The following is a 72,089-nucleotide window of genomic DNA, read 5'->3' on the forward strand; positions in this document are numbered from 1 at the left end:
CAGTTGGGTGGTGATGCTTAAACTACGTCCAGACGTTTCTACATAAACCAAGTGTGAATGTGTATATGTGCTTAATGGTGTTATCTGAGAAAGAGTGCATATGACCAAGTTTGGTGACATGGCATATCGGGTGAACCCGGAGTGTTCAGCCCTTAACAGATATGTTGATATATGTAACCTGTTCTTCTAAATACCATCTAGCTTATGTTGCATAGCAATAATCATGTTTATTTACCATTTAGCTACTATCCACTAATACAACATATTACTTTTATCCTACTAGTTGCATTATTCATATCATGGGCTGTTTGCAAGTACATTCAAAGTACTCATTGGCTTGCCACTGGTTATATAATTGACCAGACATGGAAGGACCGGAGTTTAGAGAGGAGTACGTCATCAGAGACGGCCCTGTGAACTAGGACGCTTCCTAGTCAGAATGCCTGTTGGTGTAGGCTGATGGCATGGGCACCCGCTTAGCCCTAAGATTTTTGCTACTAGTTGTATCAGTGTGATTTGGCCTTATAGGCCCTACCTTGTGAACTTGACCTCATCGGTCATGTGTTGTAATATTTTGGTACTTGGATGTAAGACTCTTCATATTCAGCTTTTGTGTATTCGGTGAGCCTTGATCTCTGGGATCACTGAGCACGTTCATTCGGCGATCTTGACTCGTAAGTCGGGGTCCCCACGGAGCTGGTATGAGAGCCATCCTGACTGTAGGAAGCCTTAGGTACCACGGACGAGAGCTGAGACGACTAGTGCACTTAGCCCTTACACTTGAGATTTTCTGCACCCACCAAAATTTTCTAACCCTCTCCTACAACCTTGTAGATGGCTGTCGTACCTGAGATGCTTGTGGAGACGCGCTTTCCCCTACTTTTGGGAGATAGCCTCGAGAAGTGTCAAGTATGCCGCACACCCATCTTCCTCTACCACGAGCACTGGGTCAACGCTGACACCAAGGAATATCACGTGGACGTGATAGTGAAGGCTAACGACTCCCCAACTAGTTAGTTCTTTGAACGACCACAGATGGAGAATCTGATGTTGGCAGTGGAGAGGACCGCACGAGAGGCGCTTGTGCGTCTCCGCGACATCCTTCCCGAGATGGCTAACGGGCCAGCTACTCGTCACCTGCCTTTTATTAAGGACGAGATTGACGGGAGTTGGACACTCAACCCATCTATAGAGGACGGGACGCCACTAAGGTTTCAGACCTACTTCAGCCTCTCCGCCGACACCTTGACTCACCTTCTGATCAAGGAGTCGATAACGCTTCACCAAGAGCTACACCAAGTCAAGGACCTACTTCGCCTGAAGAAGATGAAGACCCGCAAGGTCAAGAAGGAAGGAGCACCCGGAGGGCAGTCAACCATAGCCTTCCGAGGGGAAATACCACCGCTCCAGGCCACTCCTATTCAGAGTCGCCGTCTGACCGCGGAAGAGTACACTGAACTCCTCACCGCATCACCGACTAAGAGACGCCGAGATGGACCACTTTCATATCCCACACCTTTGAAGGAGGAAAGTACCGATGAGGATGAAGACGAAGACCCTGCAGAACCTGCCTACGAGACCGAGCAGTCCGCCGCTTAGGAGTATGACTTAGGCAATTAGGAATCTTCCCCAAGCGTAATTGAGTCAATGTATCTGTTCATGTGAACCATGAGTGTTGTGTGAACATGTATGATGCAAGCCGCATTTCTGCCTTAGGTAGCTTGTAAGTGACTACATCACTTGTTTCATTTTAATGCATTGCTTTCCCAAAAACCTTTTTTTAAAAATCTCACACTAGCATGGCACCAAACCCCCTTATTAGAGCATCATCCCTTATTATTCCCGGCCAATTCGGCATATTGACCTGTCTACTCCCTTGACATGATGGTAATTTCAACTCGCACCAGCACCTTCGGCAACCCCAGCTCTGCCTCCTCTGGCCAACAGCAGGGAACCGGTTGGAACGCTCAACCTGGAGATCACCACGAGCAGTAGCAAGGCAATATTCCTCTGTCACCGCCTCCTCCGGAGAGCCTGACTATGGCTCAGATCCTCCAAGCTCTCCGAGAGCAACGTCAAGCCAATAATGCCGCCATCCAACACCTGGCTCAAGTCTTGGTGAACAATACGCCACAAAACAGAAATGGCAACGGTCGCTCTACTCTATCTGAGTTTATGCGGACTACACCTCCTATATTCACGAAGACAATTGAACCATTGGATGCCGATGACTGGATCCGCACTATCGAAGACCTCCTCACACTGGTCAAGTGCACCGATGATCACGAGAAAGTCCTTTATGCTTCACACTGTCTCGGAGGCACAGCCAGAGCTTGGTGGGACGGTTTCGAGATCATGCGAGAAGGGCAAGCTATCACTTGGATAGTGTTCAAGGAAGGATTCCGCGCTGCCCACATTCCTACCGGAATGATGACCATTAAGAAGCGGGAATTCCGAGCTTTAAGGCAAGGCAGTGGAACCGTCAAGGAGTATCTTTAGAAGTTTAACCTCTTGTCGAGATATGCACCAGAGGACGTCAACACTGAGGCCGCAAAAGTGGAACACTTTATGGAAGGACTGCAGTAGTCACTCCAGTATCAACTAGTTATTTGTGAATGCCGGACCTTTTGCGATCTGGTTAACAAGGCCCTCATGTTGGAGGATAAGCGTCGTGCAATGGACGACACCCGTAAGCGCAAGCTGATGGGTAGTGGAGGACCCAGTAACCTGAAACCACGCCCATGGCAGTCAGCTCCAGCAAGACCCATTTATCAACAACAGCAGTACAAGGCATCAACATTCTGCCAGAACTACCAGCCTCAGTAGCAAGTCAACACCAAGCCAGCATTCAAACCACCGAACAACAGTGGAGTCAAGACCAACATCTCGGGATGTGCCAAATCAGGGACAAGGTCAAGGAGCACCAGGCAGGAACCAAGGTCCCCGCAACCAGCAGTATCACAGCAGGGGACGTATTAATCACATCTCTGTAGAAGAGGCACAGGAAGACCCGGACTGCATTCTGGGTACGTTCCTCGTCAACTCCACCCCAGCAACAGTATTGTTTGATTGTGGTGCTTTGCATTCTTTTGTTACTCAGAAGTTCACAGAAAATGTGGTTTGAAGCCTACCCTACTTAACGGGCAAATGCAGTACATACCCCGAGAGCAGTGCTAAGGACCAATCTAGGATGTATAGGAGTTGGGATCAATATTAATGGGATAAGCTTCTCAACAGATCTCATCGTCATTAATTCAAAAGGCTTAGAAGTGATCCTTGGCATGGATTGGTTGGCCAAACACTAGAGCATCTTGGATTGTGCCAACAGGACTATTACCATGACAAGCGACCAGGGGGTCAAAGTCAAGTATGTCCGTGAGCCTACGTCCGCTCAAACCCCGCACGTAAATTGCCCATCGGGAGAAGAGCTAGACCGAGTGCCGATAGTCTGTGAATACCCGGACATCTTTCCTGATGAGCTACCAGGGATGCCTTCCGACCGAGACATCGAGTTCATCATTGAGCTCATGCCCGGGTCAAGGCCTATCTATAAGAAGCCTTATAGGATGGGATAGAGCTAGCAGAGCTGAAGAGGCAGTTGGATGAGCAACTCAGGAAGGGATTCATTAGTTCGAGTGCATCACCTTGGGGATCACCTGTTCTGTTCGTGTCTAAGAAGGATGGTACTATCAGACTCTGCGTCGATTACCGTTCTCTCAATGAAGTTACGATCAAGAACAAGTACCCACCCCCCAAGATTGAAGACTTGTTTGACGAGTTAAATGGAACCAAGGTATTTTCCAAGATCGATCTCCGATCAGGATATTACTAACTGAAGATCTGACCTGAATACATACCCAAGACTGCATTCGTGACCCGATACGGTCTATACGAGTGCACTGTCATGTCATTTAGGTTGACGAATGCCCCAGCATACTTTATGTACCTCATGAACAAGGTCTTCATGGAATACCTGGACAAGTTTGTCGTTATTTTCATCGATGACATATTAATCTTCTCCAAATCCGAACATGAGCATGAGAAACACTTGAGGTTAGTGTTGGAGAAGCTTCAAGAGCACCAACTTTATGCCAAATTCAGCAAATGCCAATTCTGGCTGCACGAAGTTGGATTCTTGGGTCATACCATGACGGCAAATGGATTGGCGGTCGATCCTTCCAAGATTGCTACGGTAACCAACTGGGAGTCGCCAATCAATGTGAAGGAAGTCCGGAGCTTCCTCGGACTCGCGGGATATTACCGCAAGTTCGTAGAAGGATTCTCCCGCATCGCTCGACCAATGACTCAGCTCTTGAAGAAAGGCAAGAAGTTCAAATGGACGCTGGAGTGTGAAGCAAGCTTCCAGGAGTTGAAGAAGAGATTGACTACCGCCCCGGTATTGCCTACTCCAGATATCACCAAGGAGTTTGTGATATACTGTGATGCCTCCAGAACCGGGCTCGGTGGAGTCCAAATGCAAGACGGTAGGGTTGTGGCATATTTGTCACGGCAACTGTGCCCGCATGAGGAAAACTATGTGACCCATGATCTCAAGTTGGCAGCAGTAGTGCATGCCCTGAGGACATGGCGACATTACCTTCTGGGGAAACAATGTGAAATATACACAGACCACAAAAGTCTGAAGTATATCTTTACTCAAAGGGAATTGAATATGAGGCAGTGAAGATGGTTAGAGTTAATCAAATACTACGACCTCAGCATTCAATACCACCCCGGTAAGGCCAATGTGGTGGCCGATGCCTTAAGCCAGAAGGTTAGCACCTTGAATGTTATGCTCAAGGAAAGGCTACCCGCTGTGTATGAAGAGATGGAAACCTTCAGGTTGGAGCTAGTTGAACCAGGATTCCTAGCTAACCTCGAAGTTAAACCAACGCTCGAAGACGACATCAAGGAGGCCCAGAAGGGTCACAAGGGCATCGAAGGCATCAACAAGAAGATCCACGAAGGCAAGGCCCTATAATTATCGATGGATGATCAAGGAGTAGTGTGGTTTGGGAAACGTTTATGTGTACCCAACAAGGCAGAATTTAAGGACTTGATCCTACAGGAAGCTCATGACACACCCTACTCTATTCGCCCCGATGGCACAAAGATGTATCAAGACCTCCGAGAAAAATTCTGGTGGCATGGCATGAAGAGGGAAATAGCATCTTACATCGCCAAGTGCGACGTGTGCCAAAGGGTCAAGGCTGAATACCAATGACCTGCTGGACTACTACAACCTCTCCAATTGTATGAATGGAAGTGGGACAAAGTCGGCATGGACTTCATCACTTGTTTTCCCAGGTAAAGTAAGGGGCACAATTCCATGTGGGTCATTGTCGACCACCTAACCAAGGTGGCCCATTTCATTCTAGTCAACACCACTTACGATGTTATCCAGTTGGCTAGCCTATATATCCATCGTATAGTGAGTCTCCAGTAGTTCCCAAGGAGATTGTATCCGACCGAGGCACGCAGTTCACCTCAAAATTCTGGAAGAAGTTCCAAGAAGCCCTCGGAACCAAGCTCTCTTTTAGCACCGCCTTCCACCCACAGACGGGCGGCCAGACGGAGAGAGTAAATCAGATACTCGAAGATATGCTCCGCACATGTGTCTTGGCACATGGTGTTAAATGGGAAGACTGTCTGCCATTCGGTGAGTTCTCATACAACAACAACTACCAGTCTAGTCTCGAGATGGCCCCATTTGAATTGATGTACGGACGAAAGTGTCGCACCCCGCTCAACTCGTCCAAAACCGGCGAACGGTTGATTTTCGGGTCGGAAGTTCTGCAAGAGGCAGAAGATAAGGTGCAACTTGTTCGATAAAACTTGAAGGCAGCCAAGTCGCAACAAAAGAGCTATGCGGATTCTCACCGCAGAGAATTGGAGTTCAACCTCGAAGACCAGGTGTACCTCCGTGTCACAACTCTCAAGGGAACCAAATATTTCCACGTCAAGGGAAAACTTGCTCCAAGGTTCATTGGACCTATTAAGATCACGACAAGGCGTGGAGAAGTTGCTTACCAGTTGGAGTTACCTCCGGAACTTTCGGGTGTGCACAAAGTCTTCCACATGTCACAACTCCGGAAGTGTCTGCAAGCGCCGAACCATCGAGATCTTTATAAGGACATTGACCATCAGGCCATCGACCTCCAGCCAGATCTCACTTATCGTGAGAGGCCGATCCACATCTTGGATGAAGCAGAGCATTGCACCAGAAGCTGCACCATCAAGTACTTCAAGGTTCAGTGGAGCAACCATACCGAAGCAGAAGCAACATGGGAGCATAAAGACTATCTCCGATACGAATTTCCGTACCTTTTTAGCACCTAGCTTAGGAATCTCGGGGATGAGATTCTTGTAAGGGGGATAGGTCTATCACACCCTGTTTTCACTTCACTTTTACTGTAGTTCAAAAATCTGAGTTTATTAAAACTTTTCAAAAACCAATTATGTGAGTGACAGGTTGTCATTGTATGCTTGTATGCTTGATTGTGTATTATCAAAACCATATTTTTCATAACCTAAATATTCTCAAAATCGTTTTTTCTTATTTCTGATTATTTCAAAACCCTGCTTTGGGTTGCACTACAAGTTTTTGGCAGCAAGGGAGTGCTTTCACCCAAAGATGATGATCTGGTTCTAAAACTATTTTAGCCTACCAAAACCATAAAATAATTATTTTATAAATTATTTTCCTATTTTATTTGCATGTCCATTTGAGAGGCCAGAAATGATATTCCTATATGGAAAAATACTTTTCTACCTTAGAAAAATCTGAGAAAATTTGGAGATACTCAGAGGACATATATTTTCCATAAATAAGATTTTCAACCCCTATTTATATTCAAAATATTTGAGTAAATCCTTGAAAACCTATTCTGTCTATTTTTATCTTTTGGAATATTTCCATATATTCCCAATGAAATCCCAGAAAATTCCAACAACCTTCCCAAGCTATATTTAGTGGCCACACCAAGTTTCACCTCATTCCAAGGTGGTTTGCTACACTAAATAATTGCAAAACCTCTTTTGTCCAGAACCAAGTTGAAACATCTCTACATTACAAAGTTTATCCAAATGGAATGAAACTTTGTGGGAGTGTTCAACACCACAAATGTGGAGCCTCTGCCAAAAATGGGATTCGCAAGAAGTGATTTACCCACATTCCCTTTGGAAGGGACAGATATGCCATTTAGGGGTGATTTGTAGTTTGCATTGCCAAACTCATCCAATGAGGCTAAAATTTGGTGGAGCTTCTTATTTTTGCACCCAAGCTAATCATGTTAACTCTCACCACCAGTGGTGAGGTGTTGCTGCTCCAAACACCTGTCGAACACCTACTACCATTATAGCAAAACAACTCCTACCCCACTCCACACTTAAGCTCTTCCCTCCAAACCTTTTGACCAAGTAGCCAACACCACTCCCCAACTGCAGGAGAGTGGCCCCTCTTTGAATCCAAGCAGAAGGCCCCAAAATCCCCCATTCTAGCTTCTGGTCTAGCACTGGCATCCCTTTTTTCCTCTCCTCCCATGGGCAACAGTGAGCCCCTCGGCTCCCAAATGGCTAAGCATCTCCAAGCCAAGCCCCAGGACTGCCCAGACAAGGCCAAAGCGCCCAGAGTGCGCCAGCATGCCGTGGCATGCCAAAACTGCGCTCTGGGCACGCTGATGGGCACACCCGAAGCCAAGGTGGCCAGCCCGGCCGGTTCAAGCCTCCCCCTGTTGCCATTTCGAGTCCCCGACCACCTCTTTGCATCAGGGCAGATCCAGGTCCCGTCCTCCTTGCTCCGTTGACTGGAGAAACACATGCCCACGAGCGCCAGATCCACCAGAAGACCGTGGCCACGTGCCCATGGTCCTCTTGCTCTCTCTCCCTCTACGTGGGTCATGTAGGTCCTAAACCACGTCCGCACACCGTGGTTTTGACCTCGTAGGCTCACTGCTCTTCCTGCGAGCTACGGTGAAACCAGCGACGCCACCGGCTCGGTACACTGTCAAGAGCCTATAAATAGGGCCTCCATCCCACCTCTCCAGAGCCAGAGTTCCACCCCTAGCCTCTCCATTTGAGCACAGCGAGCTCGTGTGCTCGAGATCGACCGAGGCCCTGCCGCTTCGGAGCTCCGTCAATCTCGGGCTACGGGCCACCTCCGGTGCTCCTTTCACCTCCTACGGGTTCCTAGCAACCTCAGGGAGCTTCCCCATCACCTCACCGAGCATATCCACACCCGTAGCACCCAGTTCATCGACCTCCCGAAACTGCTCCGCCGTTGCACCTCGTCGCCGGTGAAGCAGGGCCTCCCCGTCGGCCTCTCGACCACCAGTAGGTAGGCGACGGTAGGCTGGTTCCATTCCTGCCCTTGGTTGGGCTCAAGGACGTCGGTAGCATCGCCGCCGAGCCTCCCCTCCTCTCTGTCCCGAGGTGCAAGACGACCCCGACAGGTGGGGTCACCTGTCGGTGCTCCTGTCTCCCCCTCTCTCTCCTTTTTGCCGTTGACCGCAGGGGCCCGCGTGTCAGGTTTAAACCTCGCCGCACGCGCGCTTGTGCTGGTTGGCTGATTGGCCAGCTGGGCCGACTCAAGCCACATGGCGAGCCAGGCCTGAGCCCCGACCCTTTTTCTTTTTCTGTTTATTATGGTGTTAAATGATTTTTATAAAAATAATTATCCAATATATTTTTATTATACTTCCACAATAATTCTTCTAAAAATGAGTAGTATCTAACGTAGCCTTTTTTGACAATTTTGAGACAACCTTTCTGTTTTATAATAATTAAAAGGCTATTTTGGAATAGTTTTGCTTCTCTTTAAATACTTCTAAAACAAATCCTTTCACTAAAACCAGAGACAAATTCGTTTTGACCACCTGGTCAAGGGAGCAAAATCATGGAGCCACGTGCAACAATTAATGGGCTAGACTACTTGCATTAGAACACTCATATACTTTGACTCGGGACTCCAAATAATGCACCATTTGATTTTCTTGCAGGTAGACTTCATATGATGTCCATTTCATACTCACAAACATGTTGGATACTCATCTATTGGTGTTGCATGATGTAGCAAATTCTAGGATGAATTTTGGGACGGTGCAAGCAACAATAGAGTGTTGAGATGGCTTGCTATTCTTCCTTGAGGTGTAACTAGTTGCCCTTGCCACAAAACATAGTTTAATGAGAGTTGAAACTGTTTCTCTTCAAACTTGATGTATGGGCTTTAGAAGTTGTTTCCTCTTGTGCTGAAAGTTGTTGGTTGCCCTCAACATTGTACGTGAGTAAAATCAGCACATGAGATTTAGGTAGTATAAATTTCTCATGCATAGTTGAATTATGATCGGTTAGGAGCACATTCACCTCTTGTTCTATTTCTTTCACATGGCTCCTTGTCATGGTACCAAAATAGATCTTCTTTGTAGAAGCTTCATTTGATAGTTGCTATTTATTATGAGGAGAAGACAACAAATGCGGTAAACCAGTGATGTCCTCATCATCCTCCCCCTCTTCGAAGGAGTCGTCCTCGACTCTTATCCCTCTTGACCAAAGCATGAAGACAAATCAGCAACATTGAATGTTGGTCTCCTAACATAGTAGTCGGGAAGCACAATCTTATAAGCATTTTCATTGATCTTGGCAAAGACTATGAACGATCCATCTCCGCGAGCTATTAGCTTAGATTTGCGCTTCTCTGGGAACCTATGTTTGAATAAATGTATCCAAACCAGACCTCCGAGCTCAAGAGTCACATTCTTGTTGTTTTTTGTTTGACTTAGTTGAATAGTACTTGGACTTCTTATCTATATCTTCTATGGTCTTCTCATGAATCTTATTCATATATGGAGCATGCTTAGAAGCCTCCAAGTTACATCTTTCTTGCAATGGAAGTAGCGGCAAGTCAATTGGTGTAAGTGGTTTGAATCCATATACCACCTGAAATGGGCACATGCTTTTGGTAGATTGAAGTGCTCTATTGTAAGCGTAATCTATGTGCATCAAACTATCTTCCCACTCCTTCAAATTCTTCTTGACCATGGTTTGCACCAAAGCAGAGAGTGTGCGGTTCACCACCTCTATTTGTCCATAAATTTGTGGGTGAAATATTGTTGAAAACAGTAGCTTGGTTCCAAACTTTGCCCACAATGTTTTCCAAAAGTAGGTCATGAACTTCACATCACGATATGAAACAATGGTCCTCGGCACTCCATGCAAGCGAACAACTTCACTGAAAAACAAATCTGCAACATGTGATGCATCGCCCTTCTTGTGGCACGGAACAAAATGTGCCATTTTTAGAACATATCAACCACAACACAAATTGAATCCCTCCCCTCTTAGTCCTAAGTAGTCTAAAACAAAATCCATGATAATATCTTCCCAAGGAGCATTTGGAACTAATAATATCTTCCCAACAATTCAGTTTAGACTTAGCTTTGTGGCATGTGACACATCGCTGGACAAATCTCTCAACATTATTCCTCATCTTTGGCCAAATAAATGATCACCCAGAAGCTCATAGATCTTCTCACGACCAAAGTGTCACATTAATCGTCCTGCATGTGATTCCTACAACAACAAGGGAAAAAATCATGGTTGATTAAATGCAAAAGGTTTTGGAAGTAAAAGTAGTGAGTAAGAAACAGGGAGAGAAAAAGAGTGAGAGACAGGTCAACAAATCTGTTAAAAAACTTGAGAGATAAAAATAAAAGAGAGGTCATGTTAGCCACCAAATTATAATCGAGAGATGTGAGGCTCAACTCAAATCAAGTGGTCTTTGTACTTAGTGTACAAAGACACTTTGCTTTCAGCTAATGACTTGACTTGTCTCCCTAGTCCCGTTTGTGCTGTCTTGTAGGATTTCGAGGACATCTTTCTAGAGGAAGTACCCGCTAACCTACCTCCATTGTGTGGTATAAAACATCAAATTGACCTCATTCTAGGAGCATCACGTCCAAATCGCCCTTTCTACTCCACCAATCAAAAGAAACAAAGGAGATATAGAGGCATGTACAAGAACTTTGGGAAAAAACGTTATGTGTGTGAAAGCTTAAGTCCTTCTATTGTACCTATGATTTTGGTGCCTAAAAAGATGCAACTTGGCGATTTGTTATGGACTATAGGCCAACCAATATTATAACTATTAGGTATCGTCATCCTATTCCGAGGATAGATGATATGCTTGGTGAATTGAGTTGCTCTACTGTTTTCTCTAAAATAGATTTGAGAAGTGGATACCATCAGATTAGGATGAAATAGGGAGATGAATGGAAAACTGCTTTCCAAAAAAAATTGGGTTGTATAAGTGGCTAGTCATGCCTTTTGAGTTAACTAATGCACCATGTACATTCATGAGATTGATGAACCATCTACTGAGAGCTTACATTGGCAAATTTGTTGTGGTGTATTTTGATGACATCCTAATCTATAGGAAATCCATTCAAGATCATATTGAACATCGAAAATAAGTCTTGAATGTGCTAAGGACCGAAAAGTTATATGCTAACATTGAGAAGCGCTCCTTTTGCACAAACAAGGTTTTTTTCTTGGCTATGTTTTTTTCATACAAGGATTTGAAGAGGACGAATCTAAGGTGGAAGCAATCAAGAATTGGCCAACTGCTGTGAATGTAAGCGAGGTGAGAAATTTTCATGACTTTGTTGGTTTCTATATGAGATTTGTAAATTATTTTAGTAAAAGTTTGTGTACCTTTGAATGCATTGACAAATAAATGAATTGCTTTTAAATGGGGTGAACCACAAGAAGAAGCATTTCTTGAGCTTAAGAAACAATTAACTGAAGCCCCTTTGGTGATTGTACCGAATTTCAATTAAAATTTTGAGATAGAATGTGATGCTAGATTTTTCATTTTTATTCAGAAAGAGATATTGAGTTGATTATTTTTGCTGCTGATTGATATGCTTTTTCCCCAGACCGTCGTAATTTTGCAGATTTTTTGAGGTACCAGAAGTATACAAAGTATACATATTGCTACAGACTGGTCTGTTTTTGACAGATTCTGTTTTTTGTTGAGTTGGTTGCTTGTTTTGATGAAACTATGGTTAGTATCGGGGGTACTAGCCATGGAAAAGTGAGAATACAGTAGCACAACATCAATATAGATGGAATTCAAGTTTGCTAGAGTACCAAAATAAGTGGTAGTTTGTTTTCTTGTACTAATGTTATCACAAGTTTCTGCTTAAGTTTTGTGTTGTGAAGTTTTCAAGTTTTGTGTGACGTTCTCATGGACAAAGAGATAAGGAGTGGAAAGATCTCAAGCTTGGGAATGCCCAAGGCACCCCAAGACAAATTCAAGGACACCAAAAAAGCCTAAGCTTGGGGATGCCCCGGGAAGGCATCCCTCTTTCGTCTTCAATCCATCGGTAACATTACTTGGAGCTATATTTTTATTCACCACATGATATGTGTTTTGCTTGGAGCGTCTTGTATATTAGGAGTCTTTTCTTTTTGTTGTGTCACAATCATCCTTGTTGCACACCTTTTTGAGAGAGAGAGACATGCACTCATCGTGATTTTGCTAGAATGCTCATAGTGCTTCACTTATATCTTTTGAGCTAGATACTTTTGCTCTAGTGCTTCACTTATATCTTTTGAGCTAGATACTTTTGCTCTTGTGCTTCACTTATATCTTTAGAGCACGGCAGTGCATGATTTGGTAGTTGGCTTATGCTATGAAAGTAGTCCCCAATGTGCTAGGTACCCAAAGAGGATGCAAGAACCTCCATCTTCATGTGCATTGAATAGAAAGAGAAGTTTTGATTCCTCTCAATTAGTTTTGAGACATGGATTCGGTAATATTGAGAGTTATGTTAGTAGGGTGTTGTGAATCTAGAGATACTTGTGTTGGAGTTAGTGATTCCCGTAGCATGCACGTATGGTGAACCGCTATGTTAGGAAGTCAGAGCATAATTCATCTATTGATTGTCATCTTTTGTGTTGAGGTCGGGATCGCGCGATGGTTTACACCTACCAACCCTTCCCCTCGGAGTATGCGTTTAGCACTTTGTTTCGGTTACTAATAAAAACTTTCGCAACAAGTATGTGAGTTCTTCATGACTAATGTGAGCCCATGGTATAGATGCACTTTCACCTTCCACCATTGCTAGCTTCTCTAGTACCACGCAAATCTCGCCGGTGCACAAACCCACCAAATTCCTTCCTCAAAACAGCCACCATACCTACCTACTATGGTATTTTCATATCCATTCCGAGATATATTGCCATGCAACTCCCACCGTTCCGTCTCATGACTTGTGTCGTCACTCTCACATTGCCATTGCATGATCATACTAGATCGTTGCACATCCCGGTACACTGCCGGAGGCATTTCCTATGGAGTCATCATCATTGTGATCTTTGAGCTGTGAGTAAATAAAAGTGTGATGATCATCATTATTAGAGCATTGTCCCATGTGAGGAAATAAAAAAAATAGGCCAAAGAGCCCAAAAACAAAAATAAAAAAGAGAAAAGAAAAGAAAAGAAAAAAAGAGGCCTAAGAGCCCATATAAAAAAAGAAATGAGAGAAAAAGAGAGAAAGGACAATGCTACTATCTTTTTCCACACTTGTGCTTCATGTTAGCACCATGTTCTTCATGATTGAGAGCTTCTTGCTTTGTCACTACCATATGCTAGTGGGAATCTTCGTTTCATAACTTGGCTTGTATATTCCAATGATGGGCTTCCTCAAAATTGCCCCAGGTCTTCGTGAGCAAGCAAGTTGGTTGCACACCCACTAGTTTTCCTCTTGAGCTTTCACATACTTATAGCTCTAGTGCATCTCTTGTATGGCAATCCCTACTCATTCACATTGATATCAATTAACGGGCATCTCCATAGCCTATTGATACGCCGAGTCAATGTGACCATCTCCTCCTTTTTGTCTCACAACCACCACCACACTCTATTCCACCTATAGTGTTATATCCATGGCTCGCGCTCATGTATTGCGTGATAGTTATAAAAAGTTTAAGAAAGTAAGAGTGCGAAAACAATTACTTGGCCAATTCCGGGGTTGTGCATGATTTACATTAGTTGTGTGAGGATGATGGAGCATAGCCACACTATATGATTTTGTAGGGATAACTTTCTTTGGCCTTGTTATTTTGAAAGTTCATGATTACCTTGCTAGTTTGCTTGAAGTATTATTGTTTTCATGTCAATAGCAAACTATTGTTTTGAATCTTACGGATCTGAACGTTCATGCCACATGAACGAAGTTGCAAAGGACAACTATGCTAGGTAGCATTCCACATCAAAAATTCATTCTTTTTCACTTCCCTACTCGAGGACGAGCACGAGTTAAGCTTGGGGATGCTTGATACGTCTCCAACGTATATATAATTTTTGATGGTTTCATGCTATTATCTTGTCAAACTTTGGATGTTTTGCATGCCTTTTATTTATTTTCTGGGACTAACTTATTAACTCAGTGCCAAGTGCCAGTTCCTGTTTTTTCCATGTTTTTGACCCCTTTCAGAGGAGATTTTGAAACAGAGTCCAAATGGAAGAAAATCCCCGAAAAGATTTTTTCTGGAACGAAAGAAGATCGGAAAACTTGGGAGCCAAGCCAGAAGAGCCCCAGGGGCCCCACAAGCCCCCACCCCGCGGCCAGGGGGGCTATGCCATCCAGGCTTGTGGGTCCCCTGTAGGTCTCCTGACCTAGATCTTGCGCCTATATATTCCCAAATATTCCCAAAAAAATCAAGAGACGGTCGCAATTACTTTTCCGCCGCCGCAAGCTTCTGTCTCCGCAAGATCCCATCTGGGGCACGTCCCAGTGCCCTGCCGGAGGGGGGATTCGGACACGGAGGGCTTCTTCATCAACACCATGACCTCTCCGATGATGCGTGAGTAGTTCACCATAGACCTACGGGTCCATAGCTAGTAACTAGATGGCTTCTTCTCTCTCTTGGATCTTCAATACAAAGTTCTCCATGATCTTCATGGAGATCTATCCGATGTAATCTTCTTTTGCGGTGTGTTTGTCAAGATCCGATGAATTGTGGATTTATGATCAGATTATCTATGAAACTTATTTGAGTTTCTTCTGATCTCTCTTATGCATGATTTCATATCCTTGTAATTCTCTTCGAGTTCTGGGTTTTGTTTGGCCAACTAGATCTATGATTCTTGCAATGGGAGAAGTGCTTGGTTTTGGGTTTATACCGTGCGGTGACCTCACCCAGTGACAGAAGGGGTAGCGAGGCACGTATCGTGTTGTTGCCATCAAGGGTAAAAAGATGGGGTTTTCATCATTGGTTTGAGATTATCCCTCTATATCATGTCATCTTGCTTAAAGCGTTACTCTGTTCGTCATGAACTCAATACACTAGATGCATGCTGGATAGCGGTCGTTGTGTGGAGTAATAGTAGTAGATGCAGAAAGTATCGGTCTACTTGTCTCAGACTGATGCATATATGCTAGATCATTGCCTTAGATATCGTCATGACTTTGCGCGGTTCTATCAATTGCTCGACAGTAATTTGTTCATCCACAGTGATATTTTCTATTATGAGAGAAGCCTCTAGTGAACACTATGGCCCCCAGGGTCTACTCCACACCATATTTTCAGCCTTACACTTTTTACTTCGTTGCACTTTCCGCCTTCAGATCTCACTTTGCAAACAATCTTGAAGGGATTGACAACCCCTTTGAAGCATTGGGTGCAAGCTTGTTTGTGTTTGGGCATGTACTTTGGACTTGACGAGGCCCTCCTTCTGGTTTGATACCTTGGTTCTCAAACTGAGGGAAATACTTACTGCTCCTGTGCTGCATCACCCTTTCCTCTTCAAGGGAAAAACTGACGCAAACCAGAGAAGTAACAATAAGAATTCCTACGCGCCAGGGAAGGACTTTTGTTGCCGCAGCACAGGTCCAGGTAAAGCGATACTTTGACGTGAGCGCGATGACGGTTCTATTTGGAGGTTCTTCTTCTTCCTCTTCTTCATCGATCTAGGATGGGTTCCAGGCCAGCAGCCTGGGATAGCAAGGATGGACGTCATTCTTTTATCATTTGTTTTTCATCCATAGTCGGACCCTGCTCTTCTTCATGATGACTTTATATTGTTGTATTGATGTGAACTTGATGTAGCTTGTGGCGAGTGTAAGCCAACTCCTTATACTCATCTTTTCAGTACATATACTTGTAACGGTGTCCATTCTTGCGAAACGACGAGATGCGTTTCTATCCATGTCGAGGCCCTCGCGCCAGAATAAGGATATGATCGCATCTTGGACGTTACAAGTTGGTATCAGAGCAGTACCGACCTAGGAGCCCCCTTGATTGAAAGAACATGCCTGAGTCGAGTCTAGTGGAAAATTACTTAGAGTTTAGTTATATATCGGAGAGTAGGATTCTTTTTTCTCCTCTTTTATGCTCTGGTGAGGAATCTTGACGTAATTATTTTAATTCTACACCTCTTCTCAGTAAAAAAAATTAGGTTCATGCGATATTTTTGGAATCTATATGATGTCGATGTGACAGTGTTCTGACTTGGTGCCTCCTGTCTGACTTGATTTCTTTCATGGAGTTGAGCTCCACGGTATCCTTGAGCACATCGTTATGATTCATATTTATTAGTATCTCAGGACGAAGGATGTTCGAAATAGCTTCAATACTAGTAGTGGCAAGAGGAGTCTGGCTTCCCCAGTACTGGTACAGATAGGTCCGGATGTATCGCCATACTTAGTATCATTGTGATTACGAGGGTCTGAGATAGATGAGGTTCCGAAATTCTGGTTATGTGTTGACGGATGTGATACACTAGACGGGTTAGAGGCTAGGAGTTGAGTGATGAATTTCTCCTTGTATTCGTGGACCCGATGGCATGACCAGAAATTTTGGGAGTTATTAGGTGGGAATTCAAGCAGTCACTTATAGGACAATCTTCCAACAGATGCATGATGTGAGGTTGAGGTTTAACATTGAGTGGATTTGTTTGTTCACGGTCGTTTTTACAGAGGACACTCTCGATATATGTCATCAGTATGCTTCGACAAGCCCTGTAGTTCGCTATGCCTAGGGAGCATACTCGAGCATCATTTCAATATGACAATCCAATGTACGATCGAGCCCGTGCGATCCTATCCACGAAAATATCGAGCGGAATCTCTACCATATGTTTGTTCTGGCTAATTTGCAAGCCTCATCCTTTGTTTTGTTGAAGTATGGTAATTCAAGTTGCTTCGATGTCAAGTGGTAAATTCATAACTTTCCAAGAGGTGTTCACATATCTCTATGGGAATGCTAATTAATTATTTTGCTCAATCAAGTTGTCTTATCAATTCTTGTCAACCGGAGTCGTCATGTGAATTATTTTTCAATCGGTGTGCTTCTCTTCAAGTAATTCAATCCTCTCCAATATTTGCAAGATTAGTCTCTCATTTTTTTTGGAGTTCGTCTCATCTGTCCCAAGTTGTCTTTGTTTTTTCCTGTCCTCTCGCCCTTTTCTTGAGTGATTCAATTATCATCCAAGTGCCTTTCTTTTCATTATTGCTTCCACTATCTTTTCTTTTCTTTTGTTCCCGGTGATTCATTGTGAAGATTCTCAGGAGTTTCTTGTTTTCATTTCGTTCAATTATTTCGAGGTTCCCAACCTCATCATGTTTTCTTTATGCTGGTGCAATATCTCTCTTTCCAATCAATTGTTTCAACGGTGTTTTCTTTTAGTGGGCCCATAACCCACATGTTTCTACGAGGATCTTATCTGGCTCTTCTAATCTTTTCCCAAAGATCTCTAATTCTTTTCAAGTGTGACATAAGAATGAATCCCATCACTCTTATCCCTTCTTCAAGATCTATTCGAATTAATTTCCTTCGTTGGCTCAACTTTTCGTTCTTCATTATTCCAGAGTGTCTCAGTAGTTTTTGTGGTGTTCCTCTCTTCTTTCTCAATACAAAGACTGAAGAAGTGTTTCTCTTAATCTTGGTCCATTCTCTTGAAGATTCATCATTTTATCTTTGTGTTATCATCTTCAATTGTTCTCGATCAGGAGAAATTATTTGGAGTGTTATGTGGCAATCATGGATATTTTGTTAACATCCGGTTCTAGATAACTTAAAGTAATTTAACTAAAACCTGCCAACTGTGCGTAACCATGACTGTTTCTTTCAGAGTTCCTTCTCCGATCTAGAACATGGTGGGGTTATGTATGACATAAGTAGGTGTTCAGGATCATTCATTTAATCACCATTAATTCACGTCCCTTATGCGTAGATCACCCCCTCTTTATTCTTGTACTCGTAAGTTAGCCACCTCAAATAAATGCTTAGTCGCTTGCTGCAACCTCACCACTTAACCATACCTCGCCCATTAAGCTTTGCTAGTCTTGATACCTTTGGAAATGAGATTGCTGAGTCCTTGTGGCTCACAGATTACTACAACACCTGTTGCAGATACAAGTAAAGCTATACTTTGACATGAGCGCGATGACTGTTCTATTTGGAGTTTCTTCTTCTTGCTCTTTTTCATCGATCTAGGATGGGTTCCAGGCCGGCAGTCTGGGATTGCAAGGATGGACGTCGTTCTTTTATCGTTTGTTATTCGTCCGCAGTCCGACCCTGCTCTTCTTCATGATGACTGTATATTGTTGTATTGATGTGAACTTGATGTAGATTGTGGCGAGTGTAAGCCAACTCCTTATACTCATATTTTCAGTACATGTACTTGTAACGATGTCCATTCTTGCGAAACGACGAGATGTGTTTCTATCCGTGTCGAGGCCCTCGCGCCAAAATAAGGATATGATCGCATCTTGGACGTTACATGAAGGTAAGAGGTAATCTTCTTGGGAAGAAGACCCCTTTGTATAGTGGGGGGAAAGAATCCAACCGTTACCCCCACTCACAGCCCGAGCAGAGCGGTAATACTGCACGGTAGGTTCACCAACCACGGTAGTAAAAAATTACTACCGTGCTTACCACCGTTGAGGTTGTGGTTGCGCAAAAAGTAAGATGGAGCGGTAGTAAAAAACTACTACCGCCCAGAGAGCGGTACTACCGCTGGCACCAGCGGTACTACCGCTGGTCCTTTGCACAAACAAGGAGAAACAAGCTGGAGCTCCATTGAAGCGAGGGAAAGGTGGTGCAATAGAGTTGTCTACGTGTTGATTCCACCCAAACCTTTCTGAAGCGGACCCCCACTTAATAATACGGCTTTCGTACAACTCAAATCCACCAAAGAGAAACGTAGAAAGCAACCGTCTTTGAACGACTCCGAGGGGCACCGAATCGTCTTGTGCCCAGTCATGAGTTATCTGAAATGCTCAATGCACACGATTAGTCCGACATGCATTGTCATCAATCACCAAAACCACTTAGAGAGAAATATGCCCTAACAAAGTCTTTATAATAAATAAACCTGCAACAATACAATTCTTTAGAAAATTTGTGGGGAATACAACTCTTTATTAGGTCGGTGCTAAATGCAACTATGTTATTTTAAAAAGTTGGAAATGTGAAAAAGAAAATCTAACAATTTAGTTTTATTATGAACTCATTCGACAAATCATCAATGAATATTTTAGTTCATAATAATATGTATATAAGAACAACATTGGCATGAAATAATAATACAAGAAAATTATTATTTTTTCATTCTGACTAACCCCATGTGACATCCAAAGTATATAAATTTGTCATATATAAGGGTCGCGCTATTCGTCACCGTGGGTGAGGAATAGTTATTCTTCACCCCACTCTATTTTACCATCAATGCACCATAGTTTTACGTCCCTAATTTTTTTCTTACTTCTTACCTGAAAAGAGAACGTAAGAAAATATTAAATCACCGTAAAAAATATATTATGCTATGCAAAGTTACGAACTTAAAAACATAGGGTAAAATATATATAAAATATACTTTTTCTGGTTTTCTGACATATATTTTTGTTTTCTTATGCCAAATTTTACATAATGAATCAATATGCATGTAGCTATTTGTATACAAAATAAAATTTATTTATGAAACCATAGTAAGATTACCTCTCGCGAAGAATAACTCATACTACACCCTGGGTGATGAATATTATTACGACATGTGGGGTGCAAACTCAATGCATGCGAGTAATATTATAACATGCCGGTGAGGTAATATTACGCCGTGCATTTGAGGTAAAATTACAATCCCGTCTCAAGAGAGTTTGCCTCACTTAAGCCCAGGATGAAGAATTACTTATTCTTCACCCCGGATGACGAATAGACTTTCTTTCTCTATATATATGTATGTATAAAAGCTACAAGTTAAATATGAAATTCAAAAGAAAATAAATATATAGCATTGTCTTTTCTTACCATCTTCGTATTGAAACTTTAATGGATTATAGAGAGAACATTGTTCAACATTGTTGAGTCACTATGCATTGAATGGTTACATTAGATTGCCAAGCAACACATGAATTCATTACCTAACGATATTGAAGCGACACGTTGTAGATTGAAAAGAGTACTACATACAATATATATATCATTGTCTCCCAACATATCTAACAACTATTTAGACCAGGCAAATAAAATTGGCGCCCCTTGATTCGTAAATAGTTATTTCTCTTTTTATCGTGAAATCATTCTTTTCAAACTTTGACTTCTAATAGTATACCATTTACTGTTGAATAGTACCCCTGTCCATCCTAAAATAAGTGTCTTAACCTTAGTATAACTTTGTACTAGAGCTAGTACAAAGTTAAGACAATTATTTTGAAACGAAGGAAGTATAATTGAAATACCATAACTGAAATATCTTGAACAATCGTTTCATAATATAAAATATGATTTTCACTAACAAGTTCAAGCTAAGAGCAAATCTAGTAGAGCCCTCAAATCCTCAAACCCTTAAAAATAACCGCTTTTTTACAGTTTTCGTCGGAAAAAAAGGATAGACTAGAACCCCTAAACCCTCAAATTCGTAAAATAATTTAGAGGTCCAACCCTCAAACTTGTTTTGAACCTGTAGAAGTGAGGGTTGGGAGGAGAAACTCCTCCCAACCCGCACTCCACTTCCTCTCTAGTGCGGGAGGGATTTTCATCCCGCTCCCGTCTCCAGCCACCGCCTCCTCGCGCCCGCCTCGCCGCCATGCAGGCCCCCGCCGCCGCCGCGCCCACCCCGGCCGCCCCTGCGCCCGCCCCTGCCGCCCCCGCCACCGTCGGGGCCAAGCGGCGGCGGGCAGGCCTGCCACCGCCTCCTCCCGTGTCTGCCCCGACCCCCGTCCCCGCCCCGGCTTCCGCCCCCGACGCCGCGCCCGCCCTCAAGAAGAGCCGGCCGAAGGCGGCCTCCCGTGGGCCGCGAGGGGCTACCTCCAAGGTCGCCGGCGAGTCCTCTGCCGTGACCAAGCGGCAGCAGAAGCTCGCGACGCGGAAGAAGCCTGCTGCCACGCCCGCCGAACCTCCTCCCGTCGCGCACGAGGTGTTCGAGGAAATGGCAACCCCATCCTCGTTCATGAACCTCCTCCAAGACGCGGAGGTGGACCTCGGGGCTCCGCCTCTAGAACCCTTTAGGGTTGGTGATGACTTGGAGGAAGATGAGGAGGATGAAGGGGATGACGAGGAGGAGGTGGCCGAGATAGGGGAGGAGGCATTCATCGCCGCTTCCCGCCCACACGCGCGGTCGACAAACTACATCGAGGCGGAAGATATCCTCTTGGTTCGTGCTTGGGCAGCTGTGGGGATGGATGCAACCACCGGCACCGACCAAACCGGTAAACGGTATTGGCAAAGGATCGAGGAGAACTATTGTAGGATCAAGCCGAAGAATAGTGGGTTCATCTCTCGCACTTACCGGTCGCTTCAAGGCCGGTGGGAGTTGATGAAGCCCGCTTGTGCTCGTTGGAGTGTGGCCATGGACCAAGTGAGGGATGCACCACCTAATGGAACCGTGAAGAGTGACTATGTGAGTACATATCTCTTCATTATTTTGATTATGTGTGTATACTATGCTATTGTTGTGTTCTTATGTGATTATGTGTGGTTGATAGGAGACAATTGCCGGCATGAGGTACAAGGAGATGGCCGCTTCCAAGGGCAAGCCATTCCCATTTAAGCATGCTTGGGCAATTCTTCAAACCTTTGACAAGTGGAAGTTGAGGGATCAAGAGACCGCACCCAAGAAGTCGGCAATGCTTAGGATGGATGATAGTGAAGATGAAGAGGGGGAGAGGAACTTGGGCAAGCCCGAGGGAACCAAGAAGGGCAAGGTAAGGGTGAAGATGGAAAGAGAGGCGTCAAGCCTAAGGGAGAAGATGGAGCAGATGATGAAAGCAAGAGAGGAATTGACAACGAAGACATTGGAGACGAAGCTTCTTATCACCGAGAAGAAGAAAGAGGTCAAGCTTGCACAAGTTGAAGCAAAGCGTGAAGAAGCAAAGCGCAAGGCCGACTTGGAGGAGAGGATGATCAAGGTGAAAGAGGCAAAGGCATGGAAAGAACTCATGGTGGAAGAGAAGGAGCACATGATGATGTTCAAGAAGGACATGGATCAAGAACAATTGCAATGGTGGAAGGACTACAAGGAGGACATCGCGGAGAGGAAGAGGATATTCCGTGGTGCGTCCTCTACTCTTCGAGGTGACACTCCGATGAGTTGTGGTGGCGATGGCGGTGTGGAAGACTCCACCACCGGCGACAATGGAGGTGCTTGATGGACGTGGAAGTGGTCTAGGAAATGGCGCCAAGTGCAACTTTTTAGTGATGATGCCAATGAGAGGGGAAGATGATGATTGTGTGATGTAAAAAATATTAAACCATGCAGCAATGATCTTTATTTCCATGTTTGTTTAAAGTTTTATTGTGTGATTCTAGTGAAAATTGTGATATGCCAAATGACAGTTTTAAGGGTTGGGGTTGAGGCAAAGACTAGAACCCTCAAACCCAACCCTTATAACAGCCGTTATAAGGGTTGGGTTTGAGGGTTCTAGTCTTTGTCTCTGTTTTTCAACCCTTAAAACTGTCAAAAATGATCAATTCTCAACCCTTATAACTGATTTTGAATCTAAGGGTTTAAGGGTTCTGCTAGAGATGCTCTAAAACTAATGGTGGCCCGTGTGGGCGTGCTGGTGTGCTGGCTTGGTTGGCCTGGCCCGGTGGCCCGTGTGGGCGTGCTGGTGTGCTGGCTTGGTTGGCCTGGCCCGTTTGGCCAGGTCTGCGCTCCACTCGTGTTTGTTGAAGTTGGCCTGCCGTCTCCCATCATCCACGCCGAAAGTCCAAAGCTCCAAAAACCAGACCAAACCAGAACCGGTTGATCCGTCAGTAGCCGCGGCCGCCGGCGATGGAGAAGGGCAAGGGTCTCGCCCGACGCTGGGCAGTGGAGCTCCACGACGTATCTTCCTCCTCCTCCTCGCCTGCCTTCCCCGATCCTCCTGGCTTCACCAGATCCGCCCCGGAAGCGGTACCGCCCGCCCTCTCTCCCGGAACTGTTCGTTCGCTCGCTCGGATCGTTGAATTTAGGTGCTGTTTTTCTTGGCTCTCAGGACGACGCCGCCAGCGCGCGGCAGCGCAAGGAGACCGAAGCTGCCTGGAAGGGGCAGGTTCGCTCGATTCCCCGATGCTCGTCTTAGTAGTCTCCTAGCGAGATAGATCCAGGGTTTAGATACTCCCGGAACTGTATCAGTTCAGTGCGAATTGTCTAGGTCTAGCATAGAAGCAATTGAGGAGGAACCGGATCTCAGTGCTTCCTTCTGGGCTGATTCCCCCGAGTTCACTTGCTTGATAATATCTAGGTTTTGGGCAGTCTTAATTGAAGTTAATGCGGTCTTACTCTGAACAGAAAGCCTGGGAGGTGGCGCAGGCGCCCTTCAAGAACCTGATGATGATGGGTTTTATGATGTGGATGGCCGGGAGCACAGTCCACCTGTTTAGCATTGGTATCGTCTTCTCTGCTCTCTGGCAGCCCTTCAACGCACTCCGATCTGTCGGGAAAGGTACCGTCTTGAGTTAACTGAATTTTTAGTATGGGTTGCTAGTTCAGCTGAAGAGATTGCTAACTCTACTACTTTAAGACCATTTGTTCAGACATTTCTGATTTATGTTCTTTACCTTAATATTGGTGTGTAGTTTAATGTTAGGAAAACAATTGAGTAATGGTTGTGATTAGTGAACAGTTATACCTGCTCTGGTTGGGTTATGGATTTCGAGGCGCTCGACTACTCTATGAGTCGCCACAGCAAAGTCGACTCAACTTAGTGTCGACTCGAAAAGCGAGCTGCGACTAGTCGCAACTACAGGCTTGACTCTTTCCGAGTCGCTACCCCTGAGCGACTCACATGAGTCGCGACTCGAAAACCATGGGCTGGATACATATTTGATTTTCATGTTCTGATATAGTATATTCGATTGGCCCTGATGCTTGATTGAGCAAAATAATTTCTAATGGTTGATCACTGGGTGTTTACTCATCTGAAAATATTCTTTGTGTGCAAGTAAATTTAGTTTAGCCAGGCTTGAGTTATGAAAGAAGAATAGGTATTTTGCTATGTTAATAACTTATATCCCTCATGCCACAGATGGTAGCTTAGGTTGCAATTCGTATTTTTATATTTTGAATCCTACTCCCTCCGTTCCTAAATATAAGTCATTTTAGAGATTTCACTAGGGGACTACATACGAAGCAAAATGAATGAATCTACATTGTAAAGTATGTCTATATACATCCGTATATAGTCTCCTAGTGAAACCTCTAAAAAGACTTATATTTAGGAACAGAGGGAGTATATACCTAACGCTTCGTTTGGATGTTGGCATTCAGGCCTAGTATTGGGTATTGGCATTTGTCCTAGCCGAATATCGCGAATGCCACCGTTTGGTTGGTCTTGGCATTCCGTTGCGGCATTCGGGCTCAATATTGAGCGATCCGTCCCTAACGCAAAAAACTGATGGCCCAATTCGGAGCGTGCATGTTCGACATTGCTACGCATTGAGACAGTGTGCGCGCCTGTCCGCGAACGAAACCAATGTCATCCCTCTCGTCTCCCCCGTGTGTGCCCTGAGGAACGACGGCGGTGCCCTTCCCGCCCCGCCTGCCTCCACCCCGAGCTCCGGCGGCGCCCATCCCGCCCCGCCTGCTTCCACCCCGAGCTCCAGCAGCGCCCATCCCGCCCCACCCGCCGCCACCCCGAGCTCCGGCGGCGCCCATCACGCCCCGCCTCCCTCCACCCCGAGTTCCGGCGGCGTCTAGCCCGCCCCACCCGCCTGCACCCCAAGATCCTATGGCCTGTGCCACTCTCACGCCTTTTCTCAACCCTAATCTGCAGCGGCCGATGCCACCTTCCCATCCCGCCAGAGCTCTCAAGGATCCGGCACCACCCTTCTGCCCCGCCGGAGCTCTCCAACGGCCGACGCCACGTTCCTGCCGCAGCCGGCGTGCCTCCACCCCGAGCTTCGTTGCCGGCGCATATGTGTTGCTAACGGCCTCCTTCCCCTCTTTGTAGAACTCCAAACTTCTCCCTTGTCCAGCGTTCGGCCTCCTCTTTGCTTGATCTACAACTCAATGCCTCACCATTCACCACCCAAACAACATTTGGCATTCAACCTCAATATCAAGTTTGTGTTTCGAATACCTAAAGATCCAAACAAAAATATCGGCATTCAATCTCAATACCAATATAGTGTGATATTGATATTCAACCCAATGCAATGCCAAGGCTCCCAATGTAAACATCCAAACGGAGCGTAAGAGAGTCATCCCCACTAACTTATTTATCTCAACATGCAAGTATGCCACCTCATCGTACAATTATGAATGGGATAAGGCCCATCTCAACATGCAATCGTGCATGGAAAAGACTCACTACAACATTCAACCATGCATGGGAAAATGTTTTCCGCTCAATTATTCTACTTATATTTAATAAATATTGTTACAACTACACATAATCAAATATAGTAAGTCATATGTATTTTAAATTTTGGTTCTCATGCTATCAACCCAAATTTTCATCAACCAATTCCCGCAGCGAAGCGCAGGATATCCTCTAGTTATTACAATGCACTGGGCATAGACGTTGAATAGCAGAGATAGTGTGCTGCACTATGCTGAAGTTGCTTCTCACACCTCTGCTCATCTTGCACCCTCCTAGTCTCGTAGAGGTGTATAACACACCCTATTCTAGCAGAGAACATACACATATTTCTCTTGTGGAAGAAGAGGTGATGAGCACTTAAACAAAACCATAATGCTCTTGGCCGACTTAGCCCTTTCTTGTTCTTGCTATTTATTCTCTCTAAACGAATGGGTCACATGGATGGATTTGTACAGGACACACACATCATCATTAATTCGGCTGCTTTCATGAACCCTGCATGTTTCATCTAAGTGCATGCGTTCTCCCGGTAGACTCATGGATGCACACTGTGCCATTGCATGCAAGCAACTAATCTACTCAACGAGCGACTGTTACACTTCTAAGGAAGCTAAATGTCCAGGGTGCTATGCGCACATGCATGCACATCTCGAGTCAAGTTAACTCCAACAGTCGAGTGTCAATGCTGTTGACTTCTGTAGTAAAAGTGGGTGAACTGATGTTACTATGAACTCAGTAAAGCATTAACATATAGGCTAGACATGCACGTAGATACCGGGATTGGGATTGATGTTGTCAACAATGGTCTGGGTCACTCGTTGGTCGGTCTAGGTTTGCCGTTAGGATGGCACCATGTCAGCGATCCAGGTCAATAGGGACAAGAAGAGGGGATAGGGAGAGATAATATTAGCCTTGTTGCAAATGATGGGGTAGGCTAGAGTTGAAACCCATAAGATCTCGAAGCCAAGTCATGGCTCTGGAACGTGGATAGCTAACTTCCACGCACCCCTGTCCATGGCTAAGTCTTTGTCGGTATTCCAAACCTTTGCATATATTCCAAACCTTCCTGATATAATAAGTGGAAACAACTTCTCAAAAAATAAAAAAAACTGGATATGTGCATGACTCGACCCAGTCTGATTCTCTTGGGTACTAGAAATATATGCTTCTATTGTCTATTACTCCCTTCGTCCCATAATATAAGAGCGTTTTTGACACCATGTTCTAGATATGTGCTAACGAGCCTTTTGAGCATCATGTATGAAAATATGATTACCTCAATGTCCACGTGATTCAGGATTGTATTAACGAGCTATTTCTTTTCTTTTTTAATTCTGTATCTTTGCAGTTTTCGAACCATTTAAGGACCCAAGGGTGGATACACTTGCACCTAAGTTACTCTTCACTGCTCTCAACTTGGCCGCTATGGGTTTGGGTGTTTGGAAGGTTAGTATAATAACAGGTTAAGCCAGAATCTGCATGTATTTCTGTAAGCACTTCAGACATGTGATTATTTTGTTCTACAGCTCAACACATTGGGTCTTCTTCCGACAAATGCATCAGACTGGGTATCTTCACTGTCTCCTGCTCGGGTATGTCGCTAATACCACCTAAATTATTTGTTGCTTCTCAGTGCCATATTCTCATTGTTTTGACTTGTGACTAAGTATGCATATTAGGCATTACTTTCTCATTGGCTTTTAGCTGGTGCTCACTAGTGTTTAAAAACTATTTGCTGATAGTAGCTTGTACTGGTCTCTTATGTATGTATAATAGGCAGATGGAATATCGTTTATCTGATCAGGGTGTGTTAGATATTCCTATCATGCCTGACTCGGGTGGAGATAAATGATTGGGAGAAATGCGGGGACTGAGACTTGGTTATATGTGTGTGTGTGTGTGTGTGTGTGTGTGTGTGTATAGGGTCGCGCTATTCGTCACCCTGGGTGAGGAATAGTTATTCTTCACCCCTCCTATTTTAATATCAATGCACCGTATTTTTACGTCCCGTAAATTTTATCTTACTTCACACACAAAAAGGAAACGTAAGAAAATACATAATCACCGTAAAATTATTTTATGTTACGTATATTTATGAGCGTAAAATTATAGTGTAAAATGTACATAAAAAACAAATTTTCAGGTCTTGTGACCCATAATTTTGTTTTTTTATGTCAAATTTTACGTTGTGAATCAATATGAATGTAACTATTTGTATATCATATGTAATTTATGTATGAAACAATCGTAAAATTACCTCGGGTGAAGAATAACTTATTCTGCACCCTGGATGATGGGGGGATTGGATGATTTGCCCCACTTTACAAGGGGTTGGATGATTTGCCCCAGTGTTATCTCAATGACCAGTGGCCCCGGCCCCACCCGGCAGTCTTAGGGGGGAGGGCAAATTATCAAATTGAGAAGTAAAGTGGGGCAAAAGATCCAATTTCTCCTGGGTGATGAATAGAGTTTATAGGGTTGCGCTATTCGTCACCCTGGGTGAGGAATAGTTATTCTTTACCCCCTCTATTTTAACATCAATGCATCGTAATTTTACGTTACGTATTTTTTTTCTTATTCCATACGTAAAAAGAGACCGTAAGAAAATATATAATCACTGTAAAAAATATTTTTGTTACATAAAATTACAAATGTTAAAACATATTGTAAAATGTACATAAAATGCATATTTTTTGTCTTACAGCCTAAATTTTTAATTTTTTTATGCCAAATTTTACATAATGGGTCAATATGAATGTAACTATTTCTATTTTAAATGTAATTTATTTATGAAAAGCTAAGATTACCTCGGATGAAGAATAACCTATTCTGCACCCTGGGTGATGAATAGAGTTTATATATATATATATATATATATATATATATATATATATATATATATATATATATGGACAAATGTTTTGTACGACCGGTGTAGTAACTTCTACTTTTGTTTGGTCTATTGTAGGTAGTATCTATCATATCGGAGAGTATGTAAGCGTAGTATGTAGTATATAAGAATATTTAGATAGTATATATACTACTTTTTAGGTAGTATGTATCATATTTTTAGCATACTCATTTTTACGCACAAATATGTATGTATTTCATAATATTATTAAAATTATGGATTAACTATATTTTTTCATGTAACATACTTTGTACTATCTTATATATAGTATGTGAACATACTCAAAATGATAAATTAGTATATATACTACCACATGATAGTATATGAGACATGCTAGTAACTACACCTGGTAGTAGGATGTATTTTTCCTATATAGGACAAATTTTATTTACCACCGGTGGTAGTTACCACTACTTGTGTTTTAAAAGTTGTATGTAGTGTCTATTAAATCGGAGAGTATTTACGCGTAGTATGTAGTATATAATAATGATTATGTAGTATATATACTATTTTTTTGGTAGTATGTATCATATTTTGTGTATGCTCTTTTTTACGTACAAATATATACGTATTTCACAAATATAATAAAAACTATGGGTTAACTTGTAATTTTTTCTTGTAACTCATTTGAAAAATCTTATATATAATATATAAACATAATTAAAATGATAAATTAGTATATATACTATCACATGATAGTATATATGGAACATGTAGGGTAACTATCCCTGGGTGGTAGGATGTATTTTTCCTATATATATTGACTATTCGTCACCTTAGGTGAGGAATAATTATTCTTCACCCCCTCTATTTTGACGTTAATGCACCGTAATTTTTTGTTTCGTAAATTTTGTCTTATTTCATACGTAAAAGAGAACGTAAGGAAATATATAATCGCCGTAAAAATATATTTTATATTACGTAAAATTACAAATGTAAAAACAAAATATACATAAATGCAAATTTTCTGTTCTTATGACCTATATATTTGTTTTCTTATGCCAAATTTTACATATTGAACTAATATGAATGTAACTATTTGTATTCCAAATGTATTTTATTTATGAAACGATCGTGAGATTACCTCAGGTGAAGAATAACTTATTCTGCATCCTGGGTGATGAATAGTATTATTATATTTTATATATATACAACCTCCGTCTCAAAATACTTATCTTAGATTTGTCTAGATACGGATGTGTCTAACACTAAAACATGTCTAGATACATATGTATCTAGACAAACTTAAGACAAGTATCTTGGGACGGAGGGAGTATATACATGGTATAGTTGGTTCATAGGAATATCTAACATGGTATCAGACCTGAGGTCTTGGTTTCATATCTCACTCCTGCATTTCTCCCAATCATGTATCTCCGCCTAAGTGTCAGGTGTTGATCATTCCATATCCATGTCAGATGTGAAGAGAGAGGGGGGGTTAAAACATCTATCCCAACTAACCTCAGTAGAACATGCTTTGTCAAACAGTGAGATTTTCTGTTTACCACATTATTAGGTGGTCTAATGAGGCGGGTTGAACTGGATTACATGGTTTGGGTTTTCCAGTGTGGTTGATTTTGGTTGTCTGCAATTGGTTGAAGAAGATAACAGTTTGGCTTTGGGCATGGTGTACTGAAAAACAATCTGAATTGAGTTGGGATGTGTTTAGAATTTTTGGGTTGAGAACGGTTTCAAGTTCAACCCAGGAGTAGAGTCTGTTTGTCCTATGGCTTTGAGCAGCCACACGTTCGCCTCCTTGCCTGTGGTCGAAAACAATGTTAGTTGCCATGGCATCCGTCCTCCTCCAGCCTGGACCTTCTCCATATATTACATCAAGCTTACCCGAATCATCTATGCTTTCAAAGGAACATTAAAGATCTCTTTCAGAACGGCCTTATCTGCGAAATAATGATCACTCCCAGTAAAACATGCTATTGGGCACTGGTAGATCTTTGCGCTTCTGTTGATAACTATGTTGAATAAACATTTTCTTAAATTACATGTGCAAGATAGACACTACTACTGCCTTTGGCCCAGCAAAATTCATCTCATTTTGTGAACGGTTGCAGTAGTCTATGACTCTTATTATTTTCTGTTTTACATGATAAAAATCAAAGTTGAAGAACTGCCATGTGTTATTTGTGCATTTTGCCACCGCCTTGCGCTTTTCTGACCAAAGCGCAGGCTTAAGCGCAATTGTGAGCTAGGTGTTTTGCTATCGCCTAGAGCCTAGTCCTGCCTTTTTTAACTATGGTAAAAATCCATGATGCAATGTGGTCCAACTTGAGGTTTAATCATGGCTTACCTGGATAATGATATCTGCATTGTAGTTGTCCCAACATGTGAACTAATTAGCCGAAATGCAGGTTCTGTTAGAACCCATAATGCGTATTGAAAAATCTCCCATTTACTGCTGTAACTTGTTCAGACCGCTTTCAGATTGTACTAAATTTAATCAATTCCCACAAATTCTTATACCTTTTTGCCTCTGGGTGCAACACAATGCCTAGTCAATAACATGCAAATCCAATAACATGTTGATTTTCAATATTGTAATAAAATAATACTCCCTCTGTACCTAAATAATTGTAGCTGGGGAGAACTAGTAGTTCTCCCCAGCTACAATTATTTAGGTACAGAGGGAGTAGTTTGTATGGATTTGTGAACGCGTATCTGCATATGTGTTATCCCCAGCTACAATTATTTAGGTACAGAGGGAGTAGTTTTGTATGGATTTGTGAACGCGTATCTGCATATGTAGGTTGCTTGAACTTATTGAACCATTTTTCTCAATGGCAGGAGGTTGAATATGCTGGTGGAGGGATCCCCTTGATGTAATGCCCCTTGTGATCTTCAATTGGTCAAACTCTTTGGCTTTACTACTTGGAGGATGGTATCTGTACTAAAGTGAAATTTATACCCTGGTGAAGGGAGAAATTTTATTCGGGTTTGTTGGAGAAATTTTATTCGGGTTTGTTATATTTTTCGTTTCACGTGTACCAAATTCGGATTGATATCTATAGCAAATCACAGGCTTAGCTAAACATAGCTTGCTTATTTTTTTTTTATCTCCTCTGCTTACCATGTCTGATTCAATAGAGAGGTTGTAGCTAACTCTCCCATTGAATGTAGTAGACGAACTGCTTTTGTTATGTTCTATTAATAGCTGTGAGATTTTTTGTTCAGTTTCGCTGGTTGAAATTGACATTTGAACTTATGGTTTATTCTGTACGCAAGAATGTGGTGTTTTTGAGTGGCTACTCTCCACTGTATTCTATACGCGAGATGGTCAGAAAAGGAAAAAAAGACCAGTCAACATTCCTAAATTCTGTGTTGTGCAGCTACATGATTTGGGCGTGGTGAGCCCACACCTTGTGCTGCTGCACAATCTTCTGAAGATCTTTTATTTGAAGGGAAAGCGTATTGGCACTTTGTTCCAAAACAGACAAGAGTTACATCTTTTGAGTACATGCATTAACAGAAAACCAGGAGGCTCATTCTCCTAAGACAGAAACATTTGTGTGCCAAATTATTTGCTTCCCTGAGACAATGTTGAAAGGTTATCCGTGATGCGCCATGTGTGCAAGCTGAAAACAGTTTGCTATCCCCAGCTAGTGAACCAGAGAGGGACCACGCAGTGGAGCAACTCTAGCAGATACCACAAAACTGCACGTCCCATAAAATAACCGCAGGTAGGCAAGAAGTATTATTGGCCTGTCCGTTTTTCCTTTGCATGGAGATTTTGACCCGGACATGTATGCTAGGCGTCATCCGGATACTAACAGCCGCCTAATCAGTCGTTGTCTGCAAATTTCACTCGGCCATTGATTGTCTGCAAATTTCACTCGGCCATTGGATTGTCGACACGTGTCAGGAGAAAAACCGTACACCATTGCAATCCCGCGCGTTGCTGCAATCGCGAGAGGTGGTTGCAAAATCCCCACCTTTGGTGTAGCTCCTCTACACCCGCCCGAAACCAGGGCGAGGGCGAGATCCCCCTTCCCCGGCGACACTGCCTTCCCGTCCACCGGTCTGTTCAGTTGCAGGAGCGCCTTCGTAGTTTCGTAGTAGTAGCAGCAGCAGCAGTGCTCGAGCGCAACCCCAATAGTTGTTTTCCCCGTATAGCGCTTAAATTGTGTGTGCATATGCGTGTGATCCCGTGAGACGTCGCCGGCGATTCGGTGAAACAGGGAAAGATGCCCCTTTTCTTTTATACCTGTGTTAGCATCCCCTCATACAGCAGTACCTTCCGAGTAGCCTGATCGGCTCCAACGTTGCGCGACGACCTGTCGTGGGTTTGATCCCCAGCGCCCCTTTTAATATCTGTGGGTTTTTCTTCCTTGCTGTAGAAGCTAATGGTGATAAGTTACCTTCCCGTGTTTCCTATGATGGGTAAGTAGCCGCAGCATATCCCAGTGGTAACCGAGCCGCCTGCAGCGCAGTTGATCATGTGTTTGAACCCTGGCGCCCCCTTTTATATTTTGAGATTTTCCCCCTCTTTTGCGCAGAATATATAGAATATGTGGGACTCTTCGCTTATGTAGTCAACCACTCTGTCTTAGCTGAGTGGTAGTGCTTCCTTGCTGTAGAAGCTAATGGTGATAAGTTACCTTTTAATATCTGTGGGTTTTTCTTCCTTGCTGTAGAAGCTAATGGTGATAAGTTACCTTCCGTGTTTCCTATGATGGGTAAGTAGCCGCAGCATATCCCAGTGGTAACCGAGCCGCCTGCAGCGCAGTTGATCATGTGTTTGAACCCTGGCGCCCCCTTTTATATTTTGAGATTTCCCCCCTCTGTTGCGCAGAATATATAGAATATGTGGGACTCTTCGCTTATGTAGTCAACCACTCTGTCTTAGCCGAGTGGTAGTGCTTCCTTGCTGTAGAAGCTAATGGTGATAAGTTACCTTCCGTGTTTCCTATGATGGGTAAGTAGCCGCAGCATATCCCAGTGGTAACCGAGCCGCCTGCAGCGCAGTTGATCATGGGTTTGAACCTGGCGCCCCCTTTTATATTTTGAGATTCCCCCCTCTGTTGCACTTGGCAGAATATATAGAATAGGTGGGACTCTTCGCTTATGTAGTCAACCACTCTGTCTTAGCCGAGTGGTAGTGTGTGTGTCTGTGTGTGGGAGAGGTGGTGGGTTCAAATCCCCCACCAGACCCCCCTTTTTATTCTGTCTATTCTCGTGTGTGTAGGTGCGGACCCCCCCTTTTTATTCTGTCTATTCTCGTGTGTGTAGGTGCCACTCATGTTATGCACTAGGGGCCACGGGGCCCTCGTGCGTATGGCCAGTGCCCTGTTAATTGTGTTTGCTGTTTATATTTATTGTTTGTGGTGTATTTTTTCATATCTGGAATATTTCAGAAGAGGAATATGCCAAATCTGGCATATGCAAAATCTTCCCTGATTTTGACATAAGTGGCTTATGATTCTGGGTAGATTTATCTGGAATATTTCATAAGAGGAATATGCCAAATCTGGCATATGCAAAATCTTCCCTGATTTTGACATAAGTGGCTTATAATTCTGGGTAGATTTTCTTTGTAGTTTTGTGGTGTTTTTATGCATGCAAGTATATCAGTCTGATATATGGATTTGGAGTAGAAGACCCCTTTTTATTCTGTCTATTCTCGTGTGTGTAGGTGCCACTCACATGTGGGCCACATGGCCCACCTGTTATGCACTAGGGGCCACGGGTCCCTCGTGCGTATGGCCAGTGCCCCCTGTTAATTGTGTTTGCTGTTTATATTTATTGTTTGTGGTGTATTTTTCCATATCTGGAATATTTCAGAAGAGAAATATGCCAAATCTGGCATATGCAAAATCTTCCCTGATTTTGACATAAGTGGCTTATGATTCTGGGTAGATTTTCTTTGTAGTTTTGTGGTGTTTTTATGCATGCAAGTATATCATTCGGATATATGGATTTGGAGTAGAAAAACCCAAGGAGTCCAATGGTGGCACTCGATTTCAGTTTTGAGCAGTTCTGCAAAAGTGCCCTTGTGGGATGAGGTGGTACTTTGTCATTTGAGTAGGGTTATTTGTGTGCGTGCTTTGAAGTGTGTGCCATGCATGTATCATGTTGTGTGTTGCATTATCATTTGCTCCTGTTTATTTGCTGTTTATTTCTTTGGGTAGCATCGGGTGCGGGAAACGAGTTCGAGGAGTCCGGTGAGTTCATTCAGGAAGATCAGGAGTAGTCCCACTCTGAAGATTTCACACGCAAGATGATCACGACCTTGACACCGATTCTAGCTTTGTTATCCATAGTTGATTCGTTTCCATCTTTATTCTCCACTGCCTACCACCTAATATATAGGCCATCAAACATTGCCATGAAACCTCTAACACTTCCCCTCCAGCAAATATTATTTGGCTAAGTTAGGCTTGCTCAACCATTTCATTAGCGTTGCTAGTTGCAGGTGTAAGCTGGTCCATGTAATAACATGGGCAATTGATATCATCTTATTTAAATGCTATTTATTTAATGCACCTATATACTTGGTAAGAGGCGGAAGGCCTGGCCTTTTGCCGGGTGATCTGTTCAGCTTTTGCCGCCTTAGTTTCGGCAACAGTGTTTTATTCCACAACTGAGAGCTCCTAACACGTTCGGGGTTGTTATGGGGACCCCCTTGGTAAATCGTTTAGTGTTAAGGCTTGTCTGGCAAGATCCAACTTTGGTGTTAAATTTGCTAAAAACTTAATAAAAAGCATATGGAATAGCTACCCCAAGGAACTTAATCAACCCCCGAGCCAGTGGTCCTCATGAGTGTTGCTCCAAAACGAGCAGACTATGGGGCCACCACGGGGCAGCTTGAGGTTTGGTTTAACTCGTAGTGTGACTCATCTGTTATGTCCTGAGAACGACATACGCGGCTCCTATCGGGTTTGTCGACACGCCGGGCGGTCTTGCTGGACTTGTCTTACTTTAACGATATATCTTTTGCATTGGGATTTCGGTGAGACTTTGGGTCTTCTCAGAGTTGAGGTTTTCCACTAAGGAATTCAACGAGGTCGCGACTATCGTGATCGAGGATTTCTATGCGGTTTGTGGTAATTTGTGATGGATTAGTTGGAGCACCCCTGCAGGGTTAAACCATTCAAAAATCCGTGCCCGCGGTTATGTGAAAATCATGGATATTTTGTTAACGCCGGTTCTACATAACTTAAAGTAGCTTACTTAAAGCCTGCCAACTATGTGTGTAACCGCGACTGTCTCCTTCAGAGTTCCTTCTCTGATCGAGAACATGGCGGGGTTATGACTGACGTAAGTAGGTGTTCAGAATCACTTAGTGATTATTCTAAGTTAACGACCATCATGCGTAGACCACCATATATTTGACTCTTGTTCAACGTAAGTTAGCCACCATAAATGCTTAGGTTGCTGCAAACTCAAACACATACCCCATCCTCACCTAATAGCTTAGCTAGATTCGATACCAAAGTCATGAGGTTGCCGAGTCCTTGTGGCTCACAGATTACTACAACCACCCACATGTATAGGTACCCCAGATGCAGATGCTTCTGAGGATACCAAGCTGAAGTGGGAGTTTGACGAGGACAATGGCAGGCTGTATGTGACGTATCCCGAGGACTAGAGGTAGCTGGTCGTGATCGTGGGCATAGCAAGGCGGGATAGTATTAGCTTTTGTCATTTATCTTGTCCGTAGGCAGGCCCTGTTTTCCATTTGAATAATGTATGATTGTGTGGATCTGTAATTTAGCTTGTGGCGAGTGTAAGCCAAATCTTATTACTCTTCCATCTATTATGTATTGCAATGTTTATCCTGCTTGGGAAGCGCTTACATGCGTTTCTTTCCCCTTTTGAGGCCTCGCCCCAAATAAGGAAAGTGTTGCATCTTGGTCGTTACAAGTTGGTAATCAGAGCCTTACGACCATAGGAGCCTTTGGTTGATCGAACTTGGCCGAGTCGAGTCTAGCGAAAAACTATTTTGAGTCTTAGTTATATCGGAGAGTAGGTTTATTTTTTCTCCTCTTCTATGGTGTGGTGAGGTTCACGACTTAGGAAATTTTAATTCTACTACTCTTCTCGCTTAATTTTTTTAGTACAACGCGTATATTTTGGAACCTATATGATGTCGATGTGACGTAGTTCTGTCTTGGTGCCTCCTGTGTGACTTGATTTCTTCCTGGGAGTTGAGCTTGAGGGGATTCTTGAGCACACCGTTATCGTTCAGATTTCTTAGTATCTCAGGACGGAGGATGTTCGAAATTGCTTGAATACTAGTAGTGGCGAGAGGAGTGTGGTTTCCCCAGTACTGGTGCAGATAGGTCCGGATGTATCACCACACTTAGTATCGTTGTGATTATGAAGGTCTGAGATAAATGAGTTTCCGAAATTCTGGTTATGTGTTGACGGATGTGATACACTGGATGGGTTAGATGCTAGGAGTTGAGTGAAAATTTCTCCTTGTATCCGTGGACCAGATTGCATGACCAGAAATTTCGGAAGTTCTTAGGTGGGAATTACATTAGGAACTTAGGAATTCTTTCATCAGATGTATGTTGGGAATATACATTTGTTTCGAGCAATTCTAGCTCATACTTGACAATGGCAAGTGTCTTTTCAATCAGATGTTGTCGACAGCTAATTTGTGGTAGCATTCTTACTAATTTTAGTTCGAGTGGAGTTGCTAAGAATTCTTGTTCAGATATTTCTGTCCATTGAATCAGCTTAATCTTTGAAATTTTTCATCTCTGGTCTAATGTTGTTGTCCATCTCCAAGATGGCTCCACCAATTCGCCAGAATCCGGGTCGTGAGACTCATCAGTCAAACCCTCCACCACCCCCTCTGCCACCGCCTCCTCCTCATGAGGCATGTCAAGCTGTGATGGTGGCAACCAAAGCAAACACTCAGATGTTGCTCCAGTTGTTGCAAGAGAGGAACCAAGGGCACTAGGGTAATTTCAACAATGGTGGTCAGCAGTTTGCATCTGTGAATCAATTCCTGGCGAACCAGTCGAAGTCCTTCACCTCCTATGACCGGCCATTTGATGTGGATGACTGGATTCGTGACATGAATAAGCACTTTGAGTGTAGTAATGTTAGACGAGAGGACTTCATCAAGTTTGCAACATTCCAGCTCAAGGGGCAGTGCGCAGAATGGTGGCAACAATTAAAGGATTCCAGAGGCGACAAAGTGATCAGTTGGGATGATTTGTGCAGGGATTTCATGGCTCACTATATTCCAGCAAGTTTTGTGGAAGAGATGCGCGAGAAATTCACGCGCTTGAAGCAAGGGAGTTTGTCAGTGTACAACTACAATGTGGAGTTCGAGGAGCAGGCTCGTTATGCTAAACAAGATATTCCAGATCAGAAGAGCAAGATTTATCAGTTCCGTGGTGGTCTGAAGGAAGACTTGCAACTGGCCCCTGCCTTGCACGATCCCACTGAGTTCGACCAGTTCTACAATTTGGCTCTTAGGGCTGAGTCGGCCTTGCTCAAAGTTGAGAACTCAAGGAAGCGTTTCAGAGACTCCAGCTCCTCGTCCTCAACTCAGATTGTTCCGAAGCAACAGAAATACTGAGTTTCTCCTCCTCCTCGGCAGCCTCAGCAGTTCAAGCAGTCTGGTGGTCGTGGTTCTTCCAACCCACCCAACCCAGCTTTCCAGCAGAAATTTCAGCAGCAGCAGTTAGGAAATCCTCAAGTGCAATTCCGTCCGCTGTCAGAGGTGACTTGTCACAAGTGTGGTCAGAAGGGTCATTACTCTAACAAGTATACCAACCAGCGGCGTCTTCCGCCTCCTCCTCCAGTCAGGCCTCCAAGCAATGCAATGGTGAAGTTTAATCCCAGGTCAGCAAGGGTGAACATGGTGAATGCAGCGGAAGCAGAGAACTCGTTAGATGTGATCATGGGTAATCTCTCAGTTAATTCTATTCCTGCAAAGGTTTTGTTTGACACTGGTGCATCGCATTCTTTCATATCATACCCTTTTGTGGTAAAGCATGATTTGCATCATGAAGAGTTGCCAAAGGCTTTAGATGTTGTTTCACCAGGGAAGCTCATGAGTTCTCGTTGGTTTGGTCCAAATGCTTCTGTCAAGATGGCCAACTATTCCTTTCTAGCTTCTTCAATTGTCCTTGGCTAGTCGAATATTGATCTCATGCTTGGGATGGATTTTCTGGTGATGAACAAGGCATATGTTGATTGTGAAGCCAAAGAAGTCAAGTTGACTCATCCTTCGGAGTATGTGAACATTTTCGCTGCTTGCGATGACACAATCTGTCTCTTTTCCCTCAATGAGAAGGGTGAGATCTCTCGCATTTCTCAAGTTCTGGTGGTCTGTGAGTATGAAGATGTCTTTCCAGAAGAATTGCCAGGAATGCCCCCGCACCGGCCAGTTGAGTTTGTAATTGATCTCGAACCTGGAACTGAACGGTCTGCAAGCATCCGTATAAACTTGGCCCCGAAGAGCTGAAAGAGTTGAAGAAGCAGCTTGATGAGCAACAACGTCTGGGTCTGATCAGACCAAGTTCATTTCCTTGGGGTTGTGGTGTTCTATTTGTTAAGAAGACGGATGGCACGGACCGACTCTGTATCGATTACCGTCCATTGAATAAGAAGACAATCAGAAACAAGTATCCACTTCCTAACATCAATGAATTGTTTGAGCAATTGAAAGGGGCCAAGATTTTCTCTAAGCTTGATCTTCAGATGGGCTATCATCAGATCCGCATTCGCGAAGAAGATATTCCAAAGACTGCTCATGACAAGCTTTGGCTCTTACGAGTACATAGTGATGTCTTTTGGTCTCGCCAATGCTTCACCGACCTTCTCTCGGATGATGAATTATATCTTCTCTCCCTTCAAAAATGAATTTGTCTTGGTGTATCTTGATGACATTCGGGTTTTTTCTGAAACCGAGGAAGAGCATGAAGAACATCTTAGGCTTGTGCTTGATAAGGTAAGAGAGCATAAGTTCTATGCTAAGTTTTCCAAATGTGAATTCTGGTTGAAGGAAGTTGTGTACCTTGGGCACATCATCTCCGCCTAGGGCATCAAAGTTGATCCTACAAAGGTGCAGGCCATTGTTGAGTGGGAACCTTCTCAGAATGTGAAGCAGGTTCAAAGCTTTCTCGGGATTGCAAGCTATTGCACAAGGTTCGTTGAGAACTTCTCCAAGATTGCTAAGCCTCTGAGAAACCTTCTTGAGAAGAGTGTGAAGTATGTCCGCGGAGTGTCAATTGGATTTCGATACACTCAAAGAGAAGCTCACCTCAACTCCAGTCTTGACTCCTCCTGATGATTCCAAGCCTTATCAAGTGTTCTGTGATGCCTCTCTCCAAGGACTTGGTGCAGTTCTGATGCAAGAGAATAAAGTGGTAGCTTATAGCTCGAGGCAGTTGAAGCCAAGTGAGAAGAACTATCCACTCATGATCTTGAGTTGGCGGAAGTGGTCCATGCTTTGATGAATTGGAGACACCTCTTGTTGGGAAGACAGGTTGAAGTCTACACCGGTCACAAGATTCTGAAATACATATTCACCCAACCTAGTCTCAATCTTCGGCAAACTCGTTGGATGGAAATGATCCAAGATTATAATCCAAGCATTGACTTTACTCCAGGCAAAGCAAATGTCACTACAGATGCTTTGAGCAGAAAAGTTTACTGCAACAGTATCATTCTGAAGCCTCTCCAGCCCGATCTTTGTGAATCCTTCAGGAAGCTCAACCTTCAGATAGTACCTCAGGGATTTCTTGCTAATCTCCAGATTTCTCCTACCTTGGAAGACCAAGTCTGCCAAGCCGAACTTCTTGATGCGATGGTGAAGAAAGTGAAGATTGGCTTGGAAAAGAGCATTTCAAAATATAAGTGCTTCCGAGTTGAAGACAGAGATACCTTGTTCTTCGAGGACCGCCTTGTCGTTCTGAAAGGAGAGCTCAGGAAATTTATCATGGATGAAGCCCATAATTCCCTCCTCTCGATACATCCAGGAGGATCCAAAATGTATCAAGATCTAAAGCAGATTTTCTGATGGAATCACATGAAACGTGAAATTGCTCAGTTCGTGAACGAGTGTGATGTGTGTCGTAGAGTGAAGGCAGATCATCAACGTCCAGCAGGCCTCCTTCATCCTTTGCCCATACCTGTGTGGAAATTCCATCATGTGGAAATGAATTTCGTCACTGGGTTTCCTAAGTCCAAGAGAGGCAATGATGCCATCTTCGTCGTCATCGACAAGTTGACCAAAGTTGCTCATTTCCTCCCGGCCAAAGAATCTATCTCGGCAGCTCAGCTTACAGAGTTGTATACGTCAAGGATAGTCTCTTTGCATGGTCTTCCTATGCTAATTTCTTGAGATCGTGGAAGCATCTTTACTTCAAAGTTCTGGGATTCCTTTCAGACTGCGATGGGTACTAAGATCCGTTTCAGTACAGCTTTCCATCCTCATACAAGTTGTCAAGTTGAGAGAGTCAATCAAATCCTGAAGATATGCTCAGGGCCTGTGTGATTTCTTTTGGCATGAAGTGGGAAGATTGCGTACCATTTGCCGAGTTCTCATACAACAACAACTTTCATGCAAGCTCAGGCAAGGCTCCATTCGAGATACTATATGGGACAAAGTGACGTACCCCGCTTAATTGGTCTCAGACTGGTGAGCGTCAGATTCTTGGGAATGACATGATTGCTGAAGCAGAAGAAATGTGCCGTGTCATTCAAGATAATCGCAAAGCAGCTTAGTCCCGTCAGAAGAGATACTACGATAGCAAGCATCGTGACATGACTTTTCAGCTTGATGATTTTGTGTATCTCAAAGTGTCTCCCATGAAGGGCACTCAGTGCTTCGACATCAAAGGAAATCTTGCTCCTCGCTTTTTGGTCCTTTCAAAGTTGTTAGCAAGAGAGGTGATCTTGCATATCAGTTAGAGCTTCCATCCAACTTTTCCAATGTGCATGATGTGTTTCATGCCTCTCAGCTCCGGAGATGCTTCAAGACTCCGAAGCGCACACTTGACATCCAAGATATTGATCTCCAACAAGTTCTTCTTCTCAAAACCTTGTTTCACCAAATAGTGCAAAACCCCTTCTTTTCCATTTATTTTAAGCCATGGTAAAAGTTTCTGTTTTTAGCAATTAAAAATGTTGGATCTCCCATGGATATTATGTTTGATTTTGTGCATGTGATACTTGGCTTGTGTGGGGTTTATTTCTGGTGGTTTTAATTAAAACCAGAGCCTTTTGGTAATTATGGTAATTTATTCAATTTTATCTGAAAAATCCCCAAACCAATTTTACAAAACAGGGGTAAATTTTGTGAGTTCAAAGATATTTTCCTCTTATCAAACTCTTTTAAAAACAGGGGGCTTTAGTATTTTTTTGCTTCTGTTTTAATTTAAAAAGGAGAAACCATTCTAGGTGTGGAGAGAACAACAACAGTGGAAGCCCACTTAGCCTCTCCCCCTCTCCTTCCCAGCGAGCACCCTAGCCCAGAGCCGCAGCCTCCCACACACCTTTCCAGCTTGGCGATCTGCAGCCCCACGTGTCATCCTCCATAGCCCGTCCTCTTCCTCGCCCGCTTTCCACCTCCTCCTCACAGGGGCAGCGAGGGTGCCCCCCTCCATGGCCACGGTGGCTGAGAGGGACACGTCGCCCTTGCTATAAAGCCTCGACGTCCGCACCCCCTCGCTAGGTGTCGGGAAACCGACACCTAGGGGAAACTCGAGGAGTCCCTTGATCGTTCGACGGGGAGAGAGAGGTACGGCGTCGAGAGCGGAGCTTGCGATTAACATCGGCAAGGTCTTTTACCTAGGTTCGGGTCGCTTGGTGCGTAAAACCCTACTCGTGCTTAGTTTGTATTGTGTGCTTATTGTAGGGTGATTTGCTACAGTAACTTAGTAGGTGATTAGGGAGTCTCTGATCCACAAAAGTCCAACCCCTGAGAATGAGCCTTGGGCCTCCTTTTGTAGGCAAAGGGGTCACCAACAGTGTGCTCATGGGGTGCATAGTGAACAGTGTTCACCGCTCTTCTTCTTTAGTGGTGTCAGGGGCAGTAAATGCCTTGTGTGACCCCTGACCTGCCGCAAGGTGGTCGCGACACGTACCCAGGTGAATCGACACCTGGGTCTTGCGTTGGCGCATGAAGGATGTGCTGGAGTGGCCGGATTGTGGTAGAAATGGGGGAGGACACCTGGCGAGCGAAAGGGGCTTGCTCGCCTGGAGTCTCTGTTAGATGACTTGGTCACCTTCCCGGCAAGGAGGGCTTGCTGGGGTCTTGAACATTTTCCCGACAAGGAGGGCTTGCCGGGGGCCTCGCCAGTTTGTGCGAGCCTTCCCAGCAAGGGAGGCTTGCCGGGGTCTTGCTAATCTTTAGGAGTCTTCCCGGTGAAGTGGGCTTGTGCTAGCAGTCCCCGGCAACGACACTAGCGAAATGTTGTTGACGTGTTCCTGACTTGATGCCTCCACGACAACGAAGCCAGAACTGCTCCCAGTTGCTCAACAATTAGCAATTGTCTTGCAATGGCCCACCAGCGCGTGGGTTCGCGGCAGTTTTCAATGGTAGAGTATTCAACCCAAATTTGTTGGTTCGCCCGACAGGAAGTGGAAGAATATTCTCAAGTATTAGCAGCTGAATGTGTCAGATTCAACCACACCTGAAAGATTAGTATCTGCAAGCAAAGTATCAACAGCAAAGTAGTATGATAACAACGGTGCCACAAACAATTTGTTGACGGCAGACTATTCCTAACGATTGTATCAATGGCGCCAGAAGTTGACCGTGGACGGAAAATATTCTTTCCCGTCAACGGTGCGAGAAAAAGTATTGTAGCAGGTTGCAGCAGTGTAACGAGTAACAACAGTGGCAAGGAACAAAAGTAGTGACAGCAGTAGCAAGTAGAACAGTAGTAACAGCAGCAGAGCAAAGCAAGTAACAACAGCAGCAACAGTAGTAACAACAGCAGAGCAAAACAAGTAACAACAACAGTAGGACAAACTCGTAGGCAATGGGTCGGTGATTTGTTTGGATGATATTCATCATGCAACAGTTATAACACAGAGAGATATGTGGCTAGCTCCCGTTCGTCAATGTGATGTAGGCATGCATTCCGTGTGTCGTCATACGTGCTTAGGGAAAAGAACTTGCATGACATCTATTGTCCATCCCTCCCGTGGCAGCGGGGTCCAAAAGGAAACTACGGGATATTAAGGTTCTCCTTTTAATAAAGAACCGGACCAATGCATTAGCACTTGCTGAACACATGAACTCCTCAAACTATGGTCATCACCGGGAGTGGTTCGGGTTATTATCACTCCGGGGTTGCCGGATCATAACACATAGTAGGTAACTACAACTTGCAAGATCGGATCTAAAACACACATATATTGGTGACAACATAATAATTTCAGATCTGAAATCATGGCACTCGGGCCCTAGTGACAAGCATTAAGCATGGCAAAGTAGTAGCAACATAAATCTCAGAACATAGTGAATACTAGGGATCAATCCCCATCAAAACTAACTCGATTACATGATAGATCTCATCCTACTCATCACCGCCCAGTGAGCCTACGAATAGATTACTCACGAACGATGAAGAGCTTCATGGAATTGGAGAGGGAAGAAGGTTGATGATGACGATGGCGACGATTTCCCCTCTCCGGAGCCCAAAACGGACTCCAGATCTTCCCTCCAGATGAAGAACAGGATGTGGCGGCGCCTCCCTATCGCAAACGCGATGAAATATTCTCTCTTGATTTTCTTGGGACGAAAGTGAATTTATAGAGCTGAGTTTGGGGGCGGCAGAGCCACGTGGGCCCCACAAGCTTGGTAGCCGCCACCAGGGGGCGGCGTCTACAGGGCTTGTGGCCCACTAGCCCATCCCCTCTAGTGGATCTTTGCGCAGGTATTTTTCGTATTTTCCCGAAATATTCTTCGTAAATTTTCAGGACGTTCTGAGAACTTTCATTTCTGCACAAAAACAACACCAAGGCAATTCTGCTGAAAAAAGCGTCAGTCCAGGTTAGTTCCATTCAAATCATGCAAATTAGAGTCCAAAACAAGGGCAAAAGAGTTTGGAAAAGTAGATACGGTGGAGACGTATCAACTCCCCCAAGCTTAAGACCTTGCTTGTCCTCAAGCAACTCAGTTGACAAACTGAAAGAGAAAGAAAAACTTTGACAAACTCTGTTTGATCTTGTTGTTGCAACTATGTCTAACTCATATCCAGAATTTCAGCAAGTCACAAGTTAACCACATAAGCAAGTGACACAAAGGTCTCACGGCAAACTAATATCAATGGCATAATCAGCTAGCGAGCAAATAATAATGAGTTTCAGATACCAACAATTCAATCAAAACAAGCATGAAGCAATATGAATAGGTGGTATCTCGCTAGCTCTTTCTGAGACCGCAAAACATAAATGCAGAGCACTTTCAAAGATCAAGGGCTGACTAAACATTGTAATTCATAGCAACGAAGATCCAGTCATAGTCATACTCAATATCAATCAAAAGCAAAGCATAAAAATGACAGAGGTGCTCTCTGATTGGTGCTTATACAAGAGGAGGATGACTCAACAGGAAAATAAATAGACAGGCCCTTCGCAGAGGGAAGCATTGATTTGCAGAGGTGCCAGAGCTCAAGCTTTGAAAACAGAGATAATAATTTTGGGTGGCATGCTTTCGTTGTCAACGCAATGACCAAGAGTTCTCAATATCTTCCACGCTACTCATGCTATAGGCGGTTCCCAAACAGAAAAGTAAAGTTTTAACTCCCCCACCACCAATCAATCACACTCCACGACGAGCCGAATCCTCGGGTACCGTCCATACTAACATCAATCCGGAGGGAGTCTTGTTTTACAGTTATGTTTTCGATTTAAGCGTGGAACTGGGCATTCCAATTACCGTCCCCTTTCTCGTGAATGACAGTGAATAAACACATGCCGAGGATAACACGCCTAACATGGAAGATATCAATAGCCCCCTGTCACCACATGAGCGGTTCGGGCATGCAAAACAGATTATTTCTTGAAGGTTTAGAGAATGGCACATGCAAATTTACTTGGAACGGCAGGTAGATACCGCAAATAGGTAGGTATGGTGGACTCTCATGGAAAAACTTTTGGGTTTATGGACGTGGATGCACAAGCAGTATTCTTCTTAGTACAAGTGAACGCTAGCAAAAGACTGGGAAGCGACCAACTAGAGAGCGACAACAATCATCAAGATGCAATGAGTTTGACTAACATTAAGTGCAAGCATGAACATGTTATAAATCACCACGAACACGAACATCATAGAGGCTATGTTGATTTTGTTTCAACTACATGCATGAACATGCGCCAAGTCAAGCCACTTGAATCATTCAAAGGAGAATACCATCCTATCATACTACATCATAGTCATCTCAAAATCTATGTTGGCATTCAAGACAAACCATTATAAGCTCCTAGCTAATAAGCATGGCATCAGAAACTATTATCACTAAGTTGTCGTTGCAAACATGGTTCTCTCACAACAAAGCTGAATCTGGGACGACAAGCTAGTCATATTTACAAAAACAAAATAGATAGAGTTCATACCAGCTTTTCCAGTCTCAGTCACTTCATCATATATCATCATTATTGCCTTTCACTTGCACGATCGAACGATGTGAACAATAATAAGAGTGCTCGTGCATTGGACTAAGCTGAATCTGCAGGCAAACACAAAGGAGAAGACAAAGTAATATGGCTCTTTGAAAGCTAAACAAGTATGCATGCAAGAGCCACTAAACATTGTAACCAATATCTTCTACCTTGACCCAAAGAAAAAGAGAACTATTTACACGGGAAAGCTCCCAACAAGCAAAAGAAGAAAGGAAAATCTTTTTGGGTTTTCTCAAAAGGACACAAAACAAGAAAACAAGAAAACAAAAATAAACCAGCATGGATAATACAGTGGCAAAGTGTAAACATCGACTAACAAAGTGAAAGCATAAGCATGAATGTAAGGTCGATGCAAACACGTACTCCCCCAAGCCTAGGCTTTTGGCCTAGCTTGGTCTACTCCCAAGGCGGGAAATAACCAGCTCCGGGATACTCCGGAGCGGACTGTAGATGCCACTGTTGTGTGAGCTCCTCTGGCTCCCACTGATAAAATGGCGTCTGGTACTCGACTGGCGGCTCGGGCACGGGCACCTGAGGTTGGGCCAAGCCCCAATATGCGTAGATGTCCGAGGGCATAATAGTGTACTTGCCTGCATGAAGATCAAACAAAGAAGGAGCAGGCAAAGTAATAGTCTCTCGAGTACCCTGACTAAATACCAGGTTATAAATCATCCGTCTACTAGCATCTCTATCCATAAAATCATGGCAACCATGCTGTCATAATCCAGATATTTCTCAGGAAGAAGCATCTCTCCTTTCTCCCCAAGTCTAACGGGTATTTCAAAGTGTCTGGCAAGACGGGTAGCATAGATACCTCCATAGACGACACCCTTTGAACGGTTTATGTTAAACCGCTGAGATACTATAGCACCTAGGCTATAAGTCTTATCGTTATAAAGGCCTTCACGCAAAACCGCAAGGTCTCGAGAACTAAGTGATCCAGCCTCCCCACGACCAATCAAAATTTTCCCACAAATAATGAGAAGTACCAAAGCACAGGAAAATGCATGCTAGCAATTCAGGCGCGAGACACTCCTCTCTCCTCTCCAACAGCAATAGTACCTATGAAATCCTCCAAGTCCCATGGACGAGGGTCACGAATATCCCAAACATAAGGTAATTTGCATACATTGCAAAAATCCTGTAGTGTCATGCACTGGGGGATGTTGTATACCATGAACTCAACCATGGGAGGATTTTTCCTCGGATAAAAGTTGAAGCTTTGAACGGAAATATTGGTGAGGAGGAGGTATTGTGATCACTTATCTTCAACGAACGCGGTAAGACCTGCGTTCTCCACCAAGTAATAAAAGTCTTCATAAAGCCCGGCGGTGCGCAAAAATTCATCACTTGGCCACTCGCACGCTCGAACCTCTGTGACTCGAGGAACCACGTACTTGGGGTGATTCTTCTCATCCTCCTTGGGGTTACAGCTTGAAGAGCCTCTCGAGAACCTCCTCATCTTTTCCTTTTTCTAGCTCTGGAAAGTTCTGAAATTTTTAGAGACTTCGAAAGAAAAGTGAGTAAGGATTAACCCAACTCGTAGCAACTACTCCTACTAGTGCTTAGAGACCGCATCACGTGCTAAAACTACTTGGGACCAGCTAAAATCAATATTTCAATCTCAAGAACAGGGTCACCAAGGTAGCAAGAATACGCGATGGATAAATCACTAGAGCAAAAACTAATTGGACCAATGGAGGAGTCACTTACCAAGGAGTAATTTCCCCAAAACGGTTCGGAGAATGGTGCTTTGAGCAAGGAGATCGAAAATCTCAGCCAAATGAGCAAGAACACGGGTTAGAGCTGCGAAACGATTTTTTCTGGAGGTAGAAGAAGAGGATGGGAGCTGGAATGAGTGGAGGGGGTCCCTGTGGGCCCCACAAGCTTGGTAGCCGCCACCACAGGGGGGCGGCTACAGGGCTTGTGGCCCACTGGTGTGGCCCCAGGCCAGCTCTCAGTCCCAGTATTTTTCAAATATTCCAGAAAAAAATCATACTAGATTTTCAGGACCATCGGAGAACTTTTATTTTCGGGGTATTTTTCTCCGGGACGCTAAAACAGAAAACAGGAAAAACTAAACTAAATCTATCATTTTTCTTCTAAGCAACAGAAAGTGAAACCTTAAAACAGAGGTATGTGACTCTTTGATTCATCCATTTCATGGTCATCGAAAGAAATCCGTCAATGGGGTTGATCAAATCCTCATGACAAAACCTTTTCGAATCGCAAGAGGAAACGGAGAATTGTCGAATAGCCACTAAGTCACCTCAATGGGGATATGTATCTCCCCAACAAGCAAATCATACTTCATCTTGACACGAGGAATAGGGCATTCAAAGCTCCCAATAAGAATCGATGAAGTTTTTTGATAGCATTGATGCAATGTACTTGATATCGTTTCTTCGGAAAGTGCACTGTATGCTCATTACCGTTGACGTGGAAAGTGACAATGCCTTTGTTGCAATCTATAACAGCCCCTGCAGTGTTTAAAAAGGGTCTTCCGAGGATGACAGCCATGGCATCGTCCCCGGGAATATCCAAGATAACAAAGTCTGTTAAGATAGTGGTGTTAGCAACCACAACACGCACATCCTCGCAAATGCCGATAGGGAAAGCAGTTGATTTGTCGGCCATTTGCAGAGAAATTTCAGTGGGTGTCAATTTATCCAGTTCAAGTCTACGATAAAGAGAGAGCGACATAACACTAACACCGGCTCCAAGGTCACATAAGGCAGTTCTTACTTAGTTTCCTTTAATGGAGCAAGGTATAGAGGGCACTCCGGGATCACCAAGTTTCTTAGGAGTTCCACCTTTGAAAGTATAATTGGCAAGCATGGTGGAGATCTCAAGATCTGGTATCTTCCGTTTATTAGTCATGATATCTTTCATGTACTTGGCATATGGAGACATTTTGAGCATATCAATTAACCGCATCTGCAGAAAGACGGGTCTTATCATCTCAACGAAGCGCTCAGAATCCTCATCATCCTTTTTCTTGGATGGCTTAGGAGGAAAGGGCATGGGTCTCTGAACCCATGACTCCCTTTCTTTACCATGCTTCCTAGCAGCGAAGTCATTCTTATCGTATCTCTTAGGTTGTGGGTTTTCAGGATTAACCGTAGGTTCAATCTCCACATCCTTATGATTGCTAGGTTGAGCATCATTATGAACATCGCTGTCCATGTTGTCACCAGGTTCATGTTCATCACCAGATTGTGTTTCTGCATCAGACGCAGAAATATCATTTGGTTCTTCAGGTGTGACAGTATTTGGTGAACTGACATGTACGTTTCTATCATCCTTCTTCTTCTTAGGATGACTGGGTGTATCAACATTAATTCCTTGAGAATCTTGATCAATTCTCTTAGGATGGCCTTCAGGATACAAAGGTTCCTGAGTAATTTTTCCTCCTCTAGTAATGACTCTGACAGAGTTGTCATTTAATTCATTGAGCAAGTCATTCTGAGCTTTAAGTACTTGTTCTACCTGAGTAGTAATCATAGAGGCATGTTTACTGAGAAGCTTCAGATCATTGACATTTCTCTCCACACAAGCACTTAAATGACTAAGCATACGAGTACTTTGTTCCAAATGTCTGCTAACATAATCATTGAAACTCTGTTGTTTGGCAACAAAGTTGTCAACTTCATCAAAGCATAGGCTAGCAGGTTTGTCAAAAGGAATATCACTCTCATCAAACCTACGCAGAGAATTCACTTCTACTACTTGTATCGGGTTATCGAGACCATGGATCTCTTCGATAGGTGGTAGATTTTTGACATCTTCAGATCTAATTCCTTTCCCTTGCATAGATTTCTTGGCTTCTTGCATATCTTTGGGACTGAGGAATAGAATACCTGTTTTCTTCGGAGTTGGCTTAGGAGGTCTTTCGGGAATAGTCGAAGCATTATCGTTGATCAAGATGTTATTCAGTAGCATCTCAGCTTGTTCTATAGTTCGTTCCCTAAAAACACAACCGACACAACTATCTAGGTGGTCTCTAGAAGCATTGGTAAGTCTGTTATAGAAGATATCAAGTATCTCGTTCTTCTTAAGAGGGTGATCAGGCAAAGCATTCTCTAGGTGGATGAGCCTCCCCCAAGCTTGTGGGAGACTCTCTTCTTTGAGTTGAGCAAAGTTGTACATTTCCTGCAAGGCAGCTTGCTTCTTATGGGCAGGGAAATATTTCTCACAGAAGTAATAGACCATATCCTAGGGACTACTCACACATCCAGGAGCAAGAGAAGTGAACCAGGCTTTAGCGGCATCCTTTAGAGAGAAAGGAAACATCGTAAGGATATAGTAGTGGCGGATCTTCTCCTCACTAGTGAAAAGGGTGGCTATATCGTGTAGTTTGGTAAGATGGGCTACGACCGTCTCAGACTCATAACAATGGAAAGGATCAGATTCAACTAGAGAGATTATCTCAGGGTCGACAGAGAGTTCATAATCCTTATTGGTGACAAAGATAGGTGAAGTGGCAAACTTCGGGTCGTATTTCATCCTAGCTTTCAGAGTTTTTTCCTTCCACTTGAGAAGTAATTTCTCAGCGTCATAGGCATCCTTACATGCAAGAAAATCCTCAGCTATCTCTCCCTCCATAACATAACCCTCAGGTATATCAGTCAATTCATATCTAGGAGAGCTAGATCTAGGAGGAGCAAAAGTAGGTTCTATCTCAATACTATCGGCAGTTTCAGAAGCATCACGAGCATTGGTAGTAACTCTAGCAATATAAGCATCAAGGAATACCCCTAGTGGCATATCAGGCAAAGTAGTATCTCTAGCAGTATCAAGCATAGCATCATCAGGCAAAATAGCATCTCTAGCATCATCAGGCAAGGCAGTATCAAGCATAGCATCATCAGGCATAGCATCTCTAGCAGTATCACGCATAGCACCTCTAGCAGTATCAGGCATAACATCTCTAGCAGTATCATGCATAGTAGCATCATAAGCATCATCAAGCACATGCGACATATCAAGATTTCTAGCACGAGGTGGTGTCGCAAACTTACTCATAACTGAAGGTGAATCAAGTGCAGAGCTAGATGGCAGTTCCTTACCTTCCCTCGTAGTTGAGGGCAAGACTTTGGTTTTTGGATCTTTCAGATTCTTCATAGTGGTCAGCAGATATAAATCCCAAGTGACTCATAGAATATAGCAATCCCTTCCCCGGCAATGGCGCCAGAAAAAATGCTGCTAGCAGTCCGCGGCAACGACACTAGAGAAATGCTGCTGACGTGTTCCTAACTTGATGCCTCCATGACACCGGAGCCAAAACTGCTCCGAGTTGCTCAACAATTAGCAATTGTCTTGCAATGGCCCACCAACGCGTGGGTTCGCAACAGTTTTCGAGGGTAGAGTATTCAACCCAAATTTGTTGGTTTGCCCAACAGGAAGTGGAAGAATATTCTCAAGTATTAGCAGCTGAATGTGTCAGATTCACCACACCTGAAAGATTAGTATCTGCAAGAAAAGTATCAGCATCAGAGTAGTATGATAACAACGGTGCCAGAAACGATCTGTTGACGGCAAACTATTCCTAACGATTGTATCGATGGCGCCAGAAGTTGACCGTGGACGGAAAATATTCTTTCTCGTCAACGGCGCGAGAAGAAGTATTGTAGCACGTAGTAGCAGCGTAATGAGTAACAACAGTGGCAAGGAACATCAGTAGTGACAGCAGTAGCAAGTAGCAACAGTAGTAACAGCAGCAGAGCAAAGCAAGTAAGAGCAGCAACAATAGTAGTAACAGCAGCAGAGAAAAACAAGTAACAACAGCAGTAGGACAAACTCGTAGGCAATGGGTCGGTGATTTGTTTGGATGATATTCATCATGCAACAGTTATAGCACGGAGAGATATGTGGCTAGATCTCGTTCTTCAATGTGATGTAGGCATGCATTCCGTGTGTCATCATACGTGCTTAGGGAAAAGAACTTGCATGACATCTATTGTCCATCCCTCCCGTGGTAGCGGGGTCCAAAAGGAAACTACGGGATATTAAGGTTCTCCTTTTAATAAAGAACCAGACCAACACATTAGCACTTGGTGAACACATGAACTCCTCAAACTATGGTCATCACCGGGAGTGGTTCCGGTTATTGTCACTCCGGGGTTGCCGGATCATAACACATAGTAGGTAACTACAACTTGCAAGATCGGATCGAAAACACACATATATTGGTGACAACATAATAATTTCAGATCTGAAATCATGGCACTCGGGCCCTAGTGACAAGCATTAAGCATGGCAAAGTAGTAGCAACATCAATCTCAGAACATAGTGGATACTAGGGATCAATCCCCTCAAAACTAACTCGATTACATGATAGATCTCATCCTACCCATCACCGCCCAGCGAGCCTACGAATAGATTACTCACGAACGATGAAGAGCTTCATGGAATTGGAGAGGGAAGAAGGTTGATGATGACGATGGCAACGATTTCCCCTCTCCGGAGCCCAAAACGGACTCCAGATCTGCCCTCCAGATGAAGAACAGGATGTGGCGGCGCCTCCGTATCGCTAATGCGATGAAATCTTCTCTCTTGATTTTTTCTAGGACGAAAGTGAATTTATAGAGCTGAGTTTGGGGGCGGCAGAGCCACATGGGCCCCACAAGCTTGGTAGCCGCCACCAGGGGCGGCGGCGGCTACAGGGCTTGTGGCCCACTGGCCCATCCCCTCTGGTGGATCTTTGCGCAGGTATTTTTCATATTTTCCAGAAATATTCTCCGTAAATTTTCAGGACGTTCTGAGAACTTTCATTTCTGCACAAAAACAACACCAAGGCAATTCTGCTGAAAACAACGTCAGTCCAGGTTAGTTCCATTCAAATCTTGCAAATTAGAGTCCAAAACAAGGGCAAAAGAGTTTGGAAAAGTAGATACGATGGAGACGTATCAGCTTGCCTGGGCCTTGGGAATCTTCCCGTCAAGGAGGGCTTGCTAGAGCCTTGCATCTGGAGCCCTTATACTCCACACCCACGAAGAGAGGGAATGGCGTGGCGTTGGTGGGTCTTGAATTGCCTTCGTCCTGTCCTTCCCTGTGCACTGCTGTTAGGGGCATCGCCGTTACCCGTGCACAAGTCTCTAGTGCACCGACAGGAGCCCCCGGGCCTGGGCCATGCACGCGCGCGGGGCGTTGCTGGGTGAGGCCCAAAGTAGTGCATGTGCTTCCTTGGCAGGGGACTGTGTAGCTTCGGAGCCGTTGTAGACGACCCTTCCCCACGTCATGCATTGAACACACGCAGTGGGTAGGCGCACAGTGTCCAAGGTGGCCACGCGCACTGAGCCGTTGGTTGGGTACGCAAGGGTCGGCCGTTGCGTCCACCTTTCTTCTCATAAGAAAGGAAAACGCACGCGCACAAGCCCTTCGTTCCTTCCCAGTTCTTTTCAATCTCGAAAACGCCGCTGCCTCCCTCCTCCAGCTGAAGTTCCCTCCCCACCTCCACCTTTTCTCCCAGGACCGTGCTCCAGACGGCCGCAGCTTCCGCCGTTGCCATGGCGCCTAAGGGAGCAAAAGGCAAGAAGGGGAAACCTGTCGTCGCGGAGAAGGAGTTGGTGAAGATGCGGAAGGAGCTCGCATTTTTTCCCCCGGGGCCCGACACGTTCTTCCTGAAGGAGCGCTATCAACAGATGTGGGCGGCCAAGACGAAGGCGCATCTGGCCACCCAAGTGACCCCATGAGAAGCTGGCGGTGCTCCAGACAAGTATCCCTTCTTCATCGATTACTTTTATTGTAGGCTCTGTCCACACTTCTCCGAGTTCTTCATTAACATCATGCAGACCTACGGCTTCCACCTTCTGGATTCACGCCGAATGCGGTGACATGCATGTCTATATTCGCGCATCTCTACGAGAATTTTGTCGGGATCACCCCCAACACCGCCCTCTTCCGCCACTATTTCATTCCCCGCATCCAGGGAGGGGATGCTCTTCCGGGCTCCATCACTTGGATTCCGAGGACCGGATGCAAGGAGATGTATCTGGATGGGGCCCTTCAGGAGAAGTGGGAAGAATGGCGCGGGAGGTGGTGCTGTGTCCGCGAGGAGAAGTATCTGCCTTTGTGCGAGCCCAGGACCGCCAAGATCGACTCCCACGACAAGCATTGGAGCGACCTCGACCCTGATGATAAGGAACTGACTGTCGCCGTCAACAGGATCCTGCGTCTCAGGGCCGCAGGGCTGACGATAGAGATGGTGGGTGCTGACTTTATCCATAGGCGCATCGCCCCCCTCCAGAATAGGGGAGGAAGGCCAGCCTCAGCCTTTGTGAACGCCGCGGACATCATGCGACTGCGGACTGGTTACAACAACAATCTGACGGTGATGGGGCATGCCTTCATTTGCCAGAAGCTGTTCAAGTCGGATACGAGTCCTCTGCTGCTGCATGGCATCGTACCCTTGTGCATTCTGCCTTAAGTTCACTCATGGCAATGATGCCAGAGTGTAATGCTCATGGCGTGGTTGCGACTTGGATCGAGCCCAAGGAGGAGGATGTTTTGTCCTTCTTTGACTGCTTGTCACAGAAGCCCATCAGAGAGGAGACCGGCCTCGTCCGTGAGACCACCAATGAGGACGTGGCGTACATCGCCAGCCGGGCCGAGGAGCGGGCCCTTGCCGAGGCGGCGGGGAGCGTCAGCTTCTATGATGAGGGAGCGCCCGATGAGGAGGCGCTGCAGGAGGAGGAGCTCGCCGGAGAGCCCAGCAGCTCGGCGACCGGGGGCCCTTCGAAGGGACGGGCGCCCGACACAGAGGAGGAGGAGGAGGAAGAGGAGGAGCCTCTAGCTCGCCGGAGGCCCACGCGAGTGCTTCGACACGCCGGCTCCAACATCCCCGTCCGGCAAACTCCGTCTGCCGCGCTCGCCAAGCGTCCCAGATCAGTGTCTCCCTCGGCGGATGCCGAGGAGGAGGTGGAATTTGATTTCTCGGCCTTCAGCTCAGCCCTTGGAACGCCTTGCCTTGTTCTCTTACTCATTAGGTGCCGGTTCTTCTTCTTAGGGACACGGAGACGTTGGCCCAGAGGATGGCGAAGAAGGCCAAGGTGTCGGCGGGCGGTGGTCCTTTGACGAGCGCCTCAGAGACGCCACCGGCAGCTTCCACTTCTCCGGTGTCCAGCCCCCGTCAGAGCCCACATCAGGAGTCGCCGAGGCCTGCGACGCCCGAGGATGATCCCCCGGCAACCGATGTTGTCGGAGAGGGGACAACTGCCGCTCATCAGCTTGACGAGGGTGAGTGTCCTGGCAAAGGACGTGTGAAAGTTTCTCCTCCTGTTTTCTCGGATGTTTGCCTCGTTCTAATCGTCTTTTTCTTTATCTTGTACCCCAAGATTCTCCTCGGCGGAGGAGATGAATGTCGACTTCGTCATCGAGGAGCCCGCGCGGGATGCAATCGCTGAGGCCGATGAGGTTGCCGCGAGCGAGTCTGCTGCGGTGGCGCGGGATCGGGCCACCCAGGAACCAATAGAGGAGTTCACCGAGGGCCCCGGGGCGCGTACCGGTGATCCTCCTGCCGTTGAAGATGTGGGGGCAGCGCTGGATGAGGATCCCCCTCTTGCCGGCGAGGATGTTGGTGGCGACCAGCCTCCCACACCATTGCCGCCGCCAGCCAGTGAGGATGCTGGCGGCGACCAACCTCGTACATCTGCCCCCCGCCAGCCAGCGATTACTTTCGCCGGCGAGGGTCGATACATCAATCCACCAGAGGTGTGCCGTACTAGGATAGCCATGGAGGGGGAGAGCTTTGATGCTGAAGTCTCCACCAGTGTCGAGCTTGAGAGTGTGGACGGGTCAGGGGCCCGCGGCTGGAAGCTCAGCGAAGTTGCCGATGAGCCTCGAGTCCATGAGGCACATGCATCATAGCCTTTTATTGGGCCAAGCGCACAAGTCCCTCAAGGCCCATGCAATTGGGAAAGGTGGAAAGTCCACCTTTGTATGGAGGGGAAGGAAGGGGACTAGAATTCCACCTCCTCCCCCCTTGGGTGTGCCCTAGGGCTTCGAGGGATTGTTCTCCATGACCCTCCACCTATATATAGACAGGAGGGGCGCCCCAAGACGACACACGGAACCCTTGGCGCCCCCTCTCTCGCTAGACACTACAAGGAATATGCTAACACACGACGCTATTTTTTCGTCGCTACATCGTCACGGTTTTTAATTTACGACGATCTCACGACGAAAAACCAAGTGTCGAAAGCGGAGCGTCACAAATGAACAACAACGACGTTTTGATCAAAATCGTCGTAACCTTTACGACGATCCTAAATCGTCGTTGGCAATCAAACCCAGTCCTACGTGGCAGTCCTACATGGCAAAATTACGACGAAATCAAAACGTCATGGTTGAAATCAGCCCAACCCATTTCAATTGATCACATGGGTTGATTTTATTTTTTTGGGCTTTTTCTTATTGGGCTTCTTTTGGGCCTTAGCCTATTTACAGCCACTTTAGTATGTTTTTTCGAATTTTTTTATCATTATAATTTGGGCCCTGGCCTTTTAGTGCCCAAATACATTTGGTCCAGTTTCAGTTTTGGCCTTTTTTTCATTTTTGAATTCAGCAACTTTTTGTTCCAGAACTTGGTTTCATTTCTATTTGTTGGGCCTTTGCAACCCAATTGTTTGTCCAATATTAAAGCCAACACTATTTCATATTCAAATCAAGAAAACTCCAAGTCAAATTAAAATCATCCATCATATAACATCACATAATACATCTCCCAGGTTTACATAACACAATAACTCATCTTATAAATACATTTCCTTACATAGGAATATAGCAAGAATGGACAGAATTACAAAATAAAACAATGGCACATCTGCTAACAATGGAGTTCATTCCACTCTCTTATGAGACATAGGTTCAGAAATTGTTATGTTGTGTTGATTTGAATGTCCCAAGTAGGCATCATCAACATCTTCTCATCACTTTCCTAGCAACAGAAAAAGAGACAAAACAAAAAACATTATACCAAATAGGAGCTTCAATAGGAGAGCAACCCAAATTGAATCAAACATAGACCGACATTTGCATATGGATATTTTTGTTTGACTCATTTACTGCTCCTACCATTAATTCTAAGAACTACATTTCTGAATCTACTAGTACTTAACAGAGTTAACGTGAATACATTTAGTTACTTGAGTATACTAACATACATGGTCACTCTAAGATAAGTTGCACACAAAAATAATAATATTCACCAAAACTTTGAAGGAAAACAAGTATGATGCACCAGTTGATTGTAGAATCCGTCAATGTTCAGCAGACCGACTTGATACACAGTTGTGAGAAAGACATATACCAGGAATAAATACGAGTAGTGACAGAAAAACGCAATGCATGAGTTGACATTGTTGATTACTGAATGATCAACTCCCACCCACATAAATAGCATAGCATCATGCATGTATAGCGCATCATCTTGATCCACTCCCTGATGGCAGTTAGTAAAGCGCGACGAATCGACGAAACTCTAATACAAACTGCCGTCTACTTGTATTCGTGTTTGAGAAGAAAAATCTAAAAATTACTGTGCCAGATAGTAACAATATGTAGTAATATTATTTATAATTAATCGGAGGACAGGCAGTGTCAGATGTTGTTCCCTTTGTAGATCTATACAGATACCAATCATGCATATATGGATCTGGGCACATGTCCAGGTGACCAAATAATAATAACTATTAATATTATTTGGAACAATGAGTGACCACATTGGGGTTGGTTGTGCTACTAGTTAAAGCTTAAGATGATGCTGTGTATTTTCCTTTTTCATCAGATTGTCCTTTCTATGGATACACAAAAATAAATTAAACAAAGTCGCTCTTGAGAGTTCACCAGGACAGGAAGCTAGAGCTAATTTAACAGTAAACCAGACCTTATAATTCACTTGTTACTAAAACTAGTAATATGGAAAGGAAAGGAAAGACGCGTAAAATGTGAAGATACCAGTGTTGACAGGGCTGACGGTGGCCTGCTTGTAGAGTCCGTAGAGGCAGAGCTTGCTCTCGTTGGTCGTGGTGTCGGGCAGCGTCTTGGCCTTCTCGACGTACTCCTCAAATTCCTCCTGAAGAACATTAAGAGGGCAAGCACAATAGCATAAGTAATAACTGACAGTGACAACCGCTGCTAATTCGGTTCGTCGGCCAGTTCGCCGGTGGTTCCGAGGCAGAAGACACAGTAAGAGATCCTAAAACAGTGTGAAAACTAAACTGTTTCGCAAAATAATACGTGTGGAGATCAAATTTCAGCTGTTAACTGCTGGTGTGTATCTGAGCCCTGAAGTTGAACACATTCAGACATCAAAAAGCCCTGAATTTGCATGTAAACTAAGTATCCTCAACATTAGTTATGGAATTAATCTCCAATTGGTACGACGACAGAGATAATTACCTGAACAAGCACAACAAGCGAAGCTAGTCAACTACCACCTAAAATGGGACTGAACAAACACATGGCGAATGTGCAGCACCACACCGCACAATATCGATACGACAAGCAAAACGAGAGGCTGCACATATATTCACAGGTCATAAGGTACACTGGAAAAATTATCACAACAGAATAAGATTTTGCCTCCAAGATTATCACAATAGAATAAGATTTTATCTTTCTAGAGTGAGTATTTCCATTTCCTAGCTATACAAGATTGTGCAAGGAACCACGCAAGAGGATAACAAATAAATTTCTTGACAGTCAGAACCTGAACCTAAGCAATGAGCGACGGTGCCAAATCTAAGAGCACCAAATATGCATTTGAATATAACAGCTAGCACATGCTTTATATTGTGTGAAGCATATATCAAATACACTACAGACAATAAGGGTGGACATCTCATATTTTACATGACTGTAACGAGGACTTTGTTTTTTCTGGATGGGAAAGGGTGTAGCTGGAAGGGTAGTTCCCCAATTACCAGAGTAATAGAGGGGAGCCAAGGAAAACAAGGATCTTACCGGAACAGTTGTACCGAGGCCATACAACACATATGCTGCTCGTGAGAAGACTCGATCACAATCAGCTTGATTAAAAGGAGGCACTCTGCTGAAATGCACTCACCGTCTGATGAAGTTAATGCAGCCAGCCACGTCCGTGTTCCACTCTGCCTTTCCACTCACCATCCACATGAGCCCGACCTGCATATCCCCAAGCCAAACAACTATAGTGAGTGCTTCCTCAAGTTTGCCGTCTCAACGCCATCAAGGACGTGATGTACAACTTGCAGTTCTAGCAGCTACCAGACATGGCAATTAACATCCCAATGCATTCATAGTATACACCATCATAGGGCTGAATAATGGGAGTGGATAGTCCGTGCAGCAGAAGACTACTCAAGAAAAGAATCTAGTAAAGTTAAGAAAACCAAAAAAGTAAAGATGATGGTTATATTTTCATCCGTGGGCATCTAGTACCATCACATTTGCTATATAATCACATCATCCAATCAAGTGTAACGAGATTTGAAAAGGCAACCAATAGGGAAAACTAACAAGTCGGCATTGAACAACCAAAACTGCCTTGCCACAATTCTAGGCATCTATCAGATACAACCGACCTATTGTTTGTGCAGTTCGATTTGAAGGGCAAAAACGACTTACAATCAGTGACACAGGGTGTAGTATTTTACATCAATATACAGAGCAATTTTTTCCCAGATTTGCTTGTGCTGCCTACCATATATATAGCGCAAGACCCAGACGATATGTCAACACATGTATTGCTTTCAAACCCAGTTGGGATGAATTCTTATATGCTTTTGTCTTGACTACATCATGTCATCATTATTAATGCATTACTTTGTTCTTATGAACTTAATCCACTAGATGCATGCTGGATATTGGTCGATGTGTGAAGTAATAGTAGTAGATGCAGGCAGTCGGTCTACTTGATTTGCATGTGATGCCCATGTTCTGATCATTGCCTTGGATAACGTCATAATTATTAGATTTTCTATCAATTTCCCAACAGTAATTTGTTTAATCACTGTATGCTATTTTCTTGAGAGAGATCCCACTAGTGAATCCTACGCCCCCGGGTCTACTTTTACTATAAGATCAATCTTCTTTACTTATACAAAAGTACCAAAAATACTTGCAGCACTTTTTTTATCTTTGTATTTATTTATCAATTTATCAATCTATCATATATCATTTAATCTCGTTTCTTGACCACCGAGTGATTGACAACCCCTCGTTTGCGTTGGGTGCAAAGGTTTTCTTTGTGTGTGCATGTGCCAGTGTTGCTTGGTTCTCCTACTGGATTGATAACCTTGGTTTCTTAACTAAGGGAAATACTTACTCTACTATGATACATCATCCTCTCCTCTGTGAGGATAAAAATCCAATGCAGTTTACAAGTAGAAGGAAGAATTTCTGGCGCCGTTACCGGGAGTATCAAGCCAACATCATCAACTTGCCCATCTCTCGGGCCACTACCAAGTACTTACACTATAAACTCCGATCTTTCCATTTACTTTATTTTCCATTTTCCTCTCTTTTTCCTCTCCCCCACTTATAAAAATACTTGCCTTTTCTTTTGCCTCTTTTTGTTCGTAGTGTTGTTGTTCGCTTTTGTTCGTTTGGTCTCTTTTTGTGTAGACATCATGTCTCAAGAAAACACTAAGTTGTGTGATTTTTCCGATACAAACAACAATGATTTTATTAGCACTCCTATTGCTCCTCCCGCCACCAGTGCGGAGTATTTTGATGTAAATTTCGCTTTACTGAATCTTGTTATGAAAGATCAATTTTCTAGAAGACCTAATGAGGACGTGGCATCACATCTCAACACTTTTATTGAGTTGTGTGATATGCAAAAAAAGATGTTGACAACGATATTGTGAAGTTGAAGTTATTTCCATTTTCTTTGCGAGATCATACGAAAAATTGGTTTTCTTCTTTGTCTCGCAATAACATTGATTCTTGGGATAGATGCAAAGATGCTTTTATTACTAAGTATTTTCCTCCAGCAAAAATCATCTCTCTTCGTAACCAGATTATGAATTTTAAGCAACTTGATCATGAAAATGTTGTGCAATCTTGGGAGAGAATGAAATTGATGCTGAGTAATTGCCCTACTCACGGTTTGAACTTGTGGATGATTATCCAAAAAATTATGCTGGCTTGAATTTTGTTTCTCGAAATCTTTTGGATTCCGCCGCGGTGGAACTTTTATGGAGATTACTTTGGGTGATGCTACTAAATTGCTTGACAATATTATGGCTAACTACTCCCAATGGCATACTGAAAGGGCACCTACATCCAAAATGGTGAATGACATTGAGAAGATTTGCTCGTTGAGTGAAAAAGTTGGTACTCTTGTGAAATTGGTTTCTAGTAAGAATGCTTCTATTTATCCCAATGATTAGCCTTTGTCTACTTTGATTGAACAAAATAGTGATCCTATTGATGTGAATTTGGTCTCTTGTAGCAACTTCAATAATAATGCTTATAGAGGAATTTTTAGTCCTAGTCCTTATCCTGGAAATTCCTCTAATGTTTTTGGCAATCCTTATGGTAATTCTCCCCATAATAACCAAAGGAGTCACTATGATTTTGAGAATAGTATTAAGGAATTTCTCAATGCTCAAAAGGCTTTCAACACTTCTATGGAAGAAAAGTTGAATAAGATTGGTGATTTCACTAAGAGTGTTGATAGGCTTTCTCTTGATGTTGAAAATCTTAAGGCAAATCCTTTGCCTCCTAGAGTTGATATTAAGGAATCTATTAAGTCTATGTATGTTTATATTGATTAAAGTAAGAAGAGAACCTCTATGTTAAATGCTAAGAAGGAATTCCTTGAAAAAATCTATCTTACAAATTTTTGTAGCAAAATATAGGAGCATGTTAAGATGATAGGTGTGTCCTCTATTTATTCTTTGTTTAGTAATATTAATCTTGTTGAAAAGGAGACTGAAGAAGAGTCAACTTTAGATAGAGGGCATCTCCATGATTCAAAGGGTGAAAATCTTGACGCAAAAAATGTAAAAAGTGGGTTTGAAGATGTTAAAACTTTAGCTAGTGATGCACCCACTATTTTGGATTATAAGGACTTTAATTATGATAGTTGCTATTTGGTTGAATGTATTTCTATGTTGCAATCTATGTTGAACTCACCAAACGCTTATGAACAGAATAAGGCTTTTAATAAACATATTGTGGAAGCCTTAATGAAATATTTGGAAGAAAAACTTGAGTTAGAAATTCCATCCCTAGAAAATTATATGATGAGTGGGAACCTATTATTAAAGCTAAGACTAATTTTTTTGATTGCAATGCTTTGTGTGATTTGGGTGCAAGTGTTTCTACTGTTCTGAAGTCTCTTTATGATGTTCTTGGTTTTTCCAAATTGGATGAGTGTTCTCTTAATTTGCATGTGGCGGATTCCACTATTAAAAACCCATTGGGGAGGATCAATGATGTTCTTATTGTTTCAAATAGGAACTATGTATCCGTGGACCTTATTGTTCTTGACATCGATTGCAATTTGTCTTGCCCTTTGATTCTTCGTAGACCTTTTTTACGCACCATCAGTGCGGTGATTGATATGAAAGAGGGAAATATAAAGTTTCAGTTTCCTTTGAAAAAAGGCATGGAACACTTCCCAAGGACCAATATTAAACTACCCTATGAATTCATTATGAGGAATACCTATGGAGTAAAATCCAAGGATGACAATATTTGATGTATTGCTTTGTGCCTTGCTAAGGGCGTAAAATGATAGCGCTTGTTGGGAGGCAAACAAACGAATAAAATAAATTTTTGATTTTGGTTTATGTTCTTTATATTTTCCTTTATTTGCTTATGTTTTGCGTTGGTTTTATATATTTTAATTAGTGTTGTGCCAAGTAAGACCTTTGGGATGATACGGATTCTTGTTAATGCAATAGTGTGAAAAATAGAAACTTTGACGCCTAGTCCATGAATTTTATAAATTCATGAGAGCGTCAAATGTATCTGAATTTTTCACATGTGATTGATATACAATTTTTCCATGTTTTCCTGAATTTTCAGAATTTTTGGAGTTCCATCAGTATGGATTTTCGACATATTTCTACAAACTGTTCTGTTTTTGACATATTCTGTTTTTGTTTTACTGTTTGCTTATTTTGATGAATCTATGGATTGTATGAGGGGGTTGAAAGGCGTGGAAAAGTTAGAATACATCACCTCTAATGTAGTTATAAAATTTGAATGGGTTTGCAACAATACTTATAGTAGTGATTTGTTTGTTTATACTAACGGATCTCACGAAGGTTTTGTTGAGTTTTGTGTGATTGAAGTTTTCAAGTTTTTGGGAGTGACGTCGATCGATGAAGGAATAAAAAGATGCAAAAGCCAAAGCTTGGGAATACCCAAGGCACCCCAACGTAATATCTAAGGAGACTCAAGCGTCTAAGCTTGGGGATGCCCAGGAAGGCACCCCCTCTTTCTTCTAACGAGTATCGGTAACACACTTGAGGCTATATTTATATTCGTCACATGATATGTGTTTTGTTTGGACCATCTTGTATTTTATGAGTATTTGCTTATTAGTTTTTCACAATAATGACCTCTAAACACATTTGCTGGAGATGGCCACTCATCATCACAATATGTTAGAATTGCTTCTTGTGCTTCACTTAAATTTGTTAAGCTGGGCGGTTGCTCTAGTGCTTCACTTATATCTTTTTTAGCACGGTGGTGCGAATGTTTTGAAGAAACTTGTTCTCATGCTTGAATTATATCTTTTTGAGAATGCTATATGTTTTGAAGAAACTTGTTCTCTTGCTTCACTTATGTCGTTTTTAGAATGTTAGAAATTTTTGAAGAAATCCACTCTCTTGTTTCACTTATATTTTTTGAGAGTGTGAAAATAGTCTTGGTAATTGGTACAAGATATGATGTTTGGTCCCTTTGTGATGAATATTCAAGTAGAATCATGAAAACTAGCATACAGAAATATTTACGGGACATGAAAAACTTGATTCTTTGTAATAGTTTTTTGATATGTAGATGATGATATGTGAGTTATGTTAGTGAGTCAGTTATGCTCTAGTATGAATATTGATGTTAAGGTTTATGATTCCCTATGCAAGCACAAAAAGTCAATAGTTATGCAATGAAGTTATATCTTACTTGTGGTGTATTGTTCGATGTTGGTAATGTTTTATGTATTCATGTGCATCATTATAATTTTCTAGTTGGGCGCTTCTATTTTTTTTGCTAGCCTTCATTTGTACTAAGTGGGAATAGTTCTTGTGCATCCATTATCGTTAAAGCTTGTTTTTCCACTTGTATCCACCATACCTACCTATATGCGGTATTTGAGCACCGTTCCAGGTAAATTTGCATGTGTCATCTCTAAAAACCTCAAAAATATTTTCTCTTTTGTATGCCCGTATCGCTCATGAAGCGGTGAGGGGTGGCCCATATTTTTTTGTGTTGGATATGTCATTCTCATGATGAGTGTTTATTCACTTGTCATTGGACGAGAGTGTGGCGGTAAAAGGGATGACCGGTCCCAAAAATAGATGGAATGTGATGGTATCGAAGGCACCCGTGAATTTGGTTAGCCATGGATTGTGAAAAGTAATTGTGGAAAAAATTTTTATTCTCTTGGATGTGCCAGTAGAAAGACCAAAGTCTTGATGACACTGAATCGGTGATGAGGGAATAGAGATACAAAAAATATTTACTTTCTGTTTGGGAACCGCCTATGATGTATCCAATGTGAGAAGTGTTGGGAACCTTAAGTCGTTCTCGTTGACGAGAAAAGCAATCCACCCAAAATAAAATTTTCATCTCTTTAAAAATTAATGCTTCCATCTATGAAGGGGCTTTCTATATAATTTTTTTATGTTGAGTCTCATCATTCTTTTTAACAACACAAACTAGGGGGTCATGTGGTCATGTGTGTGCATGGAGTATAATTGTTATTCGAATGTGCATTATGAATGGATCAATGATTGAGCATAATGGTCTAGGTATATTTACTTTAGCATTGTTATTTTGTAAGGCATGGTAGCTTGTTAGCATCACTTGAGTATCTATATCTTCATGACAAATATAGACTATTGCTTTGAATAATCTAAGTCCTCATGTCTATGTTATGAAAATAACTTGAACTATGTTGGGTAGCATTCCACAATCAAGAATATGTTTTATCACTTTCCTACTCGAGGACGAGGAGGAGTTATGCTTGGGGATGCTTGATACGTCTCCAACGTATATATTATTTTTGCTTGTTCCATGCTATGATGTTATTATTCTTGGATGTTTCTATTATCATTTTATACCTTTATATATCATTTTCGGGGACTAACCTATTAACTTCATGACAAGTGTCCGTTCCTATTTTCCCCCCTGTTTTTTGTTTCGCAGGAAATCAATATCACATAAGAACAAACCATCCCGAAAAATTTTCAGGATTTTTTTATTAAAGATAAGGATCACCTAGAATTTGGAGGCCAAGGAAGACCTTGCCGGAGGGCCCCACACAACACCAGGGCGCGCCCCGGGGAGGGGGCGCCCTGATGTTGTGTGGGCCCCACCATGTTCCATTTTCCCTACCTCCTCCACTGTAAATTCAACAATATTCCAAAACCCTCAAGGGAGCCCACGGAATACATTTTCCACCGCCACAAGCCTCTGTTCTCGCAAGATCCCATGTGGAAGCCTTCTCCGGTACTCCGCCGGAGGGGGAACTCATCATCGAGGGGATGTACATCAACCTTGCCGCCTCTCCGATGATGCGTGAGTATTTCACCACAGACCTATGGGTTTGTAGGTAGTAGCTAGATGGCTCTCTCTCTCTCTCTCTCTCTCTCTTTGTATCGCAATACAACAGTCTCCTTGATCTTCATGGAGATCCACTCGATGTAATGACTTTGCGCGGTTTGTTTGTTGGGATTCGATGAATTGTTAGTTTATGATCAGATCTATCCTTGTTTTATTTGAGTTCTTTGCTGATCTCTTTTATGCATGATTTAGTATAGGCTGTTATTTCTTCTCTGAAGTTTTGGTTTGGTTTGCCCAAATAGATTAGATCTTCTTGCAATGGGAAGAGGTGCTCGGTAATGGGTTCGATCTTGCGGTGTTCAATCCTAGTGATAGAAAGAGAATTGATACGCATGTGTTGTTGCCATTAAGGATAACAAGTTGGGATGAATTCTTATATTGTTTTGTGTTGACTACATCATGTCATCGTTTTTAATGCATTACTTTGTTCTTATGAACTTAATACACTAGATGCACGCTGGATAGCGGTTGATGTGTGAAGTAATAGTAGTAGTTGCAGGCTAGAGTCGGTCTACTTGATTTGGATGTGATGCCTATATAATGATCATTGCCTTGGATAGCATCATAATTATTTGCTTTTCTATCAATTGCCCAACAGTAATTTGTTTACCCACCATATGTTATTTTCTTGAGAGATATGCCACTAGTGAATCCTATGGCCCCGGGTCTAATTTTATTATAAGAGCAATCTCGTTTACTTATACAAAAATACCAAAAATACTTGCTCCACTTTTTATGTTTTATTGATTTATCAATCTATCAATCCATGATATATCATTTAATCTCGTTTCTTGACCGCCGAGAGATTGACAAACTCTCGTCTGCATTGGGTGCAAAGATTTGCGTTGTGTGTGCAGGTACCGGTGTTTCTTGGTTCTCCTACTGGATTGATAAACTTGGTTTCTTAACTGAGGGAAATACTTAGTCTACTATATTATATCATCCTGTCCTCTTCAGGGATAAAAATCCAATGCAGTTTACAAGTAGCATGCCTCCACCAAAGAGGCCCACGGAAAGGCCGAGGTTGTCCGTGCAGAGGGCCAGAGGGTGGCTGCCGAGTTGAAGGCCGCTCGTGCAAGTGGACTTGCTGAGAAGGAGGCGCTTTACAAGTGTTGCGAAGAATTGATGACCAACTTGAGGGTGCTTCAGGAGCGGTTTGAGTACACGCAGCTTCCAGGCCGCGACTCTGAGCTCGCGAAGGTGACGGTAGAACGGTCTATGTAGCGCGGGCGCCTGAAGGCGCTACAACGCGAGGTGGCAAAGGCCCAGGACGCCCACGCCAAGCGAGTCTCCGAGGCCAACACCAAGCTGGCCGCCCAGGAGGAGGAGATTCAAGCTACTACCATTGCAAAAGGTGGCAACGGACCGTGCTGCTCTCCTCTGTGTAACTCACCGGTCGCCAGGACATGAGCTATGTGTGTAGGCTGGAGCTTGAGTCTATCCCTTAGGGCGCCAGCTACGCCGAGCTTTCCTCCAACCTCATGAAGGAGCTCGAGGGTGCGACCAATAAGGTGGATGACATCCTGGAGGTAGAATGATGCGACCTCTTCTCTGTGGCGCCGATCCGCGTCTTCATCCATCTCCTCCTTCGTGATCCCCGATTCGTGTTCGAGGAGGTGATGGGCCCCGTGCCCGAGGAATCCCGCGGCGACTTGGCGGCCACCATGGAGGGCCATGTGAACATGCTGCCGGGGAAGTTCTTTTGTAGCGATGGCGAGGAGGCCTTGTCCTCGTCGTGAAATAGATTACTCTTGCCTCTTGGAGGCGTCAGATGACAATTTTATCATATGGAACCATTTGAACTTTGTAATAAACTAATAACTGTTTGTGATCCATAATTTTTTTCAATGCTTGGTTTCTCTCTTGCTCGACTTTGTGAGGTGCTTCAACAGGGCCCAACCCTGCACATGCCTCAGCTGCCATTGAAATGCCAGGGGGTGAGGGGCTCCACGACTAGTGTAGGCTCCTGAGAGGTGATGCTCAAGAGCCCCCCTTTGACGCGCAAGCGGCTCGCTTGAGGGGCTTTGCATTCACTATGGGGAGCCTTTGCGCTCTTCGTTGATAGGGCCCAGCCCTGCACGTATCTCAACCGCACTGGAACACCGTGGGGTGATAGGCTATAGGACTAGCGGAGGTTCCTAATATGCAATGCTCAAGAACCCCCCTTTGACGCGCAAGCAGCTCCCGCGAGGGTCTTAGTACTCACAGTTGGGAGCCTTTGCACTCTGTGTTGGCAGGGCCTAGCCCTGCGCATACCTCAGCCGCCACTGGAATGCCAGGGGGCAAGAGGCTACAATATTAGTGAAGGTTCCTGAGACGCGATGCTTTAGACCCCCCTTAACGCCCAAGAAGCTCGCATTCCGTGATGAGAGCCTTTGTACTCTGCATCGGCAGGGCCCAACCCTGCGCGTATCTCAGCCGCCACTAGAATGCCAGGGGGTGAGAGGCTACATGACTAGGGGAGGTTCGTGAGATGAGATGCTCAAGAACCCCCACTTAACGTCCAAGCAGCTCCCATACAGACGAATTGGTCGGACCGTCGTGCGCCCGCCTTCTTACGCTTGGTTGTTGCGCGAGGAAACTAGACACCAAGGACGCTAGTAGGTGATGTGCATGGGGGTAAGCCCACGAGACAGAGCTCGATCGCTTGGATTTTTCAACACTGCAGGGACAAATCCGAGCACAAGCACCGTGTGCAGTTCCCGTTGTCGTGAGGTACAAGGGGAAGCTGGCGAGCGTGGAGCTTTGAAGATCCTCCCAGGGCGATGCATGGGGATTCCAAATGGGCGTGGTCATAGTCATGGTTCAACAGTAATTCCGCCAGCGCGGAGTATGGGGACTTCCAGTTGGGCATGGGTGGGATCCCTCCACTGAGGCCACGACGCGACTCAACGCGGGCTTCCACTTAGGAGGCTCCGAGGCATGTACATCTCCAAACTCATTATTACATGCGAGTGTCACGGGCGGCCATTACTAAGGTGTCAAATACCCCAGGCACAAGGCTTAGGATCTCCTAGTCTTAGTCTTGAGACGGGTTTCACCTCATTCTTTGCACATAAGCGTGCGTATGGGACCTGGGACATGGGGGCGACACACGCTGGGTGATTGTCGCGAGGCCACTACATGAAGGGGTTTGGCACTGACGACCCGAGGAGCTAACGTGTACGGGGGTGAGCCCTTCAAATAGAGCTCAGTCACTCGGGTTTAGCGACGCTTCAGGGACGGACCCAAGCATATACTCCGTACTAGGTTGCTTCACGGAATGAGCAGGCGAAAATCACCCGCTGTATAGCGACCGAGGCGAACAAGCGCCAAACCAGCAGAAGTGCATTTCAAGCGAACACAGAAGCTTTGAAACGAAATAATAGGGTTTACCACACAACCAAAAAGTGTGAATTTCGCAAGGACGGGTCCTCGCCCGTGAGGATAACGCAGCCCGAAGGGTGCCCTCGATCTCGAACATTACAAAAAACACCTCGCCATAGTGTTGTCGTGGGAGCTCCGGGTTGCTTGAGAAAGCATGTAGTGAAGACTGGTCCTTCACGGGCCGACTGCCTCGCGCAGCCCTGGCGATTTCTGACGTCTCGGTGCCACGCAAGGCGCTAGTGCAACCTGTGAGAACCTTTGGAAGCTAGTACCAGCGTTCTCCAGGCCGAAGGGAATGTGAACATGGTCGTCGGCGGCGCATCGGCCTAGGCCCACATGTGAAGGCCACAAGGACGTTCGGGAGGCGACCCGATTGAGGCCCGCGATGTCAATGCACATGCGCACCCCGCCGGTTCTCTAGAGAGCGACGATCCCACTGATGAGGTGCTCGGGGCGACGCTCGCCACACATGGCAAGCGCCTTGTAATTTCCTGGGCAATGAGCTCTTGTGCCACCGGTGTTCGTCGTCGTACCCCTTGCTCGTGAGGGCACGCATTGAGGTGCGCCTCCAGGTGGTGCCCGATCACCTCTCTCATGGTAGCAGCCAGGTCAGATGCCTTCCATGTGGAAGCCTTCAAGCCCAACCAGAGGGAGGCGTCGGGCGCGCCTTCCTTTGCCAAAAGGGGGAGGCACCCGCAGCGCGCACGAGGATTGCGGCCCTGGCCTCAGTCGCTGGACACTTTGCCTTGGCGGAGCCAGAGGCGGGCAGCGACTGCTTCTTGCTCGAGAGTGGGACCTCGCAAGGCACATCGTCCCCAACATCATCGGAGCGCTGGACTACGGCGGCCTTGTAGGTGCGCTCGAGGGAGCAAACTACATACTTTTTGTTGCAGGTGAAGGTGATAATGCCACATCAACCCGTCATCTTGAAGACATTGTAACCGTGGTGGGTTGCTACCATGAACTTGGCCAGCGATGGGTAGCCCAAGATGATTGCCTCAGCCGTGGCATGCGGGATCTTATTGTGCACCTGGTTGAACCGCTGGATGTACTTGCGGAGGGTGTCCCCAGGGTGCTGTTTCACATGATGCAAGTCGTTGACGGAGAGGGGATGGTCGTGTGGGCCCTTGAAGTTGGTGAGGAACTGCTCGCGGAGGTCGCTCCACGAAGAGACAGAGTCCTTAGGCAGGTTCATGAGCCAGGACCGGGCGCCATCTTTGAGGGCCATCGGAAGCCAGTTCATTATGACCTTGTTATCGTTGCTAGCCGCTTCGACGCTCGGGGCATAGACTTGGAGGAACTTCGCGGAGTCGAGTTAGCCATTGTAGTGCGGGGGCAGTTCGAGTTTGAACTTGGCTGGCCAAACCACCCAACGTAGCTCGCGAGTGAAGGCCCGGAAACCCATGGTGCTAGAGTGGCCGCCACGCGCGAGGACGACTTGGTTCTGGAACCCGGCCACTATGACATCCTGGATGACCCGGTCCAGACGCTTCTTAGGACCAGGTAGGTGTCGAGCGGAGCCTCACAACAAACCATCTGGCAACTATCTCCTTCTTCTTTGGCATGTGGGGGTGGTTCGTGAGGCGGGTTACCCAAGCGTTCATCCCATCGGGGCTAAGCGTAGTCGCCGCACACGGGAGGAGGTGGTGGTTCTCCCTATGCCTCCTCTCCATCGTGAGATAGAGGGGGCGGAGTGAGCGAGATGGCACCGAATTCCCAGAGTTCTTCCAGTCCTAGATCTCGGGTCGAGATCCTCTTGTAGTGTGGGAGAGTTGTGACAACCCCAATGCATTCCCTTCCCCCTCTTGTAATTTCTTCCCTTGTATGGCAACCTTGTCATCTTAAAGATAAGTGGTGTGAGCTCAATTGTGTCATCATTTCATGTGCATCATGGCATCATGCAAGGCATCATTTCATTTGTGTTATTTGTCGTGTGTTGCTTGTTGCACCTTGATGTTTGAGTGTGAGTGCATGGTGCGTATTAGCCTTGGGGTTGCTATATGATTGGGTGCAACAAGATCAACTCAAAACCACTTGTTGCACCATATCCCTTTTCAAAACACTTTCTTCCAATTTAATTAGTGGCTGAGATTCAAGTTTCTGTTTTGGGTAAAATAAAATTTTCCTCCCCTCCTAAAAACCCTATTATTATTTGCGGAGTGCAACCACCTTTTTATAACTTATGGCATGATTTAGAAGACCCCGACTATTTTTTTCTTTTGTTTTAAATCTTTCCTGTGAAGCCGTGTGATTTATTTTAACAGCATGTTATGTTTTATTTACAAAAAAACTGTTTTATGTGAGAGTGAGAGAGAGCCAGGCCTAGCCTGATAGTTCGGCCCAGAGCCAACCTTGCGTCCCTTATCGCACCTCACGTGCGACACCTCTGTACGACGCCATGGCAGCCACTAGATCGACCTCCTCCTCCATCAGACATCCCTGGCTCATGATCCGAGGGTTATAAGCAACCTAGGTGCCTCCCCAACCCTAACCCTCGCATCTCTCCCCTCCTCTCCCCTCCTAGCATTGTCAGAGCGATCGCCAAAACACCGCCGTCGCTATGTGGAGCTTTAGCCTGAGCTCGTCACCGGCATAGGGCTGCTTCTCCC

At 44.3% G+C, this 72,089-nt stretch overlaps 1 protein-coding gene across 2 annotated transcripts; it reads left to right on the forward strand.

Annotated features, from left to right (window-relative positions):
• The first annotated feature begins 23,167 nt into the window (after window positions 1-23,167).
• On the forward strand, window positions 23,168-31,901 carry LOC123448560 (ER membrane protein complex subunit 4). 2 transcript variants are annotated; one of them, XM_045125500.1, is made up of 6 exons: window positions 23,168-23,395; window positions 23,478-23,534; window positions 23,774-23,927; window positions 27,154-27,251; window positions 27,332-27,397; window positions 31,516-31,901. In XM_045125500.1, the coding sequence occupies exons 1-6, from the start codon at window positions 23,276-23,278 to the stop codon at window positions 31,552-31,554; spliced, it is 534 nt and encodes a 177-aa protein (XP_044981435.1). In that variant the 5' UTR covers window positions 23,168-23,275; the 3' UTR covers window positions 31,555-31,901. The 2 variants fall into 2 exon arrangements, with proteins under 2 accessions (XP_044981435.1, XP_044981437.1); XM_045125502.1 differs by lacking the exon at window positions 23,478-23,534 and having other exon boundaries at window positions 23,189-23,395.
• Window positions 31,902-72,089: the final 40,188 nt, after the last annotated feature.

The sequence above is a fragment of the Hordeum vulgare genome, chromosome 4H (assembly GCF_904849725.1).
Source record: "Hordeum vulgare subsp. vulgare chromosome 4H, MorexV3_pseudomolecules_assembly, whole genome shotgun sequence".
NCBI classification, from domain to species: domain Eukaryota; kingdom Viridiplantae; phylum Streptophyta; class Magnoliopsida; order Poales; family Poaceae; genus Hordeum; species Hordeum vulgare.

Excerpts from the sequence above, each read along its gene's own strand:
- LOC123448560 (XM_045125500.1), top strand. The coding sequence starts at position 23,276 with ATGGAGAAGGGCAAGGGTCTCGCCCGACGCTGGGCAGTGGAGCTCCAC. Across the intron at positions 23,396-23,477 it reads CCAGATCCGCCCCGGAAGCG|GACGACGCCGCCAGCGCGCG; the intron begins GTACCGCCCGCC and ends CTTGGCTCTCAG. Across the intron at positions 23,535-23,773 it reads AAGCTGCCTGGAAGGGGCAG|AAAGCCTGGGAGGTGGCGCA; the intron begins GTTCGCTCGATT and ends TACTCTGAACAG.